This window comes from Macaca mulatta, chromosome 5, assembly GCF_049350105.2.
Source record: "Macaca mulatta isolate MMU2019108-1 chromosome 5, T2T-MMU8v2.0, whole genome shotgun sequence".
NCBI lineage: Eukaryota > Metazoa > Chordata > Mammalia > Primates > Cercopithecidae > Macaca > Macaca mulatta.
The window spans coordinates 178,439,829-178,511,917 of record NC_133410.1 but is presented as its reverse complement, the minus strand read 5'-3'; the positions used below and the strand labels follow the sequence as shown (position 1 = coordinate 178,511,917).

General features: G+C 42.6%; 1 protein-coding gene across 5 annotated transcripts; it reads left to right on the top strand.

Moving 5' to 3' along the window:
• The first annotated feature begins 23,048 nt into the window (after positions 1-23,048).
• On the top strand, positions 23,049-64,198 carry MFAP3L (microfibril associated protein 3 like). 5 transcript variants are annotated; one of them, XM_078001488.1, is made up of 5 exons: positions 23,049-23,129; positions 23,304-23,432; positions 44,206-44,243; positions 44,325-44,636; positions 58,498-64,198. In XM_078001488.1, exons 2-5 carry the CDS (start codon positions 23,386-23,388, stop codon positions 59,427-59,429), a joined length of 1,329 nt encoding a protein of 442 aa, XP_077857614.1. In that variant the 5' UTR covers positions 23,049-23,129; positions 23,304-23,385; the 3' UTR covers positions 59,430-64,198.
• The last annotated feature ends 7,891 nt before the right edge of the window (positions 64,199-72,089 follow it).

Here is a 72,089-nt window from a genome sequence, read left to right as displayed (position 1 = left end):
TCATTTGGGTAATTCTCACAATATTTCACTTTTTAATTATTATTATATATGTTATTTTGTTTGATAATTATCTTTGACATTACTATTGTAATTTTTGGGGTTGCCACGAACTGTGCCCCTGTAAGATAGCAAACTTCAATAAATGTTGTGTGTGTTCTGTTTCATATACCAGCCATTTCCCCATCTCCTCAGGACTCCCTATTTTCTGAGATGCAACAATATTGAAATTAGGCCAATTAAGAATCCTACAATAGGCTGGGCGTAATGGCTCATGCCTGTAATCCCAGCACTTTGGGAGGCTGAGGCGGATGGATCATGAGGTCAGGAGATCAAGACCATCCTGGCCAACACAGTGAAACCCCGTCTCTACTAAAAACAATACAAGAAATTAGCTGGGCATGGTGGCGGGCACCTGTAGTCCCAGCTACTTGGGAGGCTGAGGCAGGAGAATGGCGTCAACCCGGGAGGCGGAGCTTGCAGTGAGCCAAGATCGTGCCACTGCACTCCAGCCTGAGCGACAGAGTGAGACTCTTGTCTCAAAAATAAATGAATAAATAAAAATAAAAGAATCCTACAATACCAGCCGGGCAGAGTGGCTCACGCCTGTAATCCTAGCACTTTGGGAGGCTAAGGCAGGTGGATCACTGGAGGCCAGGAGTTCGAGACCAGCCTGGCCAACATGGTGAAACCTCGTCTCTCCTAAAAATACAAATCACTCCTAAAAATACAAAACAAAAACAAAACAATACACCTAGCCAGGCATGGTGGCACATGCCTGTAATTCCAGCTACTTGGGAGGCTGAGGCAGGAGAATTGCTTGAACCTGGGAGGTGGAGGTTGCAGTGAGCTGAGATTGCGCCACTGCACTCCAACCTGGGCGACACAGTGAGACTCCATCTCAGTAAATAAATAAATAAATAAATAAACAAACCTACAATAGCCTGTAATCCCAGCACTTTAAGATGCTGAGGCAGGCAGATCACTTGAGTCCAGAAGTTCAAGACCAGCCTGGGCAACATGGAGAAACCCTGTCTCTACAAAAACTACAAAAATTAACTAGCATCCTGGTGCACACCTGTAGTCCCAGCTACTTGGGAGGCTGAGAAGAAAGAATCACCTGAGCCCAGGAAGTGGCGGCTGCAGTGAGCCAAGATCGTGCCACCACACTCTAGCCTGGGTGACAGGGCCAGACCCTGCCTCAAAAAAAAAAAAAAAAGGACTCTTACAATAGCCTCTAAGTGTTTAATTGAAAGGAAGAATCTCAAGTCTCTCACTTTAAATCAAAAGCTAGAAATAATTAAGCTTAGTGAGAAAGGCATGTTGAAAGCCGAGATACGCAGAAATCTAGGCCTCTTGCACCAACCAGCTAGCAACCTCCCAGAACCTCGGTTTCCTCCTCATTTGTAAAATGGGGCAAATCTGCTTCCAGTTGTTTTGAACATTAACTTAGGCAATGCATGCAAAGCACATAGCGTCATTGTTGTTATTTGTGAGCCTTAGAAGACTCTGCTATACATGTCTATTATCAGCAGTTAAAAGGGTCACCGAGATGTGAAGCATGACTTTCTCCCTCATCTTTATTGCCAAATCCATTTTTTATTCTCGTTTTCCTTTCTCGTGTACTTTGAAGACCTCCTTCCTTGGCAGACAGACTTTGCAATCCCAGGGACTCCGAGTTTCCTGCATCACCCTTAGCACCACAGAATTCATCTGGAGCCTGGGGAGAAATGCCCCGGGCGTCCTCCAAACATTTGAAGCTTCTCCAGCTTCACTTGTCTGTTTCTTACTTAGTCTGTGCGCATTCCGCCTAACTTTGTATTTGCTAGATGAAGGGGATAATGATTATGACTGTTTCAGTAAGCAAGAGCAAGTGAGGCAATTAGTTCAATAAATGTTAATTAAGTGCTAACTATATGCAGCTACTCTGAGAGGTGCTGGAAATACAAGACCAGGAAAAGAGCCCCTGTCCAGAAGTTCACAAAAATCTCTTAACTATTTTAATCCCAACAACAAAGTAACTTTCCTGGCTGTTACATAATGTCACATTTGAATTTATCAAGATTTCCTTTTTACCTTTCTTGGTCTTACAAATTTCCCATGCCTGAAATTTCTCATGTTTGCCTTTTTTTCCTCAATAGAGTTGATAGATACCTCTGCTGGCTGGGTCTCTCTTGGCCATCCTGAATAAGCGGTGTTCATGATGCAAATTAAGCATTTGGAAAGCACATTCATCTTTTTAAATGCAGTATTTAGCAAGTTCTTGCTACCTGGAAAGTGTTCCGTAAATATTTGTTTTAATCATGAAAAGGATTTTCAAGTTGTCAGGGTACAATTTAATTTCAACATGCTCAGTAAGTCTGGGGAGAGCAGACAGGATGTCCGTAATTTGGTATTCTTGGGAATAAGGAGAAGGTGGAGCACTGTGTGGGAACTGAAACTGACACCCAAGAACTTGCATCTGCACTTCCTTTCTTAGACCTGAGCCCCTTGGAACTCAGCATCAGCCTCAGGTCAGGGCAGGTTGGTGGTTGAAGCATTTGGGGAAGGATGTTTATAACAACTTATTTTTTTACTTATTATAAAAGGATTGCATGCTCATCACAACCAAAATGAGTAATTGAGGTAGCCAGGGGTAGAGCAGGCCTTCAAACTCAGGTTATCTCTCCCCTAGAGTAGGGCTGCCCAACCCCCAGTCCATGGCCCATTAGGAACTGGGCCGCACAGCAGGAGGTGAGCTTCATCTGTATTTACAGTCACTCCCCATCACTCACATTACCTCCTCAGCTCCGCCTCCTGTCAGATCAGCAGGGGCATTAGATTCTCACAGGAGCATGAACCCTATTGTAACTGCACATACAAAGGATGTAGGTTGCACACTCCTTATGAGAATCTAATACCGGATGATCTGTCACTGTCTCCTCTCCCCCAGGTGGAACCATCAAGTTGCAGGAAAACAAGCTCAGGGCTCCCAGATTCTACATTATGGTGACTTGTCTAATCTTTCATTATATATTACAATGTAATAAAAATAGAAATAAAGTTCACAATAAATGTAATGCACTTGAATCATCCCCAAACCATCCCCCCAACCCCGGTTCGTGGAAAAATTGTCTTCCACAAAACCAGTCCCTGGTGCCAAAAAGGTTGGGAACTGCTGCCCTAGAGTCATGATACAAGACTGTGTCATCTTAGGGATGAGCTGAGGATCGCCTGAGTGATGGGTGACCTTGGGGCTGGGCTCAGAGCCAGTGAGAGGAGTGGGGGATATCTTTACGCTGGGGTTCCAGAAGAGGACAAGCAGCATTGCCAATATGTTTGTGAGATGTTGTCAGAAAAAGGTAAGGTAAAGGAATGCAGTTATGCAGCAGGTTCAGCAACACTTAAGAGATCTCTCACCTACAGATGGTTGCTTAGCTCACACTGCTTAAGAGAAAGTAGCGTAAATGCAACTTAGCCCCTAAATTGTACATTTCAAAGACTCAGAAATATGCAGCCAGAGATTTGTTATCAATGGTCACCAAGAGGGAAGGACAAACACGAAAAGCTTGTGGGAATTATAATTGTTAGAACGTTCAAGCATCAATAATTTGTGACAATCTAGGACATCTCAAAAGTCTGTATGTTGCATCGCTTTGTATTTATCACATCCTCTGCTATAGTGAAAAACAAGTTTGAAATGTGAGTGAAGTAACACATCGTGACCAGCAGGCGGCAGTCTTACTTCATATAATTTCTTTAAAAGCTTGCAGAAAGAATTACAATGAATTATTTTATTCTATGTGATAACAGAAATCTAAATATAAAACTCATATTTAGAATGAATTATAAATTCAATATTATTTAATCATACCATGGCCTGGAGTTCTATGACTAATGTTAACTAAACCTGTTCATTCAACTAACTGCAAAAATACAAGATAATACGTGTAGTAATTAGTTGAATTTATCATCAAGACATATTTCAGCACACTAGATAGAAAAGTATAATGTCTAGACTACTCTAAGTCATAGGGGGGCAAATATAGTTAAATATCAATTTTCCAATTAAGATATTTAATTTATTTTGCCTTCCTATTTCAGGCCTATATACTTTTATATTATATACCTCAGAAGTCTCATCCATTTTTTTAAATGTGTAAGTTTTCATTTACTCTAAAGAAATATTACTTTCAATGTTTTAGAAAGGTTAATATATGGTTGCAATTTTTATAACATTTAAAAGCATATGTCACATATGTAGTCCATTTTGTGTTGCTTTAACAGAATGCCACAGGCTAGGTAATTTATAAGGAAAAGAAGTTTATTTGGCTCACAGTTCTGGAGTGCTGGAAGTCCAAGTGCATGATGCTGACATCTGGTGAAGACTTTAGTGCTGCATGATCCCATGGCGGAAGGCAGAAGGGCAAGAGAGGGTGAGGGCAAGAGAGGGCCAAACTTGCTTTTATCCCAAACCTGCTCCTACAACAACAACATTAATCTATTCATGAGGGCAGAGCCCTCATGGCCTAAACACCTCTTAACAGTCCCACCTCTTAAACTTGTCACAGGCTGGGCACGGTGGCTCACGCCTGTAATCCCAGCACTTTAGGAGGCCGAAGCAGGTGGATTGCCTGAGGTCAGGAGTTTGAGACCAGCATGAGCAACATGGTGAAACCCTGTCTCTATTAAAAATACAAAAACTAGTCAGGTGTGGCGGCATGCACCTGTAGTCCCAGCTACGTGGAAGGCTGAGACAGGAGAATCACTTGACCCGGCAGGCAGAGGATGCGGTTAGCCAAGACCTCCAGCCTGGGTGATAAGAGTGAAACCCTATCTCAAAAAACAAAAACAAAACAAAACAAAACAAAAAACCTGTCATAATGGCACTTAAATTTCAGCATGAATTTTGGAGGGCGTATTCAAACCATAGTACATACTATTCAAAATTAAAATGGCAAACTCCACTTGGTAATTATAGTAAATTTATGTTTACTTGCAAAATATTTACTGAGTCTATTACAGTAAGAACACATTTTTCTTTTTTTCTATTTTGAGACAGTCTCACTCTGTTGCCCAGACTGGAGTGCAGTGGCGTGATCTTGGCTCACTGTAACCTCTGCCTCCCGGGTTCAAGCGCTTCTCCTGCCTCAGCCTCCTGAGTAGCTGGGATTAATGGCGCCCCCACCACGCCTGGCTAATTTTTCTATTTTTAGTAGAGACAGGGTTTCACCATGTTGGCCAGGCTGATCTCAAACTCCTGATCTCCAGTGTCTGCCTGTCTCAGACTCCCAAAGTGCTGAGATTTCAGGTGTGAGTCACTGCGCCTGGCCACATTTCTCTTTATTTACTTTATTTACATTCAGGAAGTCTCTGGCTTCACTAATGCTAATGTAATACATTAGTAAGCATGCCTCTGCCCCCAGAATTATGCTGGGCTTTAAGAAATAAAGAAAAAGTTTCTCGCCTTCAAGGAGCACATAACCTTGTTACAGAGACAGGCCCAATAGAGTCTGATGTCCCTGGAAACTCTCAAATTCCCGAATACATGATTGCATATACATTCTCAGCCATTTGCTTATGTTATCAAAGTGGAAAATGGCAGCTGGTTTGCTTTTTGGACAATGAATAGTCAGCTGAGTACTCAGTGATTAACAGACTCGTTGCCACCTCACTCCTCAACTCCACCCCAACACGTTCACACATCCACTTTTTTTTCTTTTTTTCTTTTTTTTTTTGAGATGGACTCTTGCTCTGTCACCAGACTGGAGTACAGTGGCGCGATCTTGACTTACTGCAACCTCCACCTCCCAAGTTCAAGTGATTCTTCTGCCTCAGTCTCCCAAGTATCTGGGACTACAGGAACACGTCACAACACCCGGCTAATTTTTGTACCGGGTTTCACCATATTGGCCAGGCTGGTCTCGAACTCTTGACCTCATGATCCACCCGTCTCGCCCTCCTAAAGTGCTGGGATTCCAGGCGTGAGCCACCGTGCCTGGCCTACATATCCACTGTTAAGATTAATTAAGGTGATTAATCTTAAGGCGGGAAAGTTTCATGTGCCTAAGTATCAGAGTTCCTTTTTATAATAAAACCAGGAAGTGCTCAATTTATAAATGCCAGGAACCTAGTAAATGCATGGCATGATAGATAACATATGGTGGTATACAAGCTTTAAATATCAGCTAGAAAAAAATCAGGAGACAGAATGGACCAAATTGCTAGAGGTTGGGGGTGAAGATTACAAGTACAGAGTTGGGCAAGATCCCTGCCAATGAGAACAAAGATTTCCTGATGACAATAAGGTGAGCTGGAGCTGAGATGATGGGGAAGATTCAGACAGACAGAGAGGAGGAGAGGGGTCACTGGATTGGGAGAAAGGCATGAGGAGGCCGGGCGCGGTGGCTCACGCCTGTAATCCCAGTACTTTGGGAGGCTGAGGCGGGCAGATCACTTGAGGTCAGAAATTCAAGACCAGCCTGGCCAACATGGTGAAACCCCATCTCTACTAAAAATACAAAAATTAGCCTGGTGTGGTGGCGAGCACCTGTAATCCCAGCTACTTGGAAGGCTGAAGCAGGAGCATTGCTTGAACCTGGGAGGCAGCAGAGGTTGCAGTGAGCTGAGATGGCACCACTGCACCCTAGCCTGGGCAGCAGAGACTGTCTCAAAAAAAAAAAAAAAAAAGAAAGAAAAAAGAAAAAAAAGGAAAGAAAAAGAAAGGCATGAGTAAACATAAAGGAGCCTTCATTGTTATCTAAAGGGAAGATCCTTTACTTAATTTAATTTCAAAAATAATACGTTCTCTACTGTCCAGCGATCTTTTGTGCAAAATAAGGTTGCACCCAAGAATCTTGCAGAATCCTACTGGTGCTAACCCTCCGTAGGCTGGTTATTGTCATTGTGTCCCCCCAAAATTCATGTCGACATCCTAAACCCAAGAACCTCAGAATGTCAGCTTATTTGGCTGTAAGGTTGTTGCAGATGTAGTTATGATGAGGTCATGCTGGAGTAGGGTGGGCCTTAAATTCAATACGACTGGTGTTCTCATAAAATGGGAATATGTGGATACAGATGCACACAAAGGGAGAATGCTGTGTGAAGACTGGAGTTTGCTGCTGCAAGACAAGGAACTACCAGAAGTTGGGAGAGAAGCCTGGAACAGATGATTCCTTAGTGCCTTCAGCGGGATCATGGCCCTGCAGACACCTTCATTGTGGACTTCTAGCCTCCAGACCTGTCAGACGATACATTTCTGTTGTTTGAGCCACGTCTGTGTCCACATATTCCCGTTTTATCGGAACACCAGTCATATTGAAATTAAGGGCCCACCCTACTCCAGCATGACCACATCATAACTAATTACATCTGCAACAACCTTATATCCAAATAAGCTGACATTCTAAGCTTCTTGGGGTTAGGATATCAACATGAATTTTTTGGAGACACAATGACAATAACCAATCCATAGAGAGTTAGCACCAGTAGGATTCTGGAAGATTCTTGGGTGCAACCTATTTATGGTACTTTGTTCCAGCAATCCTAGCAGACTAATAACACCTATCAATCAAAACACACTGCCTTTATCTCAATATTTCATATGTATAAACATATACAGTGAAGTCCAACATAAGCAGTCAGAGGTAGTTACCCCGTTAGACTTGCAGATTGGGGAGAAACTCATGCAGAGGACCCTAAGTAAATTCTCATTCACCAATTTATTTATTTATATTTATTTATTTTGAGATGGAGTTTATTATTATCTTATTATCTGTTAACCGTATTTCCCTATAGCAGGCTCAATAACAAAATATAACTCCTTATGTAGGAAAACTCACTTTGTGAAAAATGTTTTGTGTATGTGTGTTTCTGACTTGCTCTTGTTGCCCAGCCTGGAGTGTAATGAATGGGGTGCTCTCGGCTCACTGCAACCTCCGCCTCCCAGTTTCAAGCAATTCTCCTGCCTCAGCCTCCTGAGTAGCTGGGATTACAGGCACGCACCACCAGGCCCAGCTAATTTTTTTTTTTTTAGTAGAGACAGGGTTTCACCATGTTGGCCAGGCTGATCTCGAACTCCTGACCTCAGTTGATCCACCTGCCTCGGCCTCCCAAAGTGCTGGGATTACAGTCGTGAGCCACTGCACCAATTTAAAATTAAGTGTGGCTGGTGGTGGAAGCCAGCGAAAAAGTAGCAAAAGGGTCCATATGAGGCTACTCTCTGGGTTTTGCATGAGGTAGAAGGCTGGTTGCACCAATGCTCTATAAATCATCAGCTTGTTGGAACATCATCCTGGCTTTAGGTGTCCACACTAGCTTTTGAGTCATTTTTCTTCTTCTCAGCCAAACATTGCCTCAGTTGACTCATGTACCCTGTGCAGTGGAACTGGGCTTTTAGCTTGGACTACCACTCTGAAAGGTGATCCAGAATGCCCCGATACTGATCCTCAAACCTATGACTCTCCATCTTCAGGGTTAGTACTGTGCTGATTCTGAGAAGAAAAAAAAAATCTGTCCATATATCCTTGTTTATTTAGTGTACTTATTTCATTGGCATCCCTGTTTCCAAAAAGGACTTGAAATGACTTACAATAAAAACACCTGGCCAAGATGAACATTATCAACCATGTGGCTTGAAACGGACAGGGTAGTTACACATTCTATCCAGTCAGCTTTCATGGAACGGTAAGTTCTACTCAGATACCACATGGAAATGCATGCCTGGTCTGCGCTATTAGAACAACATAGGCTTATGTTTTGGGATCTTTGGGGTGCTGCTGCTTCTTTGGAGTGTCCGGTGGCACCTTTGCCCAAGTTCTTGTCCTACGTCCAGGAAGAATCCAGGAAGAATGAGGTATGTAGACAAATGAAGGGTGAACAGGACCAAGAGGAGCTTTATTAAGTGCTGGAACAGCTCAGAGGAGAGCCACAGTGGGTGGCTCCTTTCTACAGGAAGGTTGTCCCATCAACTCTGCAGCTCTCAGCAGAGAGGAGGCTCCTCCCAATGGGTGTTCAGCTCTCAGCAGATAGGGTAGCTCCTCTCTGCAGCTGGTCGTCCCATCATCTTCCCAGCTCTCCACAGAGAGGGCAGCTCTTCTCTGCAGCTGGTCCTCTAGGGACTCTTCGTCCTCTGCTCTGCTCTGGCTGAGCTGGGGGGCGGGGTGGGAGTTGCGTTTATGGACCTCATAGGGTAGGAAGCATGTGCCAGTTGGTTCATGGGCAGGTCCAGAAAAGGCACCACAAGTCCCCACTCCAGTCGGTGGATCTGGAAGCCCCTTCCGCAGGCTTCCGGCCCTCCCTGGCCCCTTCCACCCAGGAATCTGTCTGCCTCCTGCCATTCATGGCACCCAGGCTTGGCCAGACTTTGCTCCAAGATCAGAGCTGGTGCCAACAGTAGGGAGAAGCCACGCAGCAGGAGCAGGGACTTCCAAGCCTGCAAGGGCAGGGGAGCCTTCCTGGGCTCCCAAGAGTGCAGGAATATCTAAGTCTGCAGCCACTGGTTTGGGCAGCTGCAGCTGCGAAGCAGATAGGAACAAGGGCAGGGCTTCGCCTTCTCCCAGCCCCTAAGAGCCCCCAGCTGCACATTGGGATCCCTCTCTGCCTGATCTCCCTGCTCCCCTGTTGTGCTGCTCCCCCCTGCAAGCTGTGGGGGAAAGTGAGTGGGCTGCCTGCCTCCTCCCCATGCCCTGCAGCAGCTGGCGTGATGGTAGCCGCACAAGACAGCTGCTGCTGCTGCCATCACTTTCAAAGCCTGAAACAAGTTTTGTCTGCCATGACATTACTTTTTACATAGAGCAGCTAATCAGAGATAAATTGGTCAATATAATGGCAGAGAAAAGTGGGGGGAAGTTCTCATTTTTCATTCTTATTATCTGTTAACCATATTTCCATATACCAGGCTCAATAACAAAATATAACTCCTTATGTAGGAAAACTCACTTTGTGAAAAATGTTTCATGTAGATGTGTTTCTAACTTGCTCTTGTATATACTTTTTTTTTTTTTTTTTTTTGAGATAAGGTCTCACTGTCTTGCTCAGGCTGGAGTGCAGTGGCATGATGACAGCTCCCTGCAGCCTAAACCTCCCAGGCCCAAGCAATCCTCCCACCTCAGCCTCCGGAGTAGCTGGGCCCAGAGGCATGCACCACCCTACCCAGCTAATTTTCTTATTTTTTGTAGAGACAGGGTCTCCCTATGTTACCCTGGTTGGTCTCAAACTCCTAGGCTCAAGCAATCCTATTGCCTTGGCCTCCCAAAGTGCTGGGATTACAGGCATGAGCCACCATGACTGGCATTTGTATGTACTCTTTTTTTTTTTTTTTTTTTTTTTTTTTTTGAGACGGAGTCTCGCTCTGTCACCCAGGCTGGAGTGCAGTGGCCGGATCTCAGCTCACTGCAAGCTCCGCCTCCCGGGTTCACGCCATTCTCCTGCCTCAGCCTCCCGAGTAGCTGGGACTACAGGCGCCCGCCACCTCGCCCGGCTAAGTTTTTGTATTTTTAGTAGAGACAGGGTTTCACTGTGTTAGCCAGGATGGTCTCGATCTCCTGACCTCGTGATCCGCCCGTCTCGGCCTCCCAAAGTGCTGGGATTACAGGCTTGAGCCACCTCGCCCGGCCTTGTATGTACTCTTAAGTGACAGCACTAAAAAACAAGACACAGAAAAAACTATAATCTGAACCAGTTGTATAACAGGAAAACAAGGAATACAAAAAAAAAAAACAGTAGAAATAAAAATGAATTAAGTCAGTGAATAAATAATTGTTTCTAAGGAAATAACAATGCAAGCACTACAAACACAATTCAAGAAAAGAGGTAGGGGTGGGGAATGATTTATGTAATTTAAATATTTTAACAAATTAATTTTGATTTTAAAAGAAGAAATCAGAGCCCAATAATTTATTTTAGAAACAGCAAAATGATCATGGGCCTTTTCTCTCAGATATCTTGAATTATACTAAAGTATCCCAAAACAAACTAACAAAAAAGAACCATTCTTCAAAAATACATATATACAGTAGGGTTGCATTTGAAACACAATTCCACATGTACCACCTACACATTACTCCATGGCAACATGGCATGCTCTACTCTGACAGCTTCATTAAATCACATCCTTGCAGAAAGAAAAACTCAGCCAGTCATCTCAGCAGCCCATTGCACTAACATGACACTAATATTGGCCCCTTCTTGAATTGTTAATCAATTGTCTTGTTGTAAGCCAATTCCTCTGTACTGGCAGACTTGAGTCACAGTAAGACTGATGAAGGTTGACACTATGTCTGTTTTGGATGAATGTTTTCTCTTTCTTTCTTTCTTTCTTTTTGGGACAGGGTCTTTCCCTGTTGCAGAGGCTGGAGTGCAGTGGTGCAATCTCGGCTCACTGCAGCCTCCTCCTCCTGGTCTCAAGTGGATTCTCCCACTTCATCTTGTCCAGTAGCTGGGACTACAGGCATGCAGCACCAGACTTGGCTAATTGTTTATATTTTTTGTAGAGACAAGGTCTCACTATATTGCCCAGGCTGGATGAAAGTTTTCTTCTGCTCATATGTGCACAGTTGTCACACAAACCCAGCAGAACTGAACCCATGACTTTTGAGTCTGCAATCCAGGCTGTGATTGTGCTAATCATACCACCACTAAAGTCATGGGACACTTTTATATGGAGCTTCACTTTCAAATGGTGCACTCCACACTTACATACATGAGGTCACAAGCATCTGAGAGAAAGACCATTATCCCCATTGTGGAAATGAGGTGGTGACTCAAAAGGTGGGAACACACAGGCGCGAGGAGAGAAGGGTGCATTGCAGGCTGGCCAAGGATGCTGGCTGGAGGGCCGTCTGCAGAAGACTCCTTCTCCTGAGTAATTCAGTGCATTGGGGGGCAGCTACTCTGCCTCCATGTAATGCCAGCCCATTGGAAAGGAGTTTATTACATTGCACTCTAGGTGGGAGGTATGAAGTGAAATTAAAATGAGAAGAGCACAAAAATTTATGGAGCCCATAGAATCATGCTCTCCATCACTTCATTTTTGCTCAACAGTGTGGCAAATGAAAGTGCTCTTGTGACCCCCAGGAAACCATTCTGAAGCTGAAGCTCTTCATAGAATTTTCAGGAATAAATCTCATTGCTCAGTCAGGTCACCATGGTTGCTGATATCTGGAGCTCAAACTTAAGTCAGCATTCCTGGCAACTAAACCATTGTTTCAGGATAAAACTTGCACGAGTTTGACCATACAGGTTCTTCATGCCCTGAAATACAAACAAGTTACAAACAAGGCCCTGGATAGGCCTTAAATTAGTAAGGATCTCATTGAAAGAAAGGCTGAGAAATGTACAGCAGGCTCACACCAATGGACAGAAATACTACATCTTTGCCCAAAAACAGTAGTGATGAACTTTGGATGCATAATCCACTTTAGACTGCTCACCAGATTTTGCACGTTTTCCCCAATCATGGTGACACATTGCACTAGTACACTATGCCTTATACGGTCCCATGGCCATCTTAAGATGGTTGGACAAAGTCTTCCTAAGACCCAGAATAACGTGAAATTAAATTTCAAACATAAATGATATTTTGGTTTTACTGTCATACTGTAGTTTATCATAATCTGAGAGCAGTAACCAATCAAACAGGACTTCATCAAGCAATTCTTTACTGGATCAAAACTTCTCTGAGCAAACCCCACTCCAGGATGGCTAAAGCATGAAGCTCTAGCAACTGTGAAGGGATGGAACTGAATCCGAAAACTGCCATGGATCTCCAGTCTCCTTTCACATCAGATAAAACCATATTCATAAGATAAAGGGCAGCAGGCTCCCTGACTTGAGCATCTGGCCCTTCCCTCCATAACACACAGAAAAGGCAACTCCTTATCAGTTTTAAACCTCATAGTGATACATATTAAAGCCACCATGGTTTAATATTAAGGCTGAATGGAGTAAATCCTATGGGCAAGCAGGAGCCCCTGGGACATCTCGCCCTAGCCTTTGCTTACCTGGCAATTTGACAAATCCCTTCAAGACAGATGGCTCTGATTGTCACCCAGACATTGGCATAGGGACTTCCCTTTTATCCCTCATTTTGGAAGTTTTTGTGTGCATAAGAATTACTGCATAGATTATACACTCAAACATATGTTAAATTTTATGGTCAATGCAAGGGATTTTCTAGATTCATTTTTACTATGTACTAACTTTGGAACCTAAACTTCCCTGAGAAGCCACCTCCATGAATACCAACTGGCTTCTAACCAAATAATCTTTTCTTTTTTCTTTTTGGAAAGAAAGAAAGAACAGCTACTCAAAATGAAGTCACTGCCTTTCTTTCACATATCTAGTTCCTAATATAGAACAGTTTATTTGAAAACTGTATACATCAATAGTAAGTTTATGTTTCCATTAACAGGCACTCAGCAATACCTTTATGTGTAAGACAATACCTGGATGCAACAGCTGCAAGAACATGAGCTGTGTCCTTTGTTCTCAAGGGGCTTTAGTCCTAGTTTGGGAAGATGGGCAATGTACATTAATATAGTTTGTATAATGAAACAATTTTAATGTGAGTGATAAAAATAATATCACTTATTTTGTTGTGCAGCAAAATTTGTCAGACTGATTAAAAATGTAAAATTCATTTTATTTTTATTGTTGCTGGTATTTTTTTTTTTCTGTAATTCTGTCACTGAAAATACATTCCTCACGCTTAATGTTTTTATTAATCTTCCACCATAAATAAATCATGGGATAAGAGTCACTGTCCAATTTATTTTACGGCTTAAAAAAAAGGCACTCTAGTTCTTTCATAAATGAACTGTCACAATAAATTATGCAATGTTCCTAAACTGTTAGACAAATCTGGCATATTTATTTTAAATGAATTAAAATGTATGCAATGGACTAGATTTCCCCACTTATTCACAATACTCATTTCACTGGTCCGAAATATTGAATCTAATCCATTCTAAAATGCATGAATCATATGGCTAATTTCTCGTGGTGACATTAAGAGCAAATAGTACTGAAGCTCATACAATATTTCCCAATTTACCACTTCAGAGACACAGTGGTGATGTGTAGTCATCTTAATGTCTAGAATGATACAGTCTGAGAGTTAATATGCAACAAATGAAAAATATTCTCTCCCCAAAACAATCAATATGCATTTTTTTATATTAAGTATATTGATTCCATTAAAAAGTTACACTTGGTTGACAAGAGCATAAGATGAAGACATACCTATCTGCTTCTTAAATTCTGTTTCCTGTCATTCCAGGGTCCCACCCCCAGGCCTCTCTCAAGCAACTTCTTGCTCTAACTGTCACCCCAGACAGAGCTGCAATTCTGAGAGGTGGACTAGATTTTAGGAGATTCTGAGGAAATCCCCAGGGGTCATCCATAGCACCCAAGGTATCTTGAATAAAACTGGGGCAGGTGTAACGGTGCCTGAAGAAACTGGCAAGAAATTAGCAAGCCTGCAGCCCATGCTCAGGGAAGCAGGGACAAGAAGAGGAGAGTGGAAGAGTCCTTTCAGCCCCAACCCCAGGCTTCAACCTCTTCTGCCATCAGGAGGGGCTGGGAGGCCATTGCGTAGTTAAGGGCAGTGGTGAATGACTACCACATTCTTCCATCATCCTCAACCCTGGTGATCAAGGACAGGGGCCAGGAAGTGGCTGGAGCATGAAGCAGGGTAGGACACTCCTGACCAAAGGTGACCTTGAGCACTCAATAGGCCTCCATCCTCCTGGGCTGCTTCTCAGCTTCCAGGCCCCCAGGTACTGCTTGCAGAAAGATACTCACACCATGGCCTTCTCCTTGAGGAAGTGAGACCCTGATGGAGCCAGGGGCAGAGGCACTTTAGGGGAAGCTGGGGAGGTTAAGCAAGGACACCTTAAAAGGGAGTTGGTAACACAGCAGCCTCTTTGAAGCAGGCAATATTGATTTCTTAACAGTTAAATGCATTCTGTAGGTTGATCTCACAGATAAACAAATGGTATATTCATGGTGAGTCGAAGAGTCAGAGATCCTTGAAGTATGTAACTTATGTGTTCCTGACTTTGTATCATATCTTATGTCTAATGCCTTAGGTTAGACAACAACTGCTATTTAAAGCAAACCTATGCCTGAGCCAGTGTCTTATAGGAAATAATCAACCATTTATGCCTATAGCCTTTGAAAACTGTCCTGGAAGTCAGGCCGACAGGAACGCTGTTGGAGGCTACAACCTGGCTTACATCTGAGAAGTCTCTCGGACGCTTCTAGTAATGGTTTTGGTTCCTCATTTTCCCATAAGTCTTCCCATAATATTATGAAAGAGGGCAAATAATGTCCTCAAGAAAAATAAGTAGCATGAGAGTCAATGCGAGCAAAAACAAGAAGTAGAAACAGAAAACCAGATTAAGCCCTTTAGAACTTGAAGCTTCCAAGTACCAAAACTAGCAGGCAGTCAATGCGCAAACAAGTCCAAGCCATAAAATGAGTGTAAGGCAGGGCGGAGGAGCATGATTGTTCTGTGATGACTATTTTGGTACTCTTTTGTAATATTGACCTTTTTAGAGCTGTCTTTGATTCTCCCGCTTTTCTGGTGCCCTCAGAACGGGGGCCTGGTGCTAGGTGAATCACAGGCTCGTTAATGGCTAAGCAATAACCAGCAGTTTTGCTCGGAGTAAACTCATTACCTACCTTGTCTCTTATGGGCAATAAGCTACAGTTGACTTTCAATATAATTAAATGTAATATTAATGTAACAGTCCAAGATTCCTGAAGGCATCTGGCAATTCCCTTTTTAATCTTAGTCCATTTTCAGTAATTAGTACTACAGGCCAAAAGCACATACACACACAGCAGTATACATCACTGAAATCAATCACATTGACAGAGATCTGCAGGGTCCTTTTATCCTCCACTTTCTCTCTCTCCCCATCATTGCTAACCCACATCATTATGCTTATTTGCAATTCTTAACTGCCCTTCTTACCCTACACTCCATACTTCTGAGCAGCAAGTTGTAAATTCTATTCATTTTAGCGAACTGTCCCATTTCATTCACAAACACAATGACAACATTCTTCAAATTTTAGGGATGGTTAATTTCCACATGCTTTTAAAATTCCTATTAAAGCAGCAAGGAAGGCTCATTGGAATTAGCAGTGAGGAAGGCTCACTGGAACAAGTAGCAAGGAGGGCTCACTGGATTTAGTAGCAAGGAAGACATTGGAATTAGCAGAAGAAATGCCCACCTATAACGAGAGAGCCCATAAACCATGGTGCTGAAAAAACAGCCATTGCTTCAAGGTCATCTGTACATTCGGCCATATATTCATCGTGGATTAATCAATTTTGTCTTTTTGCTGGATGACTGAAGTCAGGGAGAAATATGCTGGTAACAGATCTGAAACATGTCACTAGAGAGAAAAGCAGAGTCAATACCAAATAGACTTGAGGCCAAAGTCTGAATGATATTTCAGACAAACCAAGTGGACTGATGGTTATCTGTATTTTAAAATGCCTTCCTCCAGGATTCTCCAGCATGAGGTTCTACCACCAACTTCCAGCAGATAATTCAACAAAATGTATTGGCATCTCTTGTGTGCCAGAAACTTTACTAGATTAGACCAAAAAGACTCCTAAAGAAAAGCTGCAAAGCTTATAAATGCCTGAATATCATAAAAGAAACATAATTTCTTAAGAAATTAGGTCCAAATAAAGAAACCTACTTCCTCAGCTGGATAATTGCAGTTATGACATATGCTCCACATAATCCATAAATAAAGAAAAACTACTGATAAGCATATTTCTCCATGATGGAGAACAAAACAAACCAGCCAATCATTCCTGGAATGAAGGATAGAAATGGTATTTATTACTTTGGGAAGACAGAGCCAGCATCATACTGAAGGTGACAGCATTTGGCCTCTTATGATGGGAGGAAAAAAAGGTTCAATTTGTTAGGAAACTTCATTTCTGGGGTTGGATCAAGTCAAAATTGTGACATCATCTAAAGTAGACTTTAGTGTCAACACACTTTCCCATTGTGACAATCCACTTGCACATGGCCTGGGTCTTTGGGCTCCCCACTGTGGAGCCTCTCACAGTGGACTCAGGCTTTGGATAGCTGGCTCCATGCTCTAGCAAAGCCTCACTTCGCAGTGGGGAGGTCCCAAGAAGAGAAACCAGATACCCATATAAAGCTAGCCTGCTTAGCCTTCCAGGGTCCTTCAGCTCTTACCAAATGAAAGCCGGCTTGCTCCACCTACTGCCAAGCCAGCATCTTATTCTCCCCATTCTTGTCTCTGTAAGTCCCCCAGACACCACTACAAAGGCCTTTGTACACCTCTACCATCCACCTCAGCCTCATCCCTCCTGGCCTTGGCCATACCTTGGGGCTTCTCCTAAGCCTCTGCCTTCAAAAGAGCCACTGTGCCCACACCAGGACTTTTGGCGACACGACTATCCAAAAGATAAAAGACAAGGCTGGGTGTAGTAGCCCATGCCTGTAATCCCAGCAGTACTTTGGGAAGCCAAGGTGGGAGGATCACTTGAGGCAGGAGTTGGAGACCAGACTGGGGAACTTAGCAAGACACCCATCTCTACAAAAAATTGAAAAATTAGCCGGGCATGACAGTGTGCACCTATAGTTCCAGCTACTTAGGTGGCCCAGGTGGGAGGATTGCCTGAGTCCAGAAGTTGGAGGCTGCAGTGAGCCATGATTGCACCACTGTACTCCAGCATGGGCAACAGAGCAAGACCCTGTCTCAAAATAAATAAATAAATAAATAAACAAACAAACAGAATTCTGTTTCTTCTCTCTTAATTCTAGTAAACAACTACTCAAAAAAGAGAGCCATGAAAGTTACCAGCCTAGAAAATTACAATCAACTTCATGAGCTTCATTTGGATTTCTCATCATGCAATAGCAAAGTCACAGTTATTCCTACTAAGATCACAATGGCGCTGTCAGAGCCTCCCCTGAGCTTGAGAGCCCCCCTCTTCTAAGCAGCATTTGGAGGTGAGTGGCACAGCCTCCCTGTCAAGTCTGGGGATGAAGGATTCACCTGGTGGGCCGCACTCCTGGAGAATATGTTGGCATCTTTGTATGTTTCTTTTCCCATATGTTGACTGCTGATGTTTGTTTCCTTGCTTATTTGTTTACTTGGGTCACCCAACTCCAACATCCTCCATTGTATAGTGGGAAAGTGGATGTCTGGCTTTCCTTCCTTCCTGAGGAAATTATGAACTAGAAGAACAAACTCCAAGCTAAATACAAGTCATGACTTTTCCAGGATCCAAAAGCAAAGTAACTGTGAAGTCAGATTCTTTACAAAGGGGTCCCCTCTAGAGCTCAGCCATCCCCCTACTCGGAGCCTCCAGGGCTCTGTTTCATACTTCCCTCACCAAGACATTCCTTTGCTAACCTTCCTCTGCAAATATCCACCCACCTTTCAAGAAATGCCACCCCTACACACAGGAGGCAAAGTTCCAGATGCATCCTTTCTCCTGCCAATAATCCATGGCCCCACATCTGAGTTACGGACTAAAGTGAAACCCTGGTGGGGTGGGAGGCTCAGCTGTGATGGTCATTAGTGTCCCAAGCTGGCAAACTGTTCAGGAGGCGAGGGCTTTGGTGTGGTCTCAGAGTGAGGTCCAGGAAGGATGTGAGCCCTCACGCTGGATCTTCTGCCCGCTGTGAGTTGCAAGCATGCAATTTGATCTCCTGATCCTTCCAGCTGGATAACCACTTAACCCACACACATGCACACCCCTCCAAGAGACCAACGTCAATGCTGAGTCCAAACCCAGAATGAGGAAGGGGAACATCTTCCTAATACAGTATTGACTCAGCCTTTTCAAGAGGCCTTGCTCTCCTTAACCAGCAAATCACAAGACTAGAGAGAAGTACTGGCTTTCTTTCATTCTTCCCCTAACCCTCCTTCTAATTGTGCTGTTTCAAACTCCCAGGACTAAGGGAAAGCCCAATGTAGGTAGGATCATCCACCTTTTATTGTCCTCTTCCAGGAAGACTGTGAGGTCAAAACTTGTAATGCTCCACTCACTCTCTGTTGGAGGGGTTAGAATTTAGGAGAAACTGGAGAGTACAACTGGGCCTTGCATCAATTACCAAGTAAAATCTCTCTGTGGTTCAACAAGTGGAAACACAAGCAACTACTTTACCAGCTTACTCTTCTATGTTCACCAGACCCTCTAATACAAGCCAAAGCTATGTAATAAGCACAGATATAAATAACGCTTTTATTAATGGGCAGATACCTCTCCCACCCACATAGATCTCTCTGCCAAAGAAAACCCAATACAGGGGCTACTTGAAGTTTTTGACCAAGAGTTATTATTCTTCCTTTTATCCATATGACTTAGAACTGTTCCTCACAAAGAGTGTGTAGAGTCACCAGGAGGACTTGTTAAAAATCACTGCCTCCTGGACTACTCTATCCAGAGGTCTGGAATGGGAACTTCATCCCCCAGGTGATCCTGAAGCTGGTGATCAGTTCGCCCACCCATAGTGAGTACCAGGTGCTCCCAGCAGACACTATGAGCTGATAGAACTGTAAAAATTATGCTCATTCCCAAAAGGCTAGTCTGCCCTCCTGGGGTGCCATGCTTTCAACAGAAAAAAATAAACTAAATCTGTTCTAAGGAGTAACCACATAATTAGAAGGTTATTACTACATTGTGGAAAGAAATAAATACCGTGATAAAGAACAATGGAATTTGCGGGTTAATTAGTACTACAGTGCCGAGCTTCATGCAGTTACAGACCAATAAAACAAGGACATCAGACTGGCTCACAAAATACTTCCTCATTTCTGAAGCTGAAGAAAATTCATTGGGCTTAAGGAGGTCAAATATGACAGCGCATTTTTCTTAGTCTCCTAACTTAGGGTTAGGAGCATAACCATTCAGCAAATATGATGTGACTTCATTCTGGCATTTTTGCTTTGCAATCTGTTTATAATTCTCAGCAACAATTTTTTAAAATTAATACACTTTAAACATTATATCAGTCCATATGTTTAATATTCATTTATTAAGTAAAATTCTATTGAAGACTAAGAACGAAGATACAAAGATTGCTGAGACACAGCCCTTGCAATCAGGTTGCCTACACTGTAGCGGAGGAGATGAAAGAAAATCAATCAAGGTTAGGTGTCAAATGAAAACAGGTGAAATACTCAAGAGGAGTTCACCTTGGGAAGATCAGAGGACACCCTGCCTGAACTGGATCTCCAAGGCTTAACAGCTTGTCAGGTGAACAAAGTGGAAAGAGAGACAAAAGATCTAACAGGCATATGGAGGCGTGAATTCATATGGCAGGTAATTTGGACTGGTGAGGATACGGGATATTAGGAGACACAGGCTGGAGACTAATCTGGAAAGGAAGGCAGCAGCCAGTTCATGCTTCAAGTTTGGACCTTATCCTGAAGGCATTATGAATTCACTTCAGGATCTTTAGCAGACATATTGTAATATAATTTGCTTTAAAAAAAGTCTGAGGAGCTATGGAGGATGGACTGGAGGAGACAGAGAGAGGATCCATCTAGGAGTCTGTTGGTCTGTGGTTGATCAGGAAGATGATAAGGACTGAAGTGAGCAAGACAGGCGATGAGGCAAGGAAGGGAGGTGTTCAGAGATTAATAAGGACAGGATAGATAATGCCAGGCGACCAGCTGGATGATGGGGGAAAGGCAGATGGATGAATTGAGGGTAACGCCAAGATTCGTAATGTAAGTGACTGAGAAGAAAGGGGGACCTGCTAACCAAGCTAGGAAATACAAGCAGAAGAGTAATTGCAGGTCATGAGTTCTGTTTGGGTCATACTGCGTTCAGTTTCCTGAGGATCATACCAGTTAAGATATTTGGTAGATCACATATGAAAACCTGAACTCGGGGAGATGTGGAGAGGAAGATGTGATTTAGGATAAAGATGACATCCAAAATATTAACAAACAGGCCTGTCATCCCAGCACTTTGGGAGGCTGAAATGTGCGGATCATTTGAGGTCAGGAGTTCTAGACCAGCCTGGCCAACATGGTGAAACCCTGTCTCTACTAAAAATACAAAACAATTAGCCAGGCATGGTGGTGGGCGCCTGTAGTCCCAGCTACTTGGGAGGCTGAGGCAGGAGAAGTGCTTGAACGAACCTGGGAGGTGGAGGTTTCAGTGAGTCAAGATCGTGTCACTGCACTCCAGCCTGAGCAACAGAGTCAGACTCCATCTCACAAATAATAATTATATATATATATATATATATATATATATACACACACACACACACACACACAAACAATATGGATAAAGGGAAGATGCTGACCAATCTGAACACCTACCTGATCAACCAGAAAGGATTCCAGAAACGAACACCTAGCATGGCCATGTGAGAACATACCAGCTAACACCCCTTTGACAGCGGCAATCATCAGAGAGGATGACAGCCCTCAGGGAGAAGAGACCACAGAACACCTACAATGTGGTGGTGCAAAGGATGAAAACCTGGAGGAGGAGGATGAGAAGAAACAGTCAGAGAGAGAGGTAGGAGAACCAAGAAAGATTAATGTCATGACAGACTCAGCAACAGAAAGCTCCAGATGGATAGAAGTGGCAGTAAAGACTGTTGAAAAGACGTCTTGTCCACCTTTGTAAGGCTAGGCTATTCGTGGTGTGAATGTCAAGGGGCACCTGGGCAAGTTCAAGGGCAGTGCTCAGGGCATACCAGCAACAATGGATTCTCAAAGCACAGGAGGAGGACGAAGGGGACACTCCAGCACAAGCTAGGATTCCATGGTGGAAGCAGCTAAGTAAATGTATTCTTCCAGTGACCTTCCATAGAGATAGTGTCTCTGACCACGCTGAAGCTGAACTGGAGCTGGGCAAGGCAGAGAGGTTCAAATGAAGGGTGACTCCCACTATCATACCAAGCCTCACTGGGCAGCTGTCCTGCTCATCCTCTCCCTCCTTAAGACAGAAGGTGAATTCCATTCGCCTTCCTGCTCTCAATGAAAAGCTCTCTTTGGGTTCTTTACTAATCTCGAAACTGTAAAAGTATTTTCCCTGTGACTTTTCTCCATTTCAGTGCTGTCTTCTCTAAATGAGAATTAAAAGCAAGTTCCCCACACCGACCTCAAGTGGTTTCTAAGATAGCAAGAGTGCATTTTGCAGGTTCTGAGAATTTAAAAGAGACGGGGGAAGGGAGGAAATAGAGTGAATGCAGAAATGCTGGAGAAGAAAACGTGACATAATACTGCGGAATATTTTCATAGTGGGGACACAAATGTAACAATCAATAAAGCAGGTGGAAAGTTTGTGCTCTGGTGCAATTGTAAAGAATGTTTATTAAATACTTAAAAACAAAGAAGATTTACGTTTCTCGAAAGAACAGCTGAAAAATCCCTTGAGCTAAAATGTGTTGCTATTCGAGATGCCATAAAACTGTTAAAATATGACATCTCATTTCAATCTTTTTGGGGGAAAAAAAATCAGGCTTTGACTCACTCGTAAGACAGATCCCACGCACCCACCCACCAACATGGCCCTTGGCTGGGCGACCTGCCCACGTGTCGATGCAATCGTGCCTCTCTAGAGCCCTGCTTCCATCCGTTTCCCGAGCTTCAATGTCGTGACGAGAGACCGCGGCTACATCAACCTTGGGCAACCAGATGCAGCCGCGTGCGGCAGCCTGGCACTGCCCGGAGCATGCTCAGTCGGGTCCTGACCCACTTCTGCAGGTCCGACCTGGGGGCGTGGGGTCAGAGGCATTACTTTGTCAGTTTGCCAGGAACAGAGAGGAGCAGAGAGACTGAGAGTTGCTAAAGCTCCTCTCTTGGCACAGCAATCCCTGACCCGGCGGCGGAACATGCCCAGTCTGGCTGCCGGAGTCGCCAGGAGCATCAATGTGCAAAGTCCACCTTTCCGGGTCTTCGCAGCAACCCACCGGGAAGAAGGCGGAACGGGAGTAAAAGGACCGGAGTGGGGCGTGGCCAAGGGGGCGGGCACTAAAATGCCTGGGGGAGGAGCCTGGTCCCGCCCCAGAAATTGAGTCTCTCTTTTTAAAATTAAAAAAAAAAAAAAAGAAAAAAAAAGACGGAAGGTAAAGAGGGGAGGAAGCCACTTACATTGCAGGATCGTGCAGCAAAACTTCTGTAGGTACTTAATAATTTTAGAGTACTCTACTTTTTAATTAAAAAATCAACTTATGGTTCATCAGAAAAAACGTCGAAATTACAAATAATATTTTTAAAGAAAATGAAAAAAAAATTCCTGGAACCCCACCACTCATAAGTCACCAGGGAACGTCCCGTTGGGTTTTCTTCCAGACTCTTTCATCTGTGGACTTTGCTTTAAGAGACGTTTAAGGCTGACAACGCAGTCGCCCGGGAAGGCCTGAGAAGCTTTTGGATGCAAGGTGGTTTGCTCGTGATCGCATTTGATTGCAAGAAGACAGGGTAGGCTTGGGGGTGGATTGATTGGTTCCCATTTAGTGTCCCAGGATGGGACCTTAAGAAGCCTTTTCCTGGGTGTCCTTGAACACGAGTGCGATAAGACGCCCACAAAAGTTGCGGTGGAAGCCCCGGGAGCGCCCCGCCCCGACGAGGGTCAGTCGCGTCGCCCCGGCGGGAGAGAGAGCGGAGTGAGAGTTCCGCGCTGCCGCGGAGGCCCTGGCCTTGCGGGTGCCGGGCTGAGGGGGCCGCCGAGGCCCGGCCCAGAGGCTGAGCGGACTGAGCGCTGGGCTTCCCGGTAACGACAGCCTACGCTGGCTCCTCCACTGGGCCGGTCCGCTGTTCCGACTGGCTCGCCCTGCACCGCCTGCACCGCCCGCACCGCCCGCCCCGCTGCCCCCGCCCCGCTGCCCCCGCCCGCGGCTGTCGCGAAAACCCGGAGGCTACACCCGCGCCTCCGCGCCGCCCGGAGAGCCGCACTGGGCATGCTCGGCCCCGGCCGGCCCAGGCTCCTGTAGGTGGGAAGCTCCGCGCTCCCTGCAGCCGGCGGCGCAGCCCGCAACGCTGTGAGGCGCCGGCGGAGGCGGCTCGACCGCAGTAGGCGCTACCCGGCGTCCGGCGCAGAGTGCGGCGCAGCGGCCGCTGTCGGGCTGGCCATGGCAAGGGGTGCACGGCGGCCACCTGAGTGGCGCGGCGGTGTCAGGTTAGCTGGGGGCACCCGGAGGGATGGGGCGGAGGGGCACAGGTGGGGGCCAGCCCCGCACCGGGTCGGCGCCGGGGCCGTGGAACTTTCGGGTGTTTGGGCTGACTGAGACTGCGGCGGAGGCTGCGCTGCGAGGCGCCGCATGGTCCCGGCAGCGGGCTCCAGGGGGTCGCAGGATGCTTCGAGATCCGTGCGGGGCGGGGGTTGGCCGTTTGGGGACCGCCGCATCCCGGGTTCGAACCGTAATCTTCCGAGGGCGAGGAGCGCGGAATCCACTGCCAGCTGCCGGCGAGCCTCCTGGATGTCCTGGGGGAAGGGGACGCCGAGCAGCTGTGGGGGCTTTCGCTGGGCTCCGGATCCCTCGCGTCACTGTGCCTCAGTTTCCCCGGACAGGGAGGAGGGTAAGCTGGCCAGGGCTCCGGAGAACGTGAATGCGGGTTCCGCGTCGGGAGGGCGCCGTGTCCTGATGCCGCAGGAGTGCGGGCGGCTGTGGGTGCTGTGAGCCGCCGCCTCGCGACTGAAGCTCTCGGAGTTTGTCGCATTTGACTCCATAACAAGTTGACATCGAATGGCTTCATGGCGTGGAATGGGGAAACGTGCTTCATCGGATTAAAATACAGAGGGATTGCAGAACCGATTTATTTTAAGCTTGATCATTAATCTGTCTTCTCCATCCCTGAAAAAAAAAAAAAACCAAACTTACCTTGCAAGATTTATAAAGCAAGCTAGCAAAAAAAGGTTTGTAGGTGTATTATCTGCTCACGTTGTAGAAGACAGTTAAGATACGATCGAACTGTCATTATTTTTAAGGATACTTAGCAGAAAAGTTTGGTTACTGTGGCAATCTTTATTTTGCGTTATCTTCGATTTAATGTTAAAATCTTGGAAACCGAGCATTGCAGAAGCTCAGTGTTTTTTGTAGTTTTCTCACTTTTGTTTCTAGATGAAACACATTTTTTTTCAGTTGCTACTATGCTGAACATAGTAAAATCCTTCAGGATGAAATACAAGACGGAAAAAAATGTCTTTTCATGAGACCATAAGTTATAAGAGTGTAGTTCTTCTGACATTTTACTTACACAGAAAGTGCAATTTGCAGGTCCCACTGTGGTTTCTACAGTTGTTTCTTCCTGAAGCATTTAGTACCATTAACACTAGGATTATTGTATCTAATAGGGGCAAGATGAACAATCCTGTTCTAGCGGGAACGAGTTCTGCTAACTAAAGCTAAATTCTCAAGCCTCTTTCTATAAGTAGCACTTAGTGGGTTCAGTTATTTTATTCATTAAGCTTATTACAAAACTTCTAGTTTACAATCTTAATAGACCTTAATAGACTTTAGAAATGCATTGACTTTTCATTGAGTTGTGGGTAGGCTTTAAGGTTGGTGCTTGCTTGCAAGCCTGAGATGACTCCAGCTCTAATTCTGGATACTCTCTGGGGTGATTTCCCCCAGTATAGAGTTCACTCTGTCCTGTGATGCTACATAACCAAGGTTTAATAATAGGAAAGGCTTGAAACGTCCAGACAACAACAGCAGTAGCAACAACATGATTACCATTTTTATGAATTAGAACCTGCAGTCCCCCATTTTAGCCAAATAGTCTGGTTGGTGATGTTCACTGCTCCTAAATTTATTTCTAAATACATTTATAGAAAAAGAAGTTTGAAAACCCCAACACAAATATTGAATAACTGTGCTTCTCTTTTCTATAAAAATGCATCAAGTTTAAAATCTTTCATGAAGTACTGCCTGGATGTACACCTTATCCTGTACAGTAGGTCTCGTATCCTCAGGTAACATTCCCCTGTAGAAGTAGCTGGAGTCTCTCCTTAGCCTTGGGTTCTTCCTGACCTGGAGGAAGCAGCAAGTCCTCAGTTTACTTTTTGTGAATGTGAGGTTTAATACAGATCAATAGGCCCCCTTCTCGATCCAGAAATCCTAAGTACAAATCCTAAGTATTTTCTCAGTGTTAAGAGACACGATGAAATTTAATCAAAGGCTTATTTACATACTGCCCTTGGCTTCAAAAAGTCCACATTTCCCTAACCTAAAACTCAAACAACAACCGGAGTTAGGTTGAAAAGGGGTTTTATTACTGCTCCTGAAGAAAAAAATAGACTTTGTAGGCATGTTACCAAAAAAAGGTGATCATTTCTTCTCTTTTGTAGTTAACTGTTGGGTTCTTGCAGCTCCCTTGCTAGGCACATGATTTTTAGGTTTATTTCCATGTGTTTAGATTTCTATACTGTATGATGATGTTGGTGACATTAGACATTTACAGCAAATTACTCCCTTTAAAAATAGATCTACCCCCAATCCCTGTGACCTTAATTTATCCAGCTCCTATTTGGCTTGCAATTTGAATACTCAAGGCATTTTAAATTGTGCTTAATTTGGACTTTTTATTCTACTTTTTAATGCAAGAACTTTTAGATACTGGAATACAAATAAATATTGTAGCCAAGTTGCTTTTAATCTCAACCCAGCCTAGTCAGATTTGTTAAAGAAGTGTTGATTTAGTTTTTGGAATTTAGAATTGCTGATACTATCACTCCCCTGAGTTGGCATCTAACCCAGCACTTGGGGTGTGACTTGTCTTTTCTAGCCGAGGCCAGGAAGACACTTAAAACTTTGACAATGTTTTCAATCTATGGCATATCACATTATGGTTAGGAATGGCCTGAAAATGCCAGTGGTTAATTTTAAGTTTGGCAGAGTACCTCCCTGGCATGGTTAAAAGATGGTTACAAAGGGTTTGTTTGATTGGGTCTTGGTGTAACCACTTAAGAGCTATCAGAAGTAGTTTATAAGTTATGCTCCAAACAGAAATCCTGTGAATTTATTGGTCTTGCCTCTGCTTCCACCTGAGGTTTTTACTCATTAAAATATCACGTTAATTTTTTTTCCTCAGACTTTTATAGTTAGGCTCCTAAGGCCACAAAAATGAGTAAGAGTAACTCACAGTCGAGTCAGAGAGAGATGCTTGAGGACAAATAAAACACAGTATAGGATGAGTGCTCCAGAGAGGTACGCACATGGGACTGAGGAGGCGGGGGAATGAACCCCATAGATTGGAGGAGGAGAGGACCTCATGCTTGGAGTGACATTTCCATGGGAAATGATATTTCGTTAAGGAATGCCCGAAGAGTTAGAAGTCTTCTAAGCAGAGAAGTAGACACTCCAGGAAGAAGGAACACCACTGGGATAGGCAGAATAATGCCCCCTACCAAAGGTGTCCACTTTGGAATCAGTTAATGGTCTTGCCATGGGGAGGTTATTCAGGATTATATAGCTGGGCCCAATGCACTTCTGTGGTGTGGGAGTTCAACATGGGTCTTAGTGAGCAAAAGTCAGGGATTCTGCAGGGCCTTGTTCCTTCTAGAGGCCCTAAGGGAGAATCTGTTTCTTTGCCTTTGCTACCTTCTAGAGGCCACCCACATTCCTTGTTTTGTAGCCCCATCCATCTTCAAAGCTCGGAATGGCCAGTCCAGTCTCTCTTGTGGGGGCATCACTCTGATACTGACTTCTGCTTCCCTCTTTCACATGAAAGAACCTTTGTGATTACATTGGGCCCACCTGAATGATGGCTTTTCAAGACGTGTTGGAACTTCCATTCCCCAGAACTGCAAGATAAATTTGTGTTAAATCCCTCAGTCTGTGGAAATCTGTTACAGGAGCCATGGAAAGCAAATACAGCTATATCCACCGAAAGGTTTGGTATGATGGACTAATAGGCAAGGGCAGGAGGAGGGGAACGAAGTGGTCCTTTTACTGTGATGAGCTCAATGTCACATGAAGGAGTTTGGATTCTGTCCTATCATAGATAAAATATGGGAAACCGGAACATGAAATCAACAGACTGATGCCAAATTTACTTCCTAAAAACACAGTGAATAACTAAACCCCAGGTTTCACAGGGCAGCTTGATAAAGGAAGTCCAGCCAGAGGTGGTCAGTGGCCAGTAGAGGTCTGGAACCAGCATGCTGTAATTCAGGTCTCTGAATTCATCTGAAATGGCAGCACTTGTATGCATGTATGAAATTCATAGCTTAAAACTTTGATTCACAATAAGAAGGACATCATAAAGCAGCAGAGGCAAGTCATTTTTCACTTTGTTTCTGCTCATTGTCCTCTAACAGTAGTCAGCTGTTCTGCTGTCTGTGTACCATGCACATGTGAGCAAGGGGCTGTGAAAGCTAAAATTCAACATAATTAACTTGAGAATGATGAGATTTCACATGGGCCAACTCTGACCAGTTGGTAATAGCTGCTTGCAATGTCAAGGGCTTGTATTGGTTCAGCTGGGAAATTGCCACAATCCATCACCAATGTTGGGATGGGCTCCATATTTGACATTGGCATTGGGGGATGTGGGAGTTGACAGCTATAATACTAGATGAACTAACTTCTGGGTTTGAATATTAGAAATGTAGTAATTATTTTCAAACATATTCATTTAGTCTCTTTTATGTACAAGGCCTCAATATCTACCTTGCAAAAAATGTGTTATCTCCTGGTTAAATTGACATCTTTGTGTCCGGAAAACCTAAACTGAAGGATTCGTCTACCTTAGTGTTATATGAGTGGCTTTGAATTGAAACTGAACTCTATGTAAGAAAAACAGATTTTTCAGACAATGTGGTAAAAGAAGCCCTGGGTTAGCAGTATCTGATACTGGAAACAACAGTATGACTTGACTAAAATTTATCCTAATTAAAAACAAAACTTTATATTGTATAGCTAGCATCCATTTGTATAACTTCATAAGACTTTTACCCAAATGTTCTCGTAGAATGTTGCAGAAATAATTGTTTTCTATTGTAAAGTACTAGGTCAGTGTAAACCATTCCCTCTCTCTTAAATTTTAATAGGGAAAAACCAGGATGTGGTAGCCGGATATTTAGGAGTGAGAACCACCAGTTCTCACCAGAACCACCAGTGGTAGAATTGTACTCTATCTGTGAGCAGGGAAGGAAAGGAGGCATTTTAAACAACTCCCATGTAGTTAATTGGGTTATCTGTGTCAGGCTCTGCAGAAGTGCAGAGGGCCCACCTGCTGTGGCCTTTGGAATACTGTACCCTTAACTATTCCCAAGTTTTGTTTTTTATTGCTCTTTCTCTGAGGGCTTGTCCTCTGCTTTCCCTGGGTTTTAACCTGGGTCCTCTTGTCTTGCTTGTGGCCCTCTGTGTTCTTTCTGGCTGACTTATTTTTCCTCATGACTGCATCAGTCACCCATGCACCAGTGTCCAGCCTTTCTCAAGTCCATATTCCATCCATTCATTGATTCATTCAACAAGTAGTGACAGGTTGAGATTTTAGTCTAATGAAGGGTCAAATGTGCAAAAAGACAATTATAGCGAAAATAGGAAGTTATGAGTAAAAGGTGGTGAGAAAAGGAGTGTCAGGGGCTACCTGGGGAGTCCTGGAGGGCTATTGAACCAAGACCTCAAAGCTAGGGGTTTGCCAGATATGCAAGGTAAGGAAGGGAACTTGGCTGGAGGTGGAGCTGTGGGGAACTACTGGGAATTCAGGAAAGAGAACTTGCTGGGGTTGGGGGGATGGGAGGAGGGAGAGTCGGAAAGGGAGGCTCCAGAGATGCAGTCAGGGAGGTGGATGGGAGTCAAAATGTGAAGAATCACCTAGGTCCTTCGTAGGACTTGAGTTTCACACTGTTTACACAACGAAGACATGGAATATGCTTTAGATCTTTCAGGATCAGCTGACTTTAGTAATGACATGGTACGTGGATTGGAGGCAGGTCAGCAAGGAAGGGGTCCAGTAGAGATGATGAGCACATAACCCAGGGGAAGCCCAGGATGTGGCAGCCCGATATTGAGGAGTGAGAATCATTAGAACTCAGTGATTGATTTGTTTCTCAGGGCAGGGAAGGAAAGGGGACATTTTAAACAATGCCTTTGTAGTGAATTGGATTCTGTCTCAGGTACAGCAGAAATATGGAAGGCCCACCTGTCTCAAGGGATAGTGGGGTCACAGCGTCTCTCAGGGGTTTTCCTACCAAAGGCAAGACTTTGCAGCACCAGAGAGACTAACTTCCACTGCCTGTACTTAAACCAGAAGACTTCAGGCAGGGGAGGAGCTGCAAAGCCCACCACACAGCACCCTGTGTGAGGGAAGAAGTCAGAACCTTATCACAGGGCACAGACTTTGTAAGAGAGACATAAAAGAAAAAAGAAATTAATTCCCTGATGGTCCCTTTTGGACTGAAGCACTGGGGACTTGCTAATGAGACTGAAAGAAAATTGTTGTGGGTTGGGCTTCCCTAATTCTGGATTGAGAGGGTGACTTACTTAGAGGCTGTGCTGAAATTGACTCTGGAGTCAGCAGGAAAGAGGAAAGCCTGCTGAGCAGATACTGAATATAATCCCAACCCCTTCCTTCCACTGAGGATTTGAGTTTGCTGAAGGTGTGAGGAAGAGCATAAAGGAAGGGTTTGCTCCTTGAGGAAATACATGGGTTAGAATAAAGTGCTCCAGAATTGTCCACTTCTGGGACCCACTCAGTTCAGGTGCAGGCTGAGACGAATTCAAATCATTCTCATCGGTTTATGAAAGCAGTACGTCTCTTTAACAAGATAGAATGCATCTGTTCTCAAGTCTTTACCTTTCATATGTATGTGTATGTAGATGAGGTCTTGCTCTGTTGCCCAGGCTGGAGTACAGTGGCATGATCATGGCTCACCGTAGCCTCAAACTCCTGGGCTCAAGTGATCCTCTTAACTCAATCTCCAGAGTAGCTGGGATTACAGGCGCATGCCACCATGCCCAGCTAATTAATTTTTTTGTAGAAATGAAGTCTTGCTATGTTGCCCAAGCTGGTCTCAAACTCCTGGCCTCAAGCTGTCTCCAGACTCAGCCTCCCACAGTGCTGGGATTACAGACGTGAGCCATTGCACCAGGCTGCATCTATATCTTTCTGTTCCTTCTTGAAATTAGCAAGGGCTCTATATTTGTGGCAGTAATGACCACCCTGAGGAGATCAGCCAACATCTTTCTTCTCCAAAGGCCAGACTCCCCTGCAAGGAAGTAGGTAGATACATAGCGACTGTGCTTAAAGATTCAAAACCCATTTTCTGTGGTCGTAGGCAGGGAACGGTATTTGAGTGAACACTAAGTTAGTGTTTGACTCCCAGCACTTCCTGTTAGGTCTTTACTGCCCAGGATGGCTGTGGGTAGCATCAACTCTTTAGTAACCAGTGAGCGTTCTTGCTTCTCAGCTGCTGTTATTAAGTTCATCTTGAAAATTGCTCCTTACCTGCTAAAGCTAGGTGCTGGGCTTCACTGCCCCACCCCCGGCCAGGCCTGCGCTTCTGTCTGCCGACTCCCTGCCATTTCTACTGGCAGCCCTACGTTGGTGGGAAGGTGGTTTTTTGTTGTTGTTGTTGTTGTTGTTGTTGTTGTTTTGTTTTTCTTCAAGGTTTGGACAATCCTAGATTACTTGGTCTTTGAGTCCTGCTCTGGTTAGAACTTCTCAAAGGTAACCTGTTTTTCTCCATTTCAAAACACTTTTGCGGAACTTGAAATTCATTTCCAGAAAACATCTGAATATTACCGATCCTTTGCCTTAATGGGGGCTGATCATTTCTCCCTGTGCCTCTGTACCCAGGACCTGCAGTGGACTTTTGATTTCTTCTTGCCTTTGTAAGGCATCTCATCTCTACCTCCAAGTTATGGCCGCCTCTCCTCCTTTCACTGGGGTGTTAGTTCTTGTGCCTAAGTAGTGGATCAAATGTCCCAAATTCCTCTTTATTGTTTCTCCTAAGACGCCCCAGAGGCCTTCTTCTGGAATAGAATTTCTGAAGGAGTTCCCTGCTGTCCCAGAGCTCTCCAGACAGCCTTCCACAGCAGATCCACTGCATGATGCTTGCAAAAACCAGTGCCACCTAGGTTTTTATTACTGGCATGCTGTGTTTCTTTCTACCCTTATTTGTCTAGACTAAACCATTACTCTTGCTAGGAGAACTGTCTGGTCTCCTTTTATACATTCTGTTATCTTCCCAGCTTGGCCCCCTCTGAATTTCTATGGCATTTACCTAGTTTAGCGCATGATTGCATATTGCTTTATATGCAGGTGTCACCAAGATTCTAAGCACCTTTGGGGTAAAGGCCTGGTCTTAAACTGTTTTTAATCCCCAGAGTAATTGGTACTAAATGGATAATAGTGGCCTCATAAGTACTTTGAGTTCATTTAATTGATATGACTTGCTCCTAATTGTGTTTATCACTTAGATAAAGTTGACTGCCCAGTGGAGAGATCGTTGAGATCACCTGGAAAGTGCTCAGCCTAACAGGGCCTCTTTCCATCCAAGCTGAGAGAAAAGCAAAGTGGAAACCACTAAAGCCCTATTTTCAACTTTCTTCTGGTGGTTTTGTTTAATTGCAACAATTTGCCATGTTGTCACACTGAAAAACACTTAGGTGGAAGACTGACCTTAACCACTAAAGTCAGGAAGAAGATTTTTAAGATGGAATCAAATTCTGAAAAAGATTGCTTTTATGAACAAAATTGTAAAATAATTAGTTACACTGTTATGAGGGTTGCCGAGGCTTTGGCATGCACTCAGTGACCACCATGTGCAGGTAACAGGAGCCCTGGACTGAGAGAAGATGTGGGCTCTGCAAGGGGCTTTTTCTGTAGCGTTGGTGGCTTGGCCCTGGATTCTTACACTGTTGTGTGAGCAGAATCACAGGCCTGTCCCGACCTTAGAGTGGTGCTGAGGCTCCGATGAGATATCATCCGTCGGGGTGTTTTGTAAGCCATAAATGCTAAGTGAATTGTAAGGGAAGTTATCATAGCACTCTTAGTAAGAATTAAATCCAGTAGGGCTTGAATTACAGGATCTCTTCTGTTTTTCACCGAGATCCAGTTCTTAGTGAAAGAGCCTATAATGACACTTTTCATGGGAGATTCAGGGAAGTGTTCACGATGCAATTCCACTTTGTGATAATGGGCTGGTAAAGAGGAAGGAGGAAATGCTATTTAACTACCCTCTCCAGTTATTGAGTGCATCTTTTCAAATAGATGAAATTTTATCCTGATGAAAGAGGAAACCCTAGGTGATCCAGTTCCTATGCTGTGAATTTGAATGGTCTTAATCAAACAACCGCAGACACAGGAGTGAGGGACAGTTCGACATTTGGAAATATAAATTAAGTAGGCAATTGCTTTTCCCTTCAACAATAACAAGAGCATACATTTCCGGCATCTCCGCCTCCTCTTCTGTGTTACCCTGAGCCTCTGTTCTCAGGCCTGTCTTTATCACCAGCCTCTCAAATTCCACTGTAAGCAAATGATGCATTTCTGAGGACTCACTTAAAGAAATCTTGGTTTATACTTAGTTCTGTGGTTAAAGAATAGACATTTTCTAAAACTGTCTAAGAAATGAATAGAATTTCTACCAAAAGCAAGCAGTAAGTTAGTAATAGGTCTAACTTAAAGGGCATATAAGTAGAATAAATTCACTCAGCAGATATTCAAGTGTTTGTTTTGAACAAAGTGTGTTTCTCAACAGTGGGGATACATCAGTAAACAGCAGCAATGATAGGAGCACAGCCCTCTGGGAGCTCTCATCCTAATGGGGGCACAGTATGTAAATACATAGTAGTTAATGCTCTAAAGACAAAGGCCAGGGTCAAGGTAGATAGAGCATGATGGGGTGAGCATTGTTTCATATAGGTGACCAGGAAGGGCCTCGCTGATTAAAGGGTTCCAAAGGAAATGTTCCAGGTATCCCAGAACTCATTTCAGATGGTGGAAATAGTAAGTTCAAGGATTCCAGGGTTTACCCATTCCAGGATTAGCAGAGCCCAGGGAGACTGGTGGGGAGTGAGCGAGTGTAGAGAGGTTGGATATGGAGGCTGTGAGTCTGCCAGAGGCCTACTGTCAGGCCATAGCAAGGCTGCCTCTGGCTTTTACACTGAATGATGAACTGCTGGGAAAATGTACGTTGTAATAATTTAAGAATTTTAGCGTTTTATTTTCATCATATTTTGAGACATTCCCCATGCACAGATTGTTACTAATCATTAAATAATAAAAGTAATGAATGCATGCTGCTAAGCACCATCAACAAATATTTGAATGCCAACCCTTTTTTTAATGGGAGAATTTTGTTGATGATAAAAATTACATTCCCAAATTGCCGGAGTAGACACAAGGCCTCTCTGAATTATCAAGTGAAATGAAGGTTTCAAGGCCCAAAGACATGGGCCTTGGTCAGACCCCCTGTGGAACAGCTGAGATTTACACAACCAGCAGTTCTTGGTCTAAAGAGGAAAAGTTGGGTCTGTGGCACGGCCACAGGCACTTGGTTCATCACCTGCCCTTAGTCCAGGTAACAAGGTAAAAGTAGTGAGGCTCAGGCTTCACTCCAGGCTGCTCTGGAAGTGAAGGTGGAGGGAGAAACCTGCAGCTGTGCCCAAGAGGACTGGCCCATCCTCCATATAGGAAGTCCTAGAGGAATGTGGGCTGATTCACATCTGCAGTGAGATGAGGACATCTGGAGAGGGTATGAATGGAGTGTCCTAATACTTTGAGAGCTTGAATCCATTTATTCCCTCATTTTATTGTCCAGAATGTAAGCGACACACAAGAAGTTGTCTTGCCTGTGGAGGACAAGTTCTCACGGGCTGCGTGGTGCACAAGCTGTGTCTGTGGCCATCTGCCAAGTCACAAATGGCTTGGCCATCACAGTGCTTTGCCCTATTTGTATTTACCGCAATGGAATTTTTAGCAGTGCACCAAGAACTCCCTTGTTCTTTCCCTTTTCTCTTTACCCCTCACCATTTCTTCCCTTTGCCAGCGCAGTCTTACTCCTGGTTGTCATGATCATATTATGATAGATTTGGAAAGGACCTAAGAGATGAGTCTACAGCTCAGAGAGATCAGCTGACTCCCAGGGGTCATCTCGTAAATGAAAAATTGAGGAAAGGAGTGAGTATCCTCACTCCCAGCTTGTGGGTCTTAATCCTAAAATTCTAAGCAGGTCTCCTCTTCACACATCACCCCAGAATTTCTGTTCTTGGCCTTAACCTCAGAGCCCAACCCATCTCTCATCCCAGGCACCTGATCCTATCGTTTGCTGTATTATAATCTCAGCTCCACAACTGCAGGGAGACCTGCAGTGAATTCTTCACACTCTCTGTCGCTAAGAACACTGTATGTGTTTCTGTTCGAAGTTGTTCTGTGTCTCGGTTGGGTACTATTAATACTGTCTTTCAGGCTCATGATGAGTTTTAAGTAGCTTTATTCTGAGCTGTCCCACCACAAAATAATTAACCACCCTTTGTAAGATTGTATGTGAAATTACCCTCCCAGTTCCAGAAAAGGGGGTTTTGTTTGGCCAGTTGGAAAGCCATGTGTGCACAATCAAATAGGTGGGAGAGGTAGGAATTGAGAAAGGCACTTTCATTATCAAAGGATCCAGAATTAGCAAGAAAATGTAAACTCACAATTATTTCAGGTCCTGAGTTATATTAGGAAAGCATATTAAGAAGATTGCCCTCTGATTTATAGACAGTGTGCTGTGTGGGCTGCAGAGAAGACAGGGTTTGCTTCCTCCAGGCAGAGCGTGGGCAGCCTGGACTTGTGGGCAGGCAGCCAGGGATCAGCACCTCCATAAAGCACCTCCCTGGTACATGGCATCCTCTAGCCATTTTTCTAGCCAAAGAAGAGTTCTGACTCACTGATGTGTCCAGGCTTCCAGACATCCATCAGCTCCTGCCTGGTTTCACTCTGAATGTAGGAGCTTCACACTAAATACATCAGGAACTTCTTGGAAAATGGGCTTGAGATCAAATAAAAATAATTGAAAGCTGGCAAAAGTAGTGCCATCTACAGATTAGCAGGTGACATAAATTCATTGGACTGGAATGAAAATTCAGATCTCTACATGCATACTCCAAATGAGTAGGAAGAATGTTTTGAAAGGACATAATTTTTTAAAGGAGGGAAGTGTTGGAAAAATATTCTAATGAAAAGAAAGACAGCAGCTAGAGATGCTTCTGTTCCAGCTTAGATTGAATATAGACTCTAATAAGGATGGTGTCAAAGATCAAAGAAAAATGTGAATACGGCATTGTAACCCTTTGATGTGCATTGTGATCCGTTTTAGGGATTGGCCTGGCAGCATGAAGGCCCCATGCGCCAGTGTGTCTGTCCCATTTCTATTCAGTTTCCAGATTTGACTAATTCCTTGGATCATCAGATTTCTGGAGAAATGTCTCTCTGATCAATTAAGGATGACCCAATTAATACAATGAACTATGATGGTGCCACTGCACTCCAGCCTGGGTAACAGTGAGATGCTATCTTAATACGTGAATGAATGAGTAAGAATAAGAATTTGACATTAAGTATGTGCTGAAACATCAATAAACTCTTCCAAATGATATACCTGTGATTAGAATAGCCTTCATTGCACGTTTCAAGTGCTAGAACAATTTAATAATTGCCTTTATGGAACTAAGAAAACAATCCCAGTCCTGATCTGGGATTATTATTAGCCATCATGGTCTTTTTATTTTGGTTCTAAGCCACTAAATTAATTGCATAACCATATGCAATACCATACCTTCTCTAGGCCTCCATTTTTTAGAATAAAGAAAAAGCTTTATGAAAAGATACCTAAGTTTTTCCAAGTCTAATGTTCTAGTTCTGAGATGTGTAGACGTGTTTTTATCTTGCTTAATAATTATATATATAGAGAGAGAGCAACTTTTAATGTAATTTTTCCCTCCTCCTTTATAAGGGTTTGTGATTCTCTTTTTCTCTTTAAAAGACTGTAGTAAAGGTCCCTTGAATGTCTCCCTTTTGATGATCAGGCTTAACCAACATTTATGTTTAGTAGGATATCAACAGCATGTCATCTCCATATTACAGTGATTTTTTAAAATAATGATTCGATGACCCTGGGCAATTTAAACAGTATATTTCTGAGAGCTTTATTTTGTATTATTTTTAATCAGAAAAACATACCATGTGAACAAAGTGTGGAGATTCAAGAATGATTTCTTAATATTATGCCCCTTTAAAAGTAAAGTTTTATGAAGATGGCATCTCTGGGCCTGTAGTTTGTTTTTAGGTTTGAAAAACAGTGATTTAACACAGATCAGTTTTTGAAAAAGTACGTGCCTTCTGTGTATTAAAAAAATAATAATAACAGCATAAAATAAAATTCTGTAGAGGCCGAACGTTAGTGTAGTTGGAGTAATAATGTTGTGGCCCCTCTCAGTTGTTCCACGGGCTTTAACAGTTCATCTGGTGGCTGTTCACACCAATCCAGCAAGTCTGGGTGTATATTTAGTTCTACCCATTAAGTAGCTGGAAATTTTCCTAACACTACACAATTAATAAGTGCATGTGGTACCAAGAATGCCATGAGGTCTCTCCTGAGTCTCATTTTCCTCTTGAGGGACAACTACTTTAAAAAGGCTCTAATTCTTTTCATGGTGTGCTGCTGTATAGCTCTTAATTTGTGAGTTTTTATATTTAAATGTCATAACTGTGGCTTGTCATCACAACACCGTCCATCAGCCAGGGGTACAGAGAGAGGAGATGGTGAAGCTAGGAGGAGCAGTGAGGAACCAGGCGGGAGCGACCATGTACTCTGCCAGGTCGCTGCTAGCAGACAGGCCCTCATCCAAGAGTGGCAGCAGAGTGCTGCCCAAGGGAGTGGTTTGTTTGAGTTTCTTAATTTGTGTATTCCACTGACAGTGCCAGGCATTGGTTTTTAGCAAATGAGACACTCCCTTCCTAAGAGCTGTCTGTATAATCATAGGTGCTGCTGGTCAGGAGGTCTTGTACTGCTTCAACCTGTTATCAAATAATCATTCTGTACATTCTAATTCCTGTACTTCTTTGCGTCTGCCCACTTCTTTCCTTCCCCGCTGCTTTTGGTTCAGGCCCCTGTTCATTTCCTTCCTGGATATTGTATAATACTAGTCTCCTAGCCAGCTCTGCATTGCAGGCATACGAGGATCAAGCTGATTTTTGTAAACACAGAACTAGCCCTGCCACTTCTGCTTTTCAAAACTTATGAGTGCCCCCATCCTTGGCATTGCATACTATCTGGTCATTATCTGGGCCAGCCTGCCTTTCCAGCCTACTTCCCCCTCCTCTGTTCTTGCACACACTACCTGGCCATCAATGCCTAATTACAGACATTTCCCCAGGTTCTCTGTAATCACCGTTTCTTTCAATATTCTATTCCTCTTTTGGGTCAGCTTCTCTCCCCTGGTCCACTTGGGGACTTCTTTAAAGAATCACTTCCAGAAAATTCTTCCTGGCTCATCCAAACTATATACTAATACTTTGATCTCTTGTCTGGTGCCCCAGTGGATCTTTGACACCCTGTGATGGGTAGCTGTCACACTGTCTTATAATTGTCCATGTATGTTCCTCTGTCCCCTGCTGGATTCTGACAAGAGGGGAAAGGCCTGAGTCTCACCTCTGTGCGCCTCAACCCCTGGCAGTGTGCCCAGCACAGGGTCATTTCTCAGGTAATGCATATCGATTTGGATTGAACTGATCCCCTTTAGATGCTTCTAAAAGTAACCTAAAAGCACTGCCCTTTCATACTTTCCTGTGATTATCACATTTGCCATCTGAATTAGGTATTACCTTTGTGTGATTAGAGGCTTCGAGAAACTCTGTACAGAAATAGACTCTAGAACATGGACAAGAAAGAGCAATATGAATCTCTGTAGTAGGAATTTGGACATTGAGATAAGACTTAGCTGATTTATCACTTAAATGATTTGACTCTGGACTGCAGTAATGGCTAAAGGAACATTCTTGTTCCATAGATTTCTTGGCCCTTGACTTTAGATTCCTGTGTGTATCTGTTTTCATGCTGCTAATAAAGACATACCTGAGACTAGGTAATTTATAAAGCAAAGAGGTCTAATGGATTCACAGTTCCACATGGCTGGGGAGGCCTCACAATCATGGTGGAAGACAAAGGAGGAGCAAAAGCATGTCTTACATGGCGGCAGGCAAGAAAAGAGCTTGTGCAGGGGAACTCCCATTTATAAAACCATTAGATCTCATGAGACTTACTACCACAAGGAAAATATGGGGGAAACCACCCCCATGATTTAATTATCTCCACGTGGCCCCGCCCTTGACACATGGGGATTATTACAATTCAAGGTGAGATTTGGGTGGGAACACAGCCAAACTGTATCACCATAGTTTATATTCAGAGATCACCCTGATTACCTAAAATTCAGTATAGTTGATGCTTGAACAACATGGGTTGGGGCACCCACCCCCTCCCCATGCAGTTGGAAATCTGTATAATTTTTGACCCAGAACTTAACTACTAATAGCCAGTTATTGACCAGAAGCCTTTCTGATGAAATGAACAGCTCATTAACACATATTTTGTATGCTATGTGTATTATATACCGTATTCCTACAATAAAGTAAGCTAGAGAAAAGACAATGTTATTAAGAAAACCTTAAGAAGGAGAAAATATATTTGCCATTCACTAAGGGAAGTGGATCATCATAAATGTCTTCAGCCTCACCATCTTCGAGTTGAGTAGACTGAGGAGGAGGAGGAGGGGCTGGTTTTGCTGTCTCATATGTGATGGATGTGGAAGAGGTGGAAGGAGAGGCAGGCACACTTGGTGTAACTTGTAACTTCTGTTAAAGAAAAAAAAACCTGCATATAAGTGGACTGAGCGGTACAGACCCATGTTATTCAAGAGACTCTATGCTGATCCTGAAAGATGTTAGGTGGGATAGAATGGGCCTATGAGAATTTTGTTCTCATTATTTTTTTAATTGCAAAAACAAATTTTTAATTTTTGTTTAAAAAAGACATGGATATTTTGAATTCATTATGATATATGGGAAAGGAAGTGGCAGAAACATATTCATAACTGAAATGGCTTGAGTTGACTACCAGTTTTGAAAAGATAGCATTCATGTCTTAATGAGTCTTTTATTGCCACTTTCCAATTCATATGAAATTGGGCTTTCCCCTCCATGCTTCATGAGTGTAACCCTATGAAGAATGTGTTTTCATGTAGAAGGTAGCTTATGTGCCTGTGGCATCATTCCCACGCAAATTAAAATAGGGGTAACTCTCAGTAGGTGTTGCAACAAAATCCAGTTGTATCACTCTACGAATTATTCATCAGAGTAGATGGGGCAATACCCAAATTGACTCTGCCAAGGAAAAACAATAATATTCATTTAGTACAAAACACCCCTTACACAAGAGTTCCTTTTCCTTCTAGCTCCAGAAATACATGGGCAACAGTCTTATTGATTATAGGTGGAGAAAGAAGAAATAGGACTGAACAAAGCATTTTATTAAACATTTTTAGCTAAAATACAATGGCTGGGAGGTAGGGAAGGGGTCAAAATAAAGAACATTTGATATTTGCTAAATATTTCTCTTTTGTACTATATATAGAAAATAAAGTAGTCTATCAAAGTTTTCCCAAATATTATGAGGTTTAACAACTTGTCCATTGTAGCTTTTGTTAAGCCTGCTTTGGAAATCTGTGGTCTTTGTTCTTGTATTTTGAAAGACTGCATTTTAAGCTGCTGGATTATAGTACTTAGGGTTTACTCTTTGCTGGCTCAAATCCCTTTCACAATGTTAGATTGTTATTTTACTCTTTGCTGGCTCAAATGTCTTTCACAATGTTAGATTGTTATCAGCTAAACTTTTTTTTTTTTTTTGAAACAGCATCTCGCTCTGTCGCCCAGGCTGGAGTGCAGTGGTGCCATGTTGGCTTACTGCAACCTCCTCCTCCCAGGTTCAAGTGATTCTCCTGCCCCAACCTCTCAGGTAGCTGGGACTACAAGAGTGCACCACCACACCCGGCTAATTTTTGTATTTTTAGTAGAGATGGGGTTTCACCATATTAGTGATCCACCCACCTCAGCCTCCCAAAGTGCTAGGATTACAGGAGTGAGCCACTATGCCTGGCTCAGCCAAACTTTTCGTGGTGCTGTCTGTAAGATCCTAATCAAACAAGCTGAAAAAGTACATTTGCAGAATATTTTGCCAGCATCCAGAGTCATGTGATATCTTATGTTCTTCAGGCAACACATTGTAATTTGTTCTTAAATAATTGCCACTGGATTCCATATAAGCATGGCTTCATACAGCAAGTATATAAACATGATTATGGGTGCCTAGCAGTATGGAAATCCTCCTGAACTATATGTGTAAGTTTTTGCTATCCAGGAGCTCTCCTTGTAATCGAGAAGGAATTTCCTCAACACAAAACAGAAAAGTGCAAGATCATACACCAGGGAGCAGTGTCAAGTTTGGTAGGTGCACATGCCGTGGGGTGATGAGAAAGACTAGAAGTTTCTACCCTGTGAGCTCTGGGACTTGCAGAAAGGAAAGGCAGAAGAGGGCCTGGATGCTGGATGAGTGGTCAACAAACATCATCTCTAGGTGGCACCCAAGCTATTCGGTGCCCCTCCTTCCTACCCAACTCCAAGCTCATAGCACCTAGAGAACATATCGAAGTTATCTGTACATCTTTCCCCTACTAGACTGTGAGTGGACATGGTCTGTGGTTTATTGAGCTTTGTGGCACTTCCCATCCCCTAAATCCTGGCAGTGTGCCCAGCACATAATAAATACCTTTTGAAAAATCTGAAGTGAAAGAGTAAATTGAGAGTGAATTCTTACTGAAACTGTTAATTCATTAGTGTTAATTTGGTGCTTTACTTTGAATCAATTTTCACAGAATTTTAGAGTAAAACACTTTTATATGAACAACCTGTAAATGATGCATTATGTCTTCTGTACCTTAGTAACTCTTCCAGATGGGAGAGGATGAGAGTAAAAATGAGGAAGAGGGAAACTATTTTGCTAACTGAAATTCCTGCATAAAATGAAAGTCTCTGCTTCTGTATCTCATAAGGTCTCTAAGGGAACTAGATTACATTTCAGAACAGTTGCTGTGTTTGTAGCCCAAAGCACCTACTGACATTATTAAAATATAATAGCACAGCAGTGTCCCCTTCTCTTTACTCTGCTAGCACAATGTGTTTGCAAGTAGAAAGCCAAATATGGAGAGCCTCTGTTTGAAAACAGAGTATCTTGAGATACGCACTTTAAAATTCAGTTTGATTTTCCATTTGTTGCATTCTCTTTAATTGGGGGAAAAAGTTGTATTTACCACCCATATTTATTAGAACCCATCTCCCAACCTGTCTTGTCTCTGATTCTCCCCCATGGTGTTTAGCCAGGCATCTGCTATGGCTTGGGCACCAGGGAGTCAATAATGAGTGACCCAGCTCTTGCCCTCAATATGCTCACCACAGAATACACCTAAGGGGGCAGCTCATGCATTCTCAGACTTGAGCCCCTGCAAAGGACCCAGTGCTGAAAGTCATTTATAATTATTTATAATTTATAATAACGTTGGAAAGAAAACTCAAGGTCTGGCTTTTAGAAGACATAACTTAAAAACAGATTCGAGAAGCATAATTTCAATAAAGGATGCTTTATACAATGTGCTAATAATTCTTGTTTATCAAGGCAACAGTACATACATGTTTGATATACATTTGATTGTGAATCCTTATAATTGTCTTGTACTTGCCCAAGACACACAGCCAGTGAAAGTGGTTCTGTCCAGAATCCTGGCCTTGTCTCTCTCTCACCCGAGGCCATGCTCTTCACAGCTGTTCTGTATTCAATAGGCCAGCTTTCCAACCACAAAGGAAACCACAAGTTTAGCCAAGTAAAGAAAGACATTTGCAAAGTCATGGCAGAGTGTCTATCATGCCACTGCAGTCTGTGCTATCTCCCTTGGCCACAGGGTTTCGGCTGGTGGCGTAATGTGTTGGCTTCCTAGGGCAGGAAAGCACTCCAGTTTAGTGGGGTGTATGGAAATCTATGACAAAACAAAACTCTTTTCTTTCCTACTGAAAAAAAATATGATCTGAAGCTAATTTATCATCACCAGGTGCCCCTTCAGTGTTACTGTAAGCAGAATTGAAATAACAACTTCTGCCTTTGAAGAAGGCATGGCTGTAGGATTAGAATGAAATGGAGGATAGAGGACTAGGTGAAGGTTAGATCTTTGGATATAGAAGTGCAGCCAACCATAATGTCTGGTGATGTTCCCCGGCCTGTGGAAGGCAGGTGAGATTGAAACCAGGACGTACATGAGTGATCTGGAGCCCGTAAGTAACAGTAACACAGAGCAGAGAGTGCTAGATGAGGTGGAGCTCATAGGAGCATGGGAAGTTCAATGAGACAGTAAGGAACATTCTGGAAGCTGTAATGGAGAGTTAGGAGAATGCCAGAGTGATCTGATGCAGCCCTTCCAAATGCCGGCAGAGCCCAAGCCATGACCAGTGACATAGACTAGAAGTCACGTTAATTGGGAGAGAAGAGGTTAAGGAGCACCCAGGTGAACAATTAGGTCCTCCACAATGAAGGCAGGTAATGTGGAGGAAAGAGAGCTTGTAATGGTAAATGAAAGCAGCCCGAATCCATTTTTGAGCTCTATGGAGTAAAATATAAATTTAATATACAAAATATATTTGTTCCTGTAAAAGCTATATGTTTTGATAGCAAAAAACAAAATTATGATTTCTGTGAGAAATATGATTCACATCCAGAACATCTTATGGTTGTATTTTGTTTAAAAAGTACATAGGTTTGACTGGGTGTGGTGGCTGACGCCTGTAATCCCAGCACTTTGAGAGGCCAAGGCGGGTGGATCACCTGAGGTCAGGAGTTTGAGACCAGCCTGGCCAATATGGTGAAACCCCATCTCTACTAAAAATACAAAAATTAGCCAGACATGTTGGTGGGCACCTGTAATCCCAGCTACTTGGGAGGCTGAGGCAGGAGGATTGCTTAAACTTGGGAGGCGGAGGTTTCAGTGAGTCAGGATCACCCCACCGCACTCCAGCATGGGTGACAGAGCGAGACTCCATCTCAAAAAAAAAAAAAGTATGTAGATGTTTGTATTTTAGCTGCATTGCTAACATTTTATAGTATTTTTAATGGATGAATGCTAATGTTTATGTATATATATTTTTGTTTCCTTAAAAACAGGTTCTTGCTCAAGTACCAACTCTATGGACCCAGGACAGGTTTGTCCCGTGACCTGCTGTGAACAGTGTGTTGTCTGATAGAAGATTCGGTTGGCAAACCATCTCTCTATTGCCTTACAGAGCAAGCAAAGAAGATGGATCGATTGAAGAGCCATCTGACTGTGTGCTTTCTACCTTCTGTGCCCTTTTTAATCCTAGTATCCACTCTGGCCACTGCTAAGAGTGTGACTAACAGCACTTTAAATGGCACTAACGTGGTCTTGGGCTCTGTGCCCGTAATCATTGCCAGAACTGACCATATCATAGTCAAGGAAGGGAACAGTGCCTTGATTAATTGTAGTGTTTATGGCATCCCTGACCCACAGTTCAAGTGGTATAATTCCATTGGCAAGCTGCTGAAAGAAGAAGAGGATGAGAAGGAGAGAGGAGGAGGTAGGCTTTAAAGTTGTATCAAATGTCATAATAAAATATAAACAGGAGCTTGGGAGCCAGCACCCATGATGTTAGTTCTTCTCATGCAAATGATTTAAAGATCTCATCTTGTCTTGTTTTTCTAAGGCAGGAGAGCGAATATATATCCTTAAGGATTCAAAGAAGCAATTAACTCATTTTTTTCATTCATTGACACAAAGACAAAGGACAAACACAGAAGTCTTTTAAAAGACTTCTTGGAATTTTGTAATATAATACATCCAATACATTATAGAGACAAATGTAAAATGGATTTTCCTAAGTACTATATTCAGTTTTTAAGGGAGTTTTGTTTCCTTTCATGGAGATGGCTGGAATTAACAATATAGCCATTGTTTATCATTAAATGTTCATTTAATTCATTGGCTGTGGATTTAAAGACCACACTTCTGAAAAGAAACCTCAGTGCAAGTCTCAGCCACTGGCTGGGATCCTTCTGTATTCCTGGAGACCTGGCTGCAGTTTCTAGGCTGAGGCTGGGAGGGAGGGAGGATGCAATAACAAGGAAGGATGTGGGGCAACAGGAGGCTGCTTGGTTTTTAATAAGTGCATTTGTGACCAAAAAGTGTGAATCACCTCACTCTGGGAAAGACTAGCCAGAGAGAGGATTGGGTCTTCGGGAATCAGTGCATTTCTTGTTTTAGATGCGAGAAGTAATTGTCTGAAAACCCAAGCCTGGTCAGATTGACCAGAAGGAGTTAATCTGCTTTCCTAGGCATTTACTGTGTGAAGTAGAGGGGTTGGGGTGGGGGAGTGAAAAGACCATTGTTCTGAAGTAGCAGCTTATTAGTTTCTTCCATTCACGTTGGCCTCCTGTTCCACAGTTCTTTAACCAATGAGCAATCCCCAGAAGAGTTTCTGCTCCAGGAAAACCTACATTTTAGATCTCTTTCCCTCACGTTATCTTAATTGCCCTGAAAAAAGAATAGAGGCTAATGCTGTATATCTCCTTAGGAGCTAAGTGAATGGAGTTTTCTTGCAGTTGCCTACTTCTGGTTCACAGCTGTGTTCCAAATGGCTAAGGCTGCTAGCTGTCTAATTGGCCGGATTGTGGGGTTTGCTGTAGTGCTGTCACTCACATTGCTTTTGGTTAGCCAGTCAAGGTTGTAGAGCATTATAAAGCTTCTTCCTTTAAGTCAAAAATATTATATATTATGAATCGTGTTTAAGCTAGGAGAGTCGAACTTTTGCCGACCAAGAGGAATTGTGGGACCATAGCAAAGGTAAATTAGAAGGCACCTTGGCGATGTTATAGTTCAAATGCCCCTTTACTGAAATTTGCCCAAAGTCCTGCTATTATTAAGTGGCTATGACTAGGCCTGTAATCCCAGCACTTTGGGAGGCTGAGGCGGGCGGATCACCTGAGATCCAGAATTTGTGACCAGCCTGGCCAACATGGTGAAACCCCATCTCTACTAAAATTACAAAACTTAGCCAGGCATGGTGGCATGCACCTGTAATTCCAGCTACTCAGGAAGCTGAGGCAGAATAATCTCTTGAACCCAGGAGGCGGGGGTTGCAGTGAGCAGAGATCATGCCACTGCACTACAGCCTGGGCGACAGAGTGAGACTCTGTCTCAATTTTAAAAAGTGGCTATGACCAGAACCTTTACTACTGACAGTGGAAAGATGAGGGAACACAGCCCCTAGCCCACAGTGGTTTTGGTTCCTACAGCCCCTTCCTCCAGGACAAGTCAGAAGGCAGTGATGTCACACTTGTGAACAGAGGGCAGTAGCCGTGGTAACAAAGACACTGCAGCCCAGGTACCTTAGCAGGTCTTTCTGCAGGGCTGAGCCATCGCTAGGGAACCCAGGGCAACTGAATCAAAGGGAACAAAGACCCCAGACCTGGATCTCCCTTTTACATGGACCCTGAAGCAAAGGTTATCCCTGGGTATTAAAGAGCTGGGTTGGGGCACTGAACTCCTCAGTCCTAGAGAGGAAGAGAACTGTGGGAACAGCATAGTGCTGGGGCCTGAATTTCAGTTCCAACATTTTGAGGATTATCCCAAAGTGTAGTATCTTACTGCTTCTGAGTTACATATGTGGTGTCTTAGCGAAAAGGTCCTTAGAACTGCTGACTCAGCATTGGCAAGCTGACTCTGCACTGTGCCTCCTTCACCTGTATATTGAGGGCGTTGAACTAGTTCGTAGCTGTATTTGGCTCCATTTTCTTTTGTTTGTGGGTGCTAAGATGGACTATAGTAGTAGCCTGTCAGCAGACTCCAGGCTAGTGGCTGCCAGTCAAAAGCCTTTGGCGCAGAGAACCGCTCCATCAGAATTCAGCACTCTGGTTTGTAGCCAGCAGCCTTGCTGATAAATCAGTTAGCTATTTTAAATCTCTTTAAAACTTTCAAGTTTTAAAAAGAACTCGTGATACTAGCACTTGATGTTCCAGCTCAGCTTTTGTAATTACAATGCATGATGGTAATTTCAGAGCATAAGCAACATGGGATAATATACAAAGCAGTGTACCTAACAACCAGGCAATACGCAGAAAACAACAGAAACGAGAGATTCTTGCTCATAAAATATCAGAATCTGAGAGCTGGAATGGCCTATTGGTAAACCCATAGTCTTTAACTTCTCATTTTTGATGGGGGAAATGCCCATATTATAACATGGACATAGATTTCCATTTTTCAGGCCAATAGGCTAGAAGTTTAAATGGAGCGGTGTTGTTTTTCTTTTTTTTTTTTTTAATAACTCAACAAAGAGGTGATTGAATATAGTATGAAAAATACTGGGCCAGGCACGGTGGCTCACGCCTGTAATCCCAGCACTTTCAGAGGCTGAGGTGGGTGGATCACGAGGTCAGGAGATTGAGACCATCCTGGCCAACATGGTGAAACCCCATCTCTGCTAAAAATACAAAAGTTAGCTGGGTGTGGCGGCACATGTCTGTAATCCCAGCTACTCAGGAGGCTGAGGCAGGAGAATCACTTGCACCTGGGAGGCCAAGGTTGCGGTGAGCCGAGATCACACCATTGCACCCGAGCCTGGTGATAGAGTGAGACTCCATCTCAAAAAAAAAAAAAAAAGGAAAAAGAAAAATGATACTAATATCCTAGAACCCTATACACTAAGACTGCTGTTAGAACCAAACTAACAAAACTATAATTTTTATTAACAACTGCCATTTACTAAGTCCCTGCACCAAGTGACATATATTATTTCTAATCCTTATAATAAGCCCGACAGTGAAGTGTTATTAATCCTCATGTATACAGATGAGAAACCAGGTGAAACCAGAGGATATGACACAACCAGAGTGTGGCTGGCGGGTATTCATTTTCCCTCCGTGACCCACCACATCATCCTTTAGATTCCCATAGGTGAAAAATGTTGAAGAGCCTCTCACCCAGACTGAATGAATGTGAGAAGAATTCCTAGATGGAAAGGCATCCTCACTACCAATAGCAAGGTCAGACAGCGTTAGGATTTGTGCCGGAACGTGTGTGTGTACATGGCATGCACATGCACAAAAAGGCACTCAAAATCATCGGTGAGTCACTCAGGGAGCACACTGCCATTCGCTTTGTGATTAGACTGGAAAGGAGCAATTTCATGTCTTGTTTCTGCTGAAAAGCTGAGAGAGCTGTTATTCCTGCCGGCCCCTCCAGGCCCAGAGAGAATGGGGCTATTTCCTGTCATTGGCAGGAGCAGCAGCTGGTTTGCTTTGCTTGCCTGGTGCTGTCACTTCAATTCCACAGATCAGGAGAGGCTCATGTGTGATCTCCATCTGGAAGACTTTTGTTTTTGTAGTTCAGCAAGATCCTGTTTGGGGTAGTCCACCCACCATAAAGCAGACAACATGCAACAAGCAATAACCACAAATGGCCACGAAATATACTGTTTTCAGTTTTCTTTTTGCTAGAAGTGAGTAGAAATGTATAGTAGCCAGGAATTAAGTCCTAACTATTTCAGGCACTGATTATCCAGTGTATTTTCACTGTTGCTTCTTACTGTGACTTTAAACCATTTACATTAATATTAGCACCTAAGATAAGTAACAAGGGTTTCAAGAAAATCAACTGGTTTCAGCCCTTGTATAAGTTTGAAATTCTTCCATTAAGTTAGGTTTTTTACTTTTCTTGTGGATTTGTTTTCTGTACTCCTGTAGTGTCTGGTTGCCAAAAACAATTAAGCACTGAGTCCACAATTGTCACAACTGCTACTATAGTGCTACGGAATTCATTATTATAAATTTTGCCTCTAGTTTACATTGCTCTATTGTATTTATCCCTCTACTTTTGCAGGTTTCTTTGAATAGATTGTAATATGCCTTTTAACTAATTCTGCAAGGGACCATGACAAGCTGTGTCAGCCAGTGTTAAGACTGTAGTTACCACTTTCCTACTTAATATTTATATATCAAGAGGTCAGTGTCCACGGCATTAAATTTAAATTATCCTTTACCTCTAAGATCAGTGTAAAGTCCTACATTAACCTGTTATACTGAATTCTTGTTTAGTATATTAAATATTTGAGATTTAAAACACTCACCAAGGCCAGGTGCAGTGGCTCATGGCTATAAGCCCAGCACTTTGGGAGGCCAAGATGGGAGGGTCACTTGAGCCCAGGAATTCAAGATCAACCTGGGCAACATAGTGAGACCCCCTGTCTCTATGGAAAAATAAAAGTTAGCAGGGCTTGGTGGCACACATCTGTAGTTCCTGCTACTGGGAAGGCTGAGATGGGAGGATTGCATGAGCTTGGGAGTTTGAGGCTGCAGTGAGCCTTGATCACAACACTGCTTTCCAGCCTGGGCAATAGCAAGATCCTATCTCAAAAACACAACATCAAATGGTACCAAACACAATTTATGATTTGTGAACATATTATTTATATATTATTGGAAAATATGTAATTATTAATATATGATTGGAAATTCAGAAGAATCACACTATATAGTCTTTAAGGAAGTTCTTTGACTTTTCTGAACCATGGTTTTCTTGTCTGTGAAACAGAGATAATCCTTTTTTACTAAAAGTGGGATTGTGAGTCTTAAATGCTTAGCAGAGGTACCTGGAACATAGCAAGCTCTCAGTAAGTGGCACTGCTATTATTATTGTTAATATTGTACTATATCCTCACAATAATATGTTTCAGTTGCTAAAATCCCTGTTTCTTAATATAATGTGTTTTGTAAAGAAAGGAAAGAGTTTTCTGGGTAATTTAATATTCTCTCAATTTCTCAACCTTTTCAAAACTCAGTAAATGCAAAACAAATTCATATCCCTTAAATATTATTTGAAATTTCAAAATAATGTCCTGACTGCTATGGCAGTGAGTTTGGGATTCTCATCAGAAGCCTCCTTTTCTGGTGCATCACTTCTGCGTACAAAGGGCCTTTGATATCTAATGTGCTGTTACCTCAGAAGAAAGCAGTGTATGTGGAAATTACAAAGTATTATGCACCAGATGAACTTTGCATTTGCCTAACCCTGTGGTTCTCAGCTGGGACCTGTTTTCTCCACAGAGGACACGTGGCCAAATCTGGAGACATTTTTGGTTGTCATAACCAGTGGGGTCAGGCGGGTTGTGCTCCTGGCTTCAAGTGGGTACAGGCCAGGGGTGCTGCTAAACAGCCTACATTGCACAAGACAGACCCCTACAATAAACAATTATCCAGCCCCAAATGTCAATAGTACCCGAGTTGAGAAACTAAAGTAGATGCCATAGAAGCAGTTTAATTTACATTACTAAGGTTAATTTTCTGAATTGAGCCATATCAAGTGCCAACCTGGTGACCACCATTTGTGTGTTTCTTCAGTGAATTGTGCTCCACTTGGGATGTGAGCCCAGATAGCTTTAGTCTTAGCAGTGAAAAGACCCTTCCAGATCCCTCTCAGATACGGTGACTGCTAGGATTCCCAAAACAGAAGTGATTTATGTGAACTAAGTGTAGGGTGCTCTGATTTTGGAGGAACACCTGTAGCTACTCTCTAGAAAAGACTATTATGAACCCACATGGAATTACATACTTGGCACTTTAAATATTAAGATTACCAGATCAAATTAGCTAGAAGAACAGATGTTTTCTTTTCCAGGAAATAAAAAGACAGTAGGTTCTTCTCAGATATTAACACCTTGAAGTAGAACAGAACTACAGATTCTGAACAGCAAAATCCTTCCATCCCCACCTTCCTGAGTTGAAAGCTTCGCTAAGCCTGTATTATCCCAGGCCACCTTTGCTCCGCATGATGTAAGAAATAGCTTGTTAGAGCTGCCCCAGTCCTCTCTGAAGAGGTCTCTTGGGAGGGTTGTGGGTGGGGCTGGGAAGGCACAAGAGCACTTGCAGCTTCTCGGATTCATAACCTGATGCTGCAGTGGCTTCAAGGAGCTGTCATCTTCTGCAGAAGCCTTGTCACAGGTGCAGCCGTGCAGTGCTAAATTTGCTTTCAATTATGTTTGGTAAAAAGGCATGAATCCTTGCTCTTCAGTAGCCTATATTTCACAAAATATGTGCCACATTTATAGACACAAACACATACGCACACATCTTGTGCTGCTTTGAAGGGTGCTGATTCTATGCAACCCTTGTTTGAGTGAATGTTGTATTTCATTTATTGTTTGCATAAACATTTATTGGAACTCTCACTATCTGAATGTTTTTAAGTTGGTTTCAAGAAACTAACATACTTATTTTGGCAGATTTAAATTCTTCTCCTGGAAAAGCATGGGTGTGTGAGGCTTAAGAGCCAAAGTGTCTAAACAGGATCGTGAATACAGTTTTAATCCGTTTATACCACTCATTGGGAATATAGACAAACCACACGTCCGTCACTGTTTACACACACGCATTCATAAAAAGATGTCTGTGAGGAAAAACAGGTCCTTTTTTTCAAATAAGTGATTGGAAATTTTAAGAGCTTAGCATTTGGGTATAATGTTAATTGTTTTTTCAGTCAGCTTTCTCAAGTTGAATATGTAATTTTTAATGCTCAGTGATCCTAAGGTAAACCTGGAAAGATTTAAGGTTTCGGTAGAAGTGATGTTTGGAGAAAAGCTATGATTACAGGATCTGTGGAGGTTGTGCTCTCACTTCCCGTGTGATTCTTCAGTTCAGAATGCATTGCTCATTGCTGCTTCTTGCTGTACAGCAATAATTTACTCAGAAGTTGTTTGTGTGAGCATTAGTTCTGATGTTGTTGTATGTTGGTTTCACACTAAGTCACAGTCACCCCTGGACTGTAGAATCTCTTGCTGTTTACAGGTTTAATTGTAACCATAGGATGCTGTTGATCTGTTCTCTCATTGCTAGATGGGCTACCTGGCACTGTCCTGTTGAGGAGACATTGGGCCATACCACGTGGGCATCTCAGGTCAGCTGCTTTCCTGGTGTGGAACTGACCACGGTTATGGCTTCTCCCAGAGAAAGTGAGCTGGGGAGGAAAGCTCTGAACTATGTCCCTGGGAAGAAACACTGTTCTTAAAAAGATATTTTTATATTACCTTGGTTTGTTTACATCATTACTGTTTTTCCAGTCAACCTAGGCTTGCCTGATTTGAAGAATTTCAAGAAGTCTAAGAGTGAGTCATAGGCTACTTTCATTTTAAGTTGTGATCAAATCAACCTTCCAACAGTGTTACCAGCCTGACGACTACCTGCAGTGCATGGGAGTGTCCCTTACCCTACATTCTCAGCAACATTAAAAAAAAAAAAAAAAAGGAAAAGCATTAATGAAAGAAGGCTGAGCTAGGCAGGAGTCGGCCATCCAGGCTGCGGTGAGTTGTGTGTGATAGAAGGGCCATGAGCTACTGGGCCTGCCCCTCACACCTACCCAGCCAGGCAGCCGTCACTTTCCACTGCCGGCAATGTCATTAGCGACTCCCCTATATTCTGGCAACCTGAGAGATGAAAAAGTTGTTTTAAAAATGACTGTAATCTCTATAAATGTAATCATAATTTACATATTAGTGATTTTCTACACAGACACCATTCACATTTCTTGTTTTTGCCAATGATCTGTTCCTAGCCTTTTCCTGTTTTTTCTTTTGGGTTTGTCTTGACTTGCTTGATTTATAGCTGTTCATTATGTTTTAGAGTCATTAAGCATTTGTCTGTCAAACATTCTAGAATTTTCTCCCAGTTCGTCATTTGCTTTTAACTTTAATATGGCATATTTTATAGGGAAAAAAATTAATTTAGTGGAAATCTGATCCACTGGTGTTTTCCTTTACAGCTTCTGAGGTGCTTGAAATGCTTTAAAAAGGACTTCCTATTTCAAGGTTATAAAAATATTTTATATCCTCTATTAATTTTATACTTTTAATTTTACATTTAGATCTTCAGAGTAGTTGGAATTTATTTTTATGTATCACATAAAGTAGGAATTTGCCTTTATTTTCTTGCAAATGAACAGTCATCTATCCCAATAGTCTTCCACCCCACCCCACCCCCAACCCCGCAATTTGAAACGCAGTCGTCTTCATCTTTAAACTTCCTATGCTTGGCTGCATCTGCTTCTGGACTTTCAGGTTTCCTCCACTGATTTAATCAGAGTTCACGCAAGGCCTTATTGGGAAATGGAGCAAGACTTGAGGATGGGGTCTTAACTGGGGTAAGTGTGTGAGCCTGGGACTTGGGGTGGGGAGAAAGGAGGTCTTGCAGGCGAAAGGGAGCATGTGGGAAGGTCCTGTGGCCCCTCTTAAGAAATACAGTAAGGCAAACCTGTCAGGGGAAAAGTCATGTAAATGAGGTTGGGAAGCAGGCGGGGCTCCCGTTCTCCTGCAGGGTAGATACAAAGCTCTTGTACATTTGGGGGCCCTCCTGTAATCCGGCCCTGCCTTCCTCCATCTGAGCCCTTCTTAGTTTTCTAGTGGTCAGCTCCAGCGGCTCACAGTGTTCTCTCTCGTGCTCATGTGCTCCCTGTGACCTCAAAAGTTCTTTCTCTTTTACTCCCATTCCTCTCCCTACCTGTGCCAGCGGATCTGGGTTAGCAGTGGCCTCCTCTAGGAAGCCCTTGCTCTCTGTCCCTTTTAGTCCCTCCCAGATGCCATTATACTTACCACATGATGCTGTGGTTGTGTCTCAGTGTCTGTTTTTCCTTTGGAACTTGATTTTTTTTATTGCAGTCAGGGGTCATGTCTAACTCATCTTTGTGTTCTCATCATCCAGCATGGAGCTTGGAACATAGACAGTTTGCTCAATGATATTTGTTGACTGAATTAGTGAACAAGATAAAAAAAAGATCACTGCCCTTCTGCAAATGTCAGCTTTGTTGTGTGGCATAACCCGTGCACTGCAGTACAGCTCAGAAACAACATCTGCTAGCTTTTGTCTTTGCAAAGGAGAGACTATCACCACAACACTGTTATCCACCTCTAGGAGATTTTCATCTTTAACTCTTGTGCCTGGAGTTTCTTGGTGAAGACGGTGACAGGTCTCTGGCAATTTCTAGTCTCCAGGAGACATGAGATGCAGCAGCCTTTGTCCTGCAGCTTGTGTGAGCATTTTAGTCTAAAGCCTCAGGGGTGCATCACCTTCCAGAACAGGAGCAGAGAGAGAGGGGATGGACGAAGGGCATTTCCGGGGGGGGGGGGAGGGGGCGTGGCTACAGTCTGCGCAAGGAACAGGAAGTGTGTGACTGAGCCCAAGTGCAGGAGGAGCCTGAGAGTCTTTCTTCTTCTATTCAGAAGGTCATAGCGAAATGGCTGCCTCTGTTGTTTCCTCCAAAATCATCGCATGTAGAACTGAGTTGGCATCCACTGCTGACATTTTGGGTTTTATTTGTGCTGAAGTGATGCAGCTTCATGAACATTCAGTGCATAAGCTTGACATTCCCACTCAGTTACAGTTTAAAATGCATGGGGGCTGCACTGTGTATCCCCACTTCACGTGTAAAGCACCGAAGATGTGTGATAGTCACCGTAGGTGTTCGTATAACTTTCTGGCAGCTGAAGTCGGGACCCTTCTAGAATGAGTGGCAGGGCCAGGTATTTATAGACGGATGCAAATGGTAACTTGCAGCAGCAAGAACGTTTTCGAGATGTTCCTGTGTGGACAGGTGCCGTGTGGATGGAGATTCTTCTTGAGCATGAGTCCAAAGCTGATGTGGGAGGAGTCTCCAAACACAATTTGCACCATCCTTAGTTTTCAGAGCTGTATATGGCAGTGGAATGTGCAGAAATCTTTATTTTTCACTAATGGAAGGGCAGGCTGAGGCTGAGAGGATATATTTGGAGTCTTGGTTCCCAGAGCAAATTAATGTATTGGCCTTTATAAAAAAAAGGGGGTGGGGAATACAGACATAACCTTCGAGGCTGCAGGACCTTAGTTTTCTTCTATGCTAGTCTTAGAACTGTGTTGACTTGTAAAAACTTGGACTTGCTTTGTGGTCTGGTAATAGTATATTCTCATCCAGGTCACATACTCATTTTACCATATCTCACTCAACAGAATTCTAAGTGACATTAACATGACATTAACCTGGCCAGGCACGGTGGCTCACGCCTGTAATCCCAGCACTTTGGGAGGCTGAGGTGGGCGGATCACGAGGTCAGGAGATGGAGACCATCCTAGCTAACACGGTGAAACTCCGTCTCTACTAAAAATACAAAAAAATTAGCCGGGCGAGGTGGCGGGCGCCTGTAGTCCCAGCTACTCGGGAGGCTGAGGCAGGAGAATGACGTGAACCCGGGAGGCAGAGCTTGCAGTGAGCCGAGATCGCGCCACTGCACTCCAGCCTGGGCAACAGAGCAAGACTCCGTATCAAAAAAAAAAAAAAAAAAAAAAAAAAAGGCTGGGCGCGGTGGCTCTCGCCTGTAATCCCAGCACTTTGGGAGGCTGAGGCGGGTGGATCACAAGGTCAGGAGATGGAGACCATCCTGGCTAACACAGTGAAACCCCATCTCTACTAAAAATACAAAAAACTAGCCGGGCGAGGTGGCGGACGCCTGTAGTCCCAGCTACTCGGGAGGCTGAGGCAGGAGAATGGCGTGAACCCGGGAGGCGGAGCTTGCAGTGAGCTGAGATCCGGCCACTGCACTCCAGCCTGGGGGACAGAGCGAGACTCCGTCTCAAAAAAAAAAAAAAAAAAAAAAAAATTTTACCTTAGCCATAAAATAAAGATGATTGTTTCAAGAGGAATCTAGTAATGGACTAAAAACGAAAGAGGTGTTTTGGTATCCTTGTCCTCCATTGGAAACAGGAAATTGCTGGCAGAGAGAGCTGTGATGATCTCATTTAGCTAGTTTGTTAGCGTACAGCGCTATAGGTAATAACCCAACTGCTTTAGGATTATAATATGTGCACTCATATTTGTCGTAGTTTATAGTTAATATAGTTCACAGATACATGGCTGGGCTTTAAACTTTCAGAATAAATAAAATTAAGTGTTGGATAAAGTATATGAAAACCATTAAGTCTGGGGACCCACTGTGCTGGGTTAAGAATCTAAATATACTCCTAAGTAATAATGTATCTGTTAGACATCTCACAGGTTTGTCCAAAACGAACTACACATGTCACCGAATTAGACTGCATGAGATTCCAAGCTATGCCCCTTTTAACAATGTCACAAGAAACGTTTGAAGGGTCTATAAGGAGTTGTCTGAATTGAACTGTTTGGTTGTAGATTAGATCAGTAGACAAAAGCATATCTGAAAACTAAAAGTTCACGTTCAGAAACATTTTTGAATATTCAAAGAGGAAAGCATTGGGATGTTGTAACTAGTATTTTCACATTTTGTTTCTGTAACACTTAGAACATAATTATTACTAAAGTTGTTACTTAGGTTTGGGGGAAAAGCTGTTGATATTACCATCAGATGCCTGTCTTGTTAGTGCTCTCTTCTTCTGTATCCAGGTTCAGACAACTTTTTCCTTATATTTGTAGATAATTGTTCCAAAAAGTGGTACAGATGGGGAGGAGGTAAACAAACTGATCCTAACCATTCTTCACACAAATAACCTCACCTTCTCACCCTCCTCCACTCTATTTTCTGCTATATTTTCCAACAAAAGGAAGGTAAATATGAGAAACTGCAAGCATAGCCTGTAAGTCTCTAGAACCCAATGTCTTCTGTATGGAATAAGCTTTCAATCAGTTAGAGTTTTGTTCTATTTTTGTCCATGCCTGCTGCAGTCTACTTTTATGAGACGTGCAAATTATAAGAAAATAAATTGACAAGGTAACTTTCCTGGCCTCAGGTCATTGTATATTTGAATAAATCTGCAGCTGAAATATCAAAATCTGTGTTCCTGGAATGAAAGTGGTAGAAGCCTTGCCCATGCCCCATCTGAATTAGCGAGAATTTCACAGACCAAGTAGGTTGGTTTGTTCATACACATTCACAAGAAGCTGAAAATTCACTCGATTTTCCAAACCAGTGTTTTCTACTCTTGGAGGAAATACACTGACTGAATTGTTAGAAGAGGGTTACTCAGGGACACCAGAAACTGCTCTTCACAGATGTTCTTTCAGAAGGCACAGTCATGTGACAACATCCACCAAGAGGCTCCCGCCGGATTCGCCTTGGCCAGTGGGCAGGAGGAACTGTAGAACCCCAGGAGGTACCTCATTGGCGCGTCCAGCTTCCTTAAGAAAGTTCCTTGGAGCAGAGGACACTGCGGGAGAACAGGCCTTCTGTTGCCTTATTCCATAGTCCACTGGGTTAACAAAACAAAACAAAAATGCTTTTGGGAATTACCAGGCCTTCTATTGGAATTAAAACAATACCATAAGAAGAACAAACAAATAATATACAGTGCAATAATAGATACTTAAAAGGAAACTATATGTTCAGTTGCCCCAGCTCTCAGGAAAGGTTTCTCTAGTCGGCTCCTGGAACTAGAATGTTTTTATGGAGAAATATCTGCCTGTTCCTTAGAACTCCCCAAAAACCTAACTGGGATCTTCATTTGCTCTATGGGACAGTCCAGGGTGGTAGCAGGGTTTCAGAAGGGCTCAGACCTAACACCCTGAAGCCACACCTAGTATCATGTTTCACAGGGGTCTTTGACCTGCAGGTAGATGAGCAGGCTAAATTCAAACCAAAGTGTTTCACTGGATTCAAAATACCATTCCAGAGGCGATGCTAGATCCTTTCCAGAGAGGGCAGTGGGGATAAGAAAACTCGCATGTATTATCAATATGTGTCCTCCTTCGTGTCAAGCTTATTTTCAACTTGATGGATCTGTAATTTATTTGCAAGGCTAAACCAAATTGATATTAATTCCTATCCAGCCTCTGAATACTCACATTGTTAGCTTGTAACTTTAAATAGTATAGATAATTGCGGAGTCTCAAAATGAATGACACAAATTATGTTTTCATTAACTGAGATCATACAAGGATTACTTCAGTCTTAAATTAGAGAAACTCAGGTAAATAATTTAATTGCATTAACCTCCCCAGTGAACATATATTCAATAGAGGCATGCTTACTGGCAGGTTAGAGAATCAGTTGCTTTTAAAGTTAAGGAACTCTTCAATAAGAGCACAGCATTTTCCAGATTATTTCTCTCATTTTTCACTAGGATGTAGAGTTAGACAATATGGTTTGGTAGTTAAGAGTGCAGCCTCTGGAACTCGAGTTCATCTTCCAGTTCTACGGCTTCCAAGCTGGTGCCCTTGGGAATGTTGTCTAACCTGACTGTGCCTCAGTTTTCTCATCCTGTAAAACAAAGGCAGTGTCAGGGGCCACCTTGCAGAGTTATTGTGAGGATTCAATGAGCTGATGCATGTCACCGCCTGCCACATAGTAAGCACGTGAAGTAGATGTTCACAGTAGTAGATATTCTTAGAAACGTATCAGTTTGTAGTCATGGGAGCTCTGTGTCCTTAGTTGAATTTTCTTCTCTCCCTTCCGACAGGAAAATGGCAAATGCACGACAGCGGCCTTCTGAACATCACCAAGGTATCCTTCTCAGACCGAGGTAAATACACGTGCGTGGCTTCTAACATCTACGGCACTGTGAACAACACAGTGACCTTGCGCGTCATCTTCACCTCTGGAGACATGGGTGTCTACTACATGGTCGTGTGCCTGGTGGCCTTCACCATCGTCATGGTCCTCAATATCACCCGCCTGTGCATGATGAGCAGCCACCTAAAGAAGACCGAGAAGGCCATCAATGAGTTCTTTAGGACCGAAGGTGCAGAGAAGCTGCAGAAGGCATTCGAGATCGCCAAGCGCATCCCCATCATCACCTCTGCCAAAACTCTAGAGCTTGCCAAAGTCACCCAGTTCAAAACCATGGAGTTCGCCCGCTACATCGAAGAGCTCGCCAGGAGCGTGCCTCTGCCGCCTCTCATTATGAACTGCAGGACTATCATGGAGGAGATTATGGAGGTGGTTGGGCTGGAGGAGCAGGGGCAGAATTTTGTGAGGCATACTCCAGAGGGCCAGGAGGCTGCAGACAGGGATGAGGTCTACACAATCCCCAACTCTCTGAAGCGGAGCGACTCCCCCGCCGCCGACTCGGACGCCTCATCGCTGCATGAGCAGCCTCAGCAAATTGCCATCAAGGTGTCAGTTCACCCACAGTCCAAAAAAGAGCATGCAGATGACCAAGAGGGTGGACAGTTTGAAGTCAAAGATGTAGAGGAGACAGAACCGTCGGCTGAACATTCCCCTGAAACTGCAGAGCCTTCTACTGATGTCACATCCACCGAGCTAACATCAGAAGAGCCAACACCTGTTGAGGTACCAGATAAGGTACTGCCGCCAGCTTACCTGGAGGCCACAGAGCCAGCAGTGACACACGACAAAAACACCTGCATTATTTACGAAAGCCATGTCTAATACCAACCCCGAAAAGCTATGCATATCAAGAAAATCAGGGGCTGCTCCTTGTAATACAGATGTAGTACGCACTTGCCGCTAAGCCTTACCAGGAGACTCTCATCCCTTAGGTAGGAGTGATGCCACTTTAAAAGGAGAAACACCTGCCTGCAGTGAATGGGACTGGAATTTCCCCAGTAGAAAAGGATGCGAGAAACATCAGGGTGCAGAATTGATATCAGACAGAAGGTGTCTATGTGATAATGAGTTTTAGAGGCTGATCTCTGCCAAATACCTTAATTGGTGATGCCTTCTTGGCAAAGAGTACACCACTGTAAGATATTCTGAGCTCAAGAACCCTGTCCAATGCACCCTGCATTGCTTTTCCTTTTAAAAAGTGTAGGTCTGCTATAATAGCAAATGCACGTACGTGGGTTTTTTGCACTTTCTTCTCAGTTTTGATTACTTTCGCTGTTCCTTTATAATGGGGTCATTGTTATTAATACTAATTGTTCTTTCTGGTTTAGTCCTCATTGCCATTTTTGTCCTCATTTTTCCCTAGAACACGTACCTCAGAGACTTTGGTATCAGTCACCAGTACCAGGGCTGATATCTACAAGTCACATTACATTTGTCATGTTCCAAAGTAGTTATGAGGTTTGTTTTTGGTTTTTTTTTTTTTTCATTCCCCAGGCCTATTTTCATAGATTGCTTTTTTTTGTTTGTTTCCAACGAAGCTGCTGTTGTGAAACTGAGAAAAACTTTGCCCTGGAATAGCACTTTAATAGTTAAAAATGTGTTTACCTGTCTGATTCAGAGAGCCTTTTGGTGAGTTCAGCTGAGATGTAGAGGGAGACTGTAAAAGGTTAAATATACCCACACCACCCACGAAAGTCACTTTTTATGTTGAAGTTACATCATCCTCCAAATAAAGACTGATTCTTTACCTGGAAAATGTATTGCTTCCAAAGACATAGGGTTCAATGTATTCCTGTAGGTTATAGAATATTGGTTGGCTTCCAAACAGGCTTGCAGGGACCAAATGCTGTTGGATGACATATAACAAGGTCCACTTTTTGTGAACTGCATAGCTGACTTGGTTGTCCTTAAAGGGGAGAGCGAAAGGTTAGGGTAATAGCAAAGGGAACTGTGCCATCAAATTTTATGCCAAAATTGTTGAATAATTATTCAGTCCTGCAAGAAAGTGGTTATATGTGAGGTGCATGACCTTATGGAAAGAAGACAAAATTAGTCATCCAAAGGTTGTGCCAATAACCAGCTGCCTGACTTTGGACAAGTCTGGGCCTCAGGTCCCTTATCTGTAGAAGGGACAGATGAGATGAGCTCTGAGCACCATTGGAATGGTCTTGCTGTCTCACAGAACCAAACCGATATTAACATCCTTGCTCCTTTTCACAATCACTTTAAAGTTTTTTGCATTCATCTCTCGGTCCACCTAACATTTTCATGCTGCATTACTTAAATATGTTGGTTTTGAGAAATCGTAGCATTTTAAACAAATTGTGGATCTTCTCCTTCCAAAAAAACCATTAGGACCACATCTTCAATTAAGATTTAATATCAGTGAGAATGAGCAAAGGAGACAGTAACCTTAATACACTCATAGGGGCCTTGGCCACATCAGGTAGTGGGGTTGTGATGTCCAAGATTGCATGGACCACATTGGTGATGAGAGTAGACCCAGATGTTTAGTCCTCACTCTGTCATCATCTGAGGAAGTGACCTTGGACAACTCCCTTCCTCTCTCTGGGGTTTGATCTTTTTCATCTGTAAAATATGCAGGTAGTACTCGAGGGTCTACAGGATCCCTTCTATTTGAAACATTTATAGTTTTGTGGAAAGTTTGCAGTCTTCCAGGATAACCTACCCCCATTGCATGAGACAAGAAAAAATGGGTCCATGAAGTTGGATGCTTTTGCCATCCAAACTTTACAACAAACATTATCTGGCTCTGTAATTGAGGGCAGTGGGCTTGGCTTTAAACCTAGCCTTGATTTGTTTATGTATAGGTAACTGTTATAGAAGGTGATAGGACTAGTTATGGAGTTTGATTAGACATCTCTTGAAAAGTACTGAACTGTTAACTTCTGGTTAGAAGTGCTTTGGGCAGTCACATAAAGACATGAGCAGTGAGAAATCAGGAGAAAGTATGACTCCTGTTCAGGCTCTCGGGACTAGCATCGTATGTTTTTGGGTTGCGGAAAAGTTTTAACGCCACCTCTTAGGATATAAAAATTTTCCAGTTTTCATGGAGGTCCACAAATTATTTACCATGGGTTTAAATGCCCAAAGCGACAAGAGAGGACTTACGTTCATTTTGTGATAATGTATGAATGTTACCCCATTCTATTCCGTTGTCATTCCACCCAAACCCGTGTGCAGGTTTCCACATGGAAGCAACAGGAGAAGGCATCCATTCCACCTAGACCTTGAATAGTGATAATAAGCTAAAAGTGGGCAGATTTTCAGTGGAGCAAGAGCAGAAATACGTGGCCAAAGAATGTTTCCCGATTGGTTTTGCTGCTTTAGACTGCAGTGGGAAGAGCTTATGTAGATTTTCAAAACTTTCTCCCTCTTTAAGGCATCGTAATGCTCTCAGTTTTGATAATAGCTGACATAAAGGGAGGTTGACTTAAAATGGGAATTTCTCCTTCCAAAAATGCTACACTCTTCCTATCCATCCTACAGCTTCTTTATGAAATAAGAGAGGCTCTCCTGCTAGAATATGAAATGCAGAAGACCTCACGACTTTCAGCTGATTTTTCAAATACAAAGTGAACTGTTCAGCTTCATAGTAATTCATGTGAGCGTGACTGAACGTGTGTGCATACACACTCATGCACATTGGACTCATTTGGGCAGTTTTAAAAGCTTGACACTAAATCCAAAGCCTCGTCCTTTGGGTCGTATGTAGTCATTCGTAAAATCAACTTCTGGCTTCTGAGTCATCCTGGTCCTATCTCTAGCAATGTTTTTCTTGAAATCCTGAAAATGATTCAAATATGTGTGTATATTTAATTCACTTAGATGATCTGTAAACTTGGATGGTATTTATTCTAAATGGGGAAAACAATTTTATATGGAAAATCTATGTAATTTATAATGGTTTTGTTTTATATATTATATTTTCATATCTTTAGGGCACATCTACTATCCTCATCTTTTTGTATACCATACTTAGCAAAAAGAAATACTAATACTTGACTAAAATCTCTAGGAACCAAATGGGATACATGTGATATATAACTTATAGAAATCGCTCTAAAAATCTCTGAATGTCTCATCCATCCCAAGCATTACTGTGCTGTGTCATTATGTCCAGAATGATTTGTCTTGGATGCTTATGAGCATTCCTTTTTCACAACTAAGGCTGAAAGACCTGACATCTCACACAATGGGGTTCCGGAATTCCCCTTTCCTCATTTATCTGTTTTTATTGTTTGTTTCATTTTTAATTGCACAAGTCTATGTTGTCTAAACTTTGTTTTGAAGGGCAAGTGTGAGATAACAAGAAAGCAATGTGATAGAAAGACTGAATGAATTTAACCATGGCTATGTAAATTATTTTAATGGACTGGTAAGATGTTTCAAGTCTAATGCTTGGATCTTTATTTACTGGTGATCTAGGATCTGCTCAGCTCTTTAGCACATGAAGAAAATGTCAGGTACAAAGGACATTTGCATGTTTTGAACAGCACACTCTAAGCCCAGTGCAGCCAACACAGATTGACTTGACTGTAGAAACACCAATTCCAGCTGCTGGAAGAAATGGTTTAGAAAGGCAAACCAGATACCTTTTATTCTGCCCTAGGAAATACAGTGTTGATCAGTGCTAAAACTCTTCAGTAGTAGTCACTGTGGTTCTTTTCCTTTCAGTGTTTCATTTGGTACCAAAATGGAGCATTTACCTTATATTTCAGATACTCTGTTTTCTTAGCATTGTTCAGATACTTTCCTTTATTGCTCTTCACATATCCTTTGGCAGTCACTTGAGTAATTCTATAAATGTTTCTATTCTTGGTTTTTAAACCAAGTTATTCGTAGTCTTTAAATACCTACCAAATCTCATCATATTTTCACACCCATATCTTGGGCATCAAGATACTGGTCATTTAAAAAAATCCTTTAGTAGATAACACCGTTTATTTTCCCAGTGACATTTTTGGGGTTTCTTCATTGATCAACCAGGTTTGGGTTAAACAAATCAATTGTGGGGGAAAAATCAAATAAAACAATTGCTTATTGTATTTTCTAAAGGACTGAGCATTTATCTTTTATTCAAGAAGATATCATATGAGAATGATAACGATCTTTAACAGATTTTTTGGAGATGGAACTTATAAAGAGGCTAATACTAAGAATACTACAATCAAAATTGAAGCTAGAGAATGTAAAAATAGAAAGTAAATAGTTCTGAGAATATTCTGGCATAAATTATTTTTATTTAGCCAATATATAGCCTCCAAATGTGTATCTCAGACACCATAGAGCTGCTAACAGTGAGAGTCAAGGAAGATGCTTGTACTTAGATTTCGTTTGTTGTATTTCAGTAGTTCTGGATGTCCTTTGTTAAAATTGGAAAATGGAAAAATGCCTCTAGACAGAAATGTCAATCTGGTGATTTTGTGAACTGTAAAATGCTCACTTTTAAAAATAAAGATGTAAACAAATGACTCATACATAAGTTGGTATTACAGTAGCAAAAACAGAAAACCATGTGATCCATCCTGTATTTTGATTGATGCTTTAATAAAAGGTTTGCACAGGTGTGTGGAATGTGTGTTGTGTCCCACCTGAAGGGTGTGTAACTGTGGCTTGACTCATTCTTTCCAGTGGTATAAAACCTGCAGTCTGTTCTTACCCCTACCCTGTGCATCTGCAGCATTTCTTGGGAAAAGAGAAAAATGAAGTAATTTGTATTTAAAACCTGCATAATTTTGTCCCACTACAGAAGCCTAACTCTGTACTGACAAATCTTATAGCAATCGATTTTAATCTATATCAAGAAATAATTTTTAGCACATCACATCGAGCTAGGTTTAGAGAATCCAAGAAAGAAACTCACATCCCTAAAACATTCCACAGGGAGAAGGCATCAGTAGCAGAAATGCCACAAAGCACCTAAACAACACTAAATCCAAGAACATGCTAAGTAGGTTCATTTGACAATCAGTAAACAGCAAAAATGAAATTCCTCTTGGATGAGATGATTTTGTGGAGTGTATATAAGTGAACCAAGAAAGGAGACTACCAAATGGAGAGTGCAACAAAAGAAATGGGTGGCAAATCAGTATTGTGCAGGGCAGACCAAACAGGCAAACCGAATAGCTGAGTGAGTTATCCAATAAACAGTGCTTGTAGCCATCCACAGGTTTGCTCAGGTAAAAAAGGATTTAAGCAGATTTCACTGGCATAAATGGGAAAATTAACAGCGTGTCATCACAAACGAGGAAACAGGAAACTTTTGTCCTAACAGGAAATTCTTGCTGATCCCTATTTTCAAGACCAGAACAAACTGTTAATTTTTTTTTTTCAGGTTTTGGAATGCCGCGTTCTGCGTGGGTCTAAAAGGGATGTATCAGCCAGGCTTAACATTAACAAATGATTTTCAAAGAAGCGTGTAGTCACAGAGTTGGAAAATACATGTGAGGGTATCTGATTTATTTCAAGATTTGTATTATACAAATTTATTCTACAATATCCCTGGCAAGTAGTAGTTCAGCTCTGTCTGAAAATCTCTGAGAAAGGGGGAGCATATGATCTCATGTGTGTTCTGTTGTTAGGTGTTAAGTGCTGAGTCAAAAATCCTAATAGTAGTACCCCACCAGTCCTTGTTGAGACATCTGGAGCTGGAAGCATGAGTTAGTACTGCCACAATAAAATTGTCTTTACTGTCAAGACAAAACTAAAATTATAAATATATATAAAAGATTACAAAAAAAGATTGGGTGCACCTGATACTACTACATTAGCTATGTGCCATGTGGTAAACACCCTTTTGAGTGAATGGTTTCTGCCAACAGGGATGTTAAAGACAAAATCAGTTATACCCCTCACCCCTTGAGATGCAGTAAAGCTACAGCTCCTTAAAGAGTTGTTCAGTAACCAGGGAAGAAAATGAGCGAACCAGCAGATTAATTGCCTCAGTTGATTAGTATATTTTTGAAGGACCATTAGAATTGACTTCCTGAAAGAAGGACAATTTAGATAGATAGATACATAGATAGATAGATAGATAGATAGATAGATAGATAGATAGATAGATAGATAGATAGATAGATAGATAGATGATAGATACAGCTATAGATAAATATGTGTATGAAGTGGCATATTGGCGTATTTTAAAATAGCAATTGAAGTATAGCCGGCACCAATTGCATTTACACTGTTAGATAAAATAAGGACACAAGGGGAAAATAATTTTCCTAAAATATGAAGTAACAAATATTACATAATCTTTAAAAATGAAGGTTGATACAGTAATATGAGTTTTTCAAGAACAAATTTCACGCTACTGATGTATTTTCTACCTCTGGCCCAGTTCATTGAAAGAGGTGAATTGTTTTGGTGAGCCCTTGCAGCTAACTAAACAAAGTGGATTTTCTTGCAATTGATTTGTGTTTTAAAGTTCATTATGGAATAGAAATCCCAGTGAACCATGCAAAAAATCACCTGAGCATAGAAATCCAACATGGGGACTTTTTGCTGTTCAGCATAAATGGTGCACAGCATCTATTTCCCAAAAGTTTTCATGATTTATATGAAGCTGATGTACATTGGCGACCCCTTAAGTGACGAGTGCCTCTGATTTAAGTCAGATTTACTACTGTGTCTGCTGGTGCTGTAGACTTCTGTTTAGACACTTGGTGAGATGGATGAACAAAGTCCCAAAGCCTTACGAGGAGTCATAATTATACAAACCACCAAAGTTTTTACACAAAATGGAAAGAAAAACGTGCGTCTGAAGAAGGTAAAAGTAATCCTGCAACAGCTGCATAGATTCCCTCATAGTTAGCTGGTATTTTCTATTCTCTTTCCTGCTAGCATTACCTCAGCTGTCTGACCAGCAGACCAACTTCTTATGCGTAATGTAAAATACTTGGTTATAGAATAGATTCCAAGAGAAAATTCATCTACTTTGTAGCAGACCTTTTATCAGTTTAACACTGTGTGTGTCTGAAATTATTTAAAACCTTACAAAAACTAGGACCTGGCGTCAAATTTATGGAAGTGTTTTCATCTAATAAGAAATTTGATCTGTGATGATTGTTGAGAAAAGAAAAAAGAAAATGTTTTAAATAATCTGAAAGTGGTAAGACCTCAGAAAATTTAATTGCATAGTCTACATTCTATTTGTAGGGAAAAAATGGCAGTCAATAAGAGGAATCTGTGATTGTTAGATTGTTTAATGTGCAGCATAACTTTCTGTATCAGTTCAGCCTAAATTATTTGTTTTCACAATAATAGTTGAGATGCACTAATGATATTTCTGAACCCTGTCAGATCCTGAAAAAAAAATCCAAATTTGAAAATAACTATTTTAGTAGCATGTTGACTATTTTGTTACCTTATCTCGTTCCATAATGAATTTGAGGTGATTGGATTAAAATATATTCGACTGCCTTTGAATCCTTTGAAATTGGTAATTGCTGTGTTTCATACAAGCTCACAAACTCTCAGTAACTTATTAGTCAAACATTTTACTCCCCATCATTTTGAATCAATGAGAGATTTACAGTATGATTATAAAAGCAGAGCAGGTGGGTGATCTATAAATGTTTCTTTAGGAGATAGATCGCTGGAACAGGGTCACAATGACACTGGAAGGGTTCTCATTCAAAGCCACTGAAATGTCACCATGAAAGGTTTATTTCTTCAGTAGAACATTGTTCTTTTTATGCAAACGCCCTAAACTTATAATCACCATTAGCCCATGTCAGGAATTATTAATTTGTAGTATGAGCTGATTTAATCCTATGACTCTACCTAACAACCCACTGAAATCAGAGAGCCTAGGGGGACCGGGATGTTGGAGAGGGTAGAGAAGAAGAGGGATGCTCACTGCTGCAGGACTTCTGGGAGGGCTGACCTGGCTGGAGGATCTGAACAGAGAGAAAGCATCAGAAACGGGGATCTCTTGGAAGCACAGGACACGAGTTGCCTAAGAGAAGCATGAGAAAACTGAAAAATAACTTCTACTTCATCCTGCTCCCCAGGATCAGCCATGCCCGGATAGCAATGAATTTTTAAAATACAACAAATAATCTGTCTACTTAATGTAAATTAATCCTTACAATCACAGAAAGTTATACTCATTAACCTAATTTCTAGTCAAGATATCCCTTCGGTCTGAATCTTGGTTGTCTCCTCAATGATACAAACCTCAATTCTTAAAAGCATTTTGGTCTAAGCTATCTGGTGTCCTGTTATAAAAATTAACTTGTTGCTGGGTGTGGTGGCTCATGCCTGTAATCCCAGCACTTTGAAGGACGGAGGCAGGAGATTACTTGAGGACAGGAGTTCAAAACCAGCGTGGCCAACATGGTAAAACCCCATCTCTACTAAAAATATAAAAATTAGCCGGAAATCACTTGAACCCAAGAGGCAGAGGTTGCAGTTGAGCTGAGATGGTGCCACTGCACTCCAGCCTAGACAACGGAGCGAGACTCCGTCTCAAAATAAATAAAATAAAAATACAAAAATTAGCCTGGCGTGGTGGTAGGTGCCTGTAATCCCAACTACTTGGGAGGCTGAGGCAGGAGAATCGCTTGAACCCAGGAGGTGGAGGTTGCAGTGAGCTGAGAGCCAAGATCATGCCACTGTACTCCAGCCTGGGTGACAGAGCAAGATTCTGTCTCAAAAAAAAAAAAAAAAAAAAAGTTAACTTGGCAAATCATTTCCAAGAAATTATTCCCTGGGATAGTGGAGGGCTGCTTGTCAGTTAAGTAGCCACATTAAAGCATTCTTCAAATGCTCATTTATTTTGAGAGTGATAAACTAAGATATTTTATTTCCATTAAGCTCAAAAATGTTATTTATACTTGTAGCCTCAATAACATTGCTATACTGTATTTTCCACTCAAAACTCAGGATTCAGCACAAAAATCTAGAGTCCACACTCCAACTATGATGTTTAATTTTATTCAGTAATACCTAACTTTTGTTCTATTTTCTCTGCACATGATGTATTTCAGTTTTGCAAAAGTGTTTATAGTCATTTATCAATAGCAGGATGTAACATTTCCCATCATTTTTTTGGTATCAAAGAGTATTTAGATAAAGCCAGGTAAACCCTTAAGTCTTTGCTTTACCCTCTATAACAATATTCACTCTCCTTCCTCCTTGTCTTACAGGTAGTTCAGCTCAAGTAACAGATAGTTCCATATTCTAAAGAATGAAAAGGTGAAGTAATTTTCCCAAGTCCGTAATAGATTCTGCAGCTACTGGCTATGAGCTCTGTACAAGCGGAGATCAAACCCCTATCTCCACAATGCTTCCCAGGGAATTTAAAGGATTGCTCGCTTCAGTACATTTAATAAAATGAAAACAATATGTCCTCCAGCTAATTAGGATTTGGGGGGACTGGATTTAATGTGTTTATTCATAAGGCCTAGTGAAAGGTTAAAAGTACGTTTTGAAGAAACTCTTTGGACCTAAAACCATGCTTGTCCAGACCCCTTTTCCTGGGATGGTTGCTCTGGTCTGGATGTCTGTGTCCCCCCAGTGCAATAAAAAGGTGGGGCCTTTAGGAGCAGATTAGGGCATGGAGGTGAAGCCCTCATGAATAGGATTAATTCCTTTATGAAAGAGACCCCTTTCCTTTGCCCCTTCTATCATGTGAGAACAAAACAAGAAGTCATCATCTATGACAAAACCGGACCTCACTATGTCAGCCAGCACCTTGATCAGAAATGTACTGCTCACAGTTCCAAGCAACTTACTGCTCACCTTCATCTCAAGGGAGATTGAGAAGGGAGTAGATATAGACATTACTTCTTGAGAAGGGAGAAGATATAGACATTACTGGCATGCCTTGGGCTGGGCAGTCCAAGTCCAGCATTCCAGTCCAAGCCTTGGAACTGTGAGCAATAAATTTCTGTTATTTATAATCCACTCGGGCTATGCTATTACAGCAGCCCAGAGAGACTAAGACAATGGTTTCTCTGGGTAGATTTCCTTTTTCGAGAATAGAATGTAACTTCTCCCCCCCCGCCCCGCCCCCGCCCCGCCATGCCATTTTCTTGTCTTTGTTACTTGGACCTAATATTTGAAAGGGATGTTTAAAAGACTTTTGTCCACTCTAGTTTTGTCATGGCGAGATTATTTTCTACAATTAGAAATCTGCAGTGAATTCAAGAGAAATAAATTGTGACACTGAAATTGCTTTCATGTCATTACATGTCATAGTCTCTCCAAGCACTTGACAGTCACTGGAGGGTCGAGCAGAATAAAACCACATCCTTTCCGCAGTGCAGATATTGTCAGGGACAGTAAATGCACCGCGACTCTAGGTTAACACATTCACTGTCCGTGGTGCCCTCCTGTGTTCTAGGTTTCTTTTCTCTCAAAAGAAACAAAGCAAAATTCTAGTGGAAAACAGAATTGCAGAATCCAGTTTCCAGACCCTGTTCTGCCTTTTCTGCAATCCTCATCAAGCTAGACTGCCTTCAGTAGAAAAGTAACCGGCCAGGTGCGATGGCTCACGCCTGTAATCCCAACACTTTGGGAAACGGAGACGGGCAGACCACTTGAGGTCAGGAGCGTGAGACCAGCCTGCTCAACATGGTGAAACCCTGCTTCTACTAAAAAGACAAAAATTAGTCAGGCGTATTGGTGGGTGCCTGTAATTCCAGCTACTCAAGAGGCTGAGGCGGGAGAATCGCTTGAACCCGTGAGGCGGAGGTTGTTGCAGTGAGCCAAGATCATGCCATCGCACTCCAGCCTGGACAACAGAGCGAGACTTTTCTGAAGAAAGAAAGAGAGAGAGAGAGAGAGAGAGAGAGAGGAAGGAAGGAAACAAAGCCCACAAGTAGCTGATGAGTTTAAGTTTTCCTTTCCTAAATGAGAAGGTGTATATCTTCCCTGATGTGCTTTCAGGCCGCAAACAGGGCAGCGTTGGACATGAATCTCATTGCTGCAAGAAGAGGAAAATACAACTCATTAAGTGAGGGAATTATTTCAAGATTGAGATGGGAGCAGATATAGACATAACTAGCATGATATGCCAATTTAAACACATAGTGACTCCAAAATCTCGAGCCTGTGCATTTTGATATTGATCACATTTTGTTTTACCCAGCCAGTGCCTGTGGGTGTTCATGAGCACGGTTCACACCGGTCATGGAAAGAAGGACTTCTGCAGCTTGCTGCCACTTCATTTATCCAAGAAATTACCATTACCTCTTACTTCCTCAGAGAAGTCCAGTTTCTCCTTGTCTTCTTTTATTGACAGATAATAATTAACACATATTCATGGGGCACCATAGTGATGTTTTAGTACATAAAATGTACAGTGATCAGATCAAGATAACTAGCATATCCATTGTCTCAAACATGTATCATTTCTTTTTTTCTTTTTCTTTTTTCTTTTTTTTTTTTTTTGAGACGTTGTCTCACTCTGTTGCCCAGGCTGGAGTGCAGGGGTGCGATCTCGACTCACTGCAACCTCCGCCCTACGGGTTCAAGCGATTCTCCTGTCTCAGCCTTCCGAGTAGCTGAGATTACAGGCACCCACCACCACGTCCCACTAATTTTTGTATTTTTAGTAGAGACAGGGTTTCGCCATTTTGATCAGGCTGATCTCAAATTCCTGACCTCAGGTGATCCACCCACCTCAGCCTCCCAAAGTACTGGGATTACAGGCGTGAACCACTGCACTTGGCCATCTATCATTTCTTTGTGTTGGGAACATTCAATATCCTCCTTCCAGCTATTTGAAAATATGCAATATAAAATTGCTAACTTTAGTCATCCTACAGTGGTGTAGAACACTGGAACTTATTCCTCCTATTTAACTGTAATTTAGTATCCTTTTATCAAATATCTCCCTCTCTCTCCCTTACCCTTCCTCTTCCTAGCCTCTAGTCTCCTCTGTAGTACTTTTTACTTCTATGAGGTCAGCTCTTTTAGCTTCCACATATGAGTGAGAACACGCCTGTTTACCATACTCTTCCTGGCTTATTTCTCTTAACATAACATGGATGGAACTGGAGAACTACGTTCCTGGTCTTTGGATGCCTCTCTGTCTTGGTCTTGTTATGGGGAAGGCTGGACCAGATCCCTGGCTTTGTCCTCAGCCCCCAGGGAGTAATGAATTCCTTTGTTTTCCTTATGTCTTAAAGTTAGCCAGATGTTCACAGATAGGCCAGTGCTTAAATTTACACAGGCAATTGCTGATATCCTCCAGGAAATATTGGCTTTTACTGGTTCTCATATTTCTGCCACAGTTATCTCTGGTCACCTCCAGACATTCTTGGTCACCATATGCACGCCCTAACACGTATAAAATGTCCAAACATCCGTTTTCAATGCTGAGTTAATTTTTCCACACGTTTTCTAGGGGGCTTTGAAGGATAAGCCTGTGCATCTCCTTAATTCCACCTCTCTTCCCAAACTGCAACCTCCGCCCTACGGGTTCAAGCGATTCTCCTGTCTCAGCCT

What these genes read in the sequence shown, in the direction of transcription:
- MFAP3L (XM_078001488.1), top strand. Translation starts at nt 23,386, where the DNA reads ATGCAAGGTGGTTTGCTCGTGATCGCATTTGATTGCAAGAAGACAGG. An exon ending in ACTCTATGGACCCAGGACAG is followed by an intron (nt 44,244 to 44,324) that starts GTTTGTCCCGTG and finishes ATTGCCTTACAG; the next exon opens with AGCAAGCAAAGAAGATGGAT. An exon ending in TGAGAAGGAGAGAGGAGGAG is followed by an intron (nt 44,637 to 58,497) that starts GTAGGCTTTAAA and finishes CCCTTCCGACAG; the next exon opens with GAAAATGGCAAATGCACGAC.